Source organism: Anser anser (assembly GCF_964211835.1).
Source record: "Anser anser genome assembly, chromosome: Z".
NCBI classification, from domain to species: Eukaryota; Metazoa; Chordata; class Aves; order Anseriformes; family Anatidae; genus Anser; species Anser anser.
In genome coordinates this window covers 67,980,743-68,052,831 of record NC_139723.1, presented here as the reverse complement: position 1 = coordinate 68,052,831, position 72,089 = coordinate 67,980,743, and the positions used below count along the sequence as shown (strand labels likewise).

The 72,089-nt window shown below is 40.3% G+C and overlaps 1 protein-coding gene across 1 annotated transcript; it reads right to left on the bottom strand.

Annotated features, from left to right (window-relative positions):
- Nucleotides 1–40,745: 40,745 nt before the first annotated feature.
- Nucleotides 40,746–46,884, bottom strand: PLK2 (polo like kinase 2). The gene is made up of 14 exons (XM_083819071.1): nucleotides 46,579–46,884; nucleotides 46,125–46,232; nucleotides 45,843–45,959; nucleotides 45,516–45,645; nucleotides 45,150–45,237; nucleotides 44,626–44,721; nucleotides 44,157–44,355; nucleotides 43,915–44,062; nucleotides 43,378–43,475; nucleotides 42,619–42,742; nucleotides 42,087–42,327; nucleotides 41,861–41,990; nucleotides 41,655–41,765; nucleotides 40,746–41,536 (listed from the first exon to the last, which is right to left on the bottom strand). Exons 1-14 carry the CDS (start codon nucleotides 46,798–46,800, stop codon nucleotides 41,345–41,347), a joined length of 2,004 nt encoding a protein of 667 aa, XP_083675197.1. The 5' UTR covers nucleotides 46,801–46,884; the 3' UTR covers nucleotides 40,746–41,344.
- Nucleotides 46,885–72,089: the final 25,205 nt, after the last annotated feature.

Sequence of the window (72,089 nt, the reverse complement as noted above, 5' to 3'; positions counted from 1 at the left end):
AATAACTCAGATGACAATGTGAAGCACAGAAATAACTCTGACTTGCTGTTTACAACCTGATACTATGAGATTGCATCCCCTTCTTCAGAAGAGATGCGTTTCTTTTCAGATCATTTGTCTTTTGTGCACTATTGAACATAAGATGTGTGTCAGTGATTGATTGACTGACTGAAACAAGGACAGAATGAAACAATCATTAAACATTTAAGCCCTTTTCTGGGTCATCTTTGAGAAAGTAATCTTGAGCAGAACAGGCTGCCATTGAAGGTAACAAATCTACTATCACGCATCAGTTGTGACAAACACTTATTTTGATTGTTCAAATAAAGTAACTGAAAAACTTTCTTTTTTCTTTTTTTTCTCAGAAAGACCAAACAGAACTAAAGTCAATTAAATAGGTATGGGTCTTCAGGTTTGATTGCACAGTTAAACAAATATTCTTTGCAGAATAAGAAAAGAAAGCTCATTCAGCATTTACAGTGGAAGAAGTCTTCCTCATAACTGTTGTTTAGGTTGTAACCCTTGCCAAAAAAAAAAAAAATTTTTTTTGCTTGCACAAGCGCTCTTACATAACAAATGAGTAAGTCAGAATTTTATACCAAAATGAAGAACTACAACATTTCACCCCAATATTAGCAGAAAATCATAACACTGATTACTGTCAGGCCAACCTGCAGTAATTTTCGAAATTGCAGCTGACTGGAAACAAGTGACACAGTTCCAGTTATGTGGATTTGAAGGCCAGTATTTCCCAACCTTAAGGCATCCAAATATAGAAGACAGGTCTAGGGTAAAGGTTTGGCTCTATAACTGTTAAATGAAAACCTGGATCTGCTCAGTGCTAATCATTCTGCTAAATGACCTGCGCACACCTGTGTAACTTCAGATGCTGTACTACCAGCCTGTTCTTTGTCAAAGTTCTCAGTTAAGTCTCTACTGAACGGTGACACTGCATGACAGCAATTAACCTGCTGGCAAAATATCAGTGCAATACGTCAGTAATCCATCATTCTGCTTTGTTCATTGATGAAACAGCAGAGAACTGAACCCCAGCCAGCAAAACCATCCTGGCTGTGCTCCCTGCCTCCTGTGTGATGGAGACAGATGAACTACCATGATGAATGGACAGACAGAAGAGGGACAGGCTAACAGTTTGAGGATGTGCTTTCCTGAAGCACTACTGGGAGAGACAGCAAGCTCATATAGTCACCTGGGAGAGAAATCTCCATCAAAGGAAAAGCCTCTCTCACTCCTCTGACTGAATTCAGAGAGAAAATGTGAAAAGGCACTCTTCTTTCACATGGACTGTCAAATAACACCAAAAAGTCCCTAAGTACCTGTACCCACGTTATTTCTTTAGCAGCAAGATGCCCTTGGCAGAAGTTAATTTAAGCAGGGTCCTCTAGGTGGTGTGGAGCCTCATGTGGTGCACTGCTGCATATTATCTTTCTGAACAGCTATGACTACATTCTTTCCCTCCATAAATTTCTCCCTTCTTCTTTGTCAGCATCCTTGATAGAGTTGTATTCCAGGACAGGTCTCTCAGTATTTGGAGCCAAGCCTCTGGCACAGCCAGCATTTTGCCAAGTCCATAAGCCCCACTCAGCATGGGTAACTTCAGAGCACATCACCTCAATCCAGCTGGGTTAGGGCAGAGTCTAATAAAGATATAGTACACTGCTCTGCACAGCAAAATTCCCAAATGCTGATATTTTCCAGGATGGATCCAGACTAATAGCCTTCTTTGTTGGGGGTGTACCATTTTTTTAACAACCATGTTCTTATTAAAAATGTTCCTAATCATCTGAGAGTCTGCTATTCCAAGCTTGACCGGCAGGATTACTTGTGCATGCTGTGGCCACAGGATAGGGGTGACTTTTCACCACGTTTTTGTTCTCCATGATACTTGAGAAATTGTGTGCCACCAGCAGCAGGGCTTCCAGTTATCTCATCGAGGTAATGTGCTCTGACAAGACAGGACCTGTGAGACATACCTGCGTCAGAGCATGACTCCGTGCCAGATTCGTGCACCTAGAGTTTCACTTATACTTCCTGCAAGGTACATTAAGCACTGTAAGTTTAAATGTAGATATTGAAAAGTTTATGACAGAAAAAAAATAAAAAATCAGGAAACACTTTACTGTTTCAAACATGGCTGCAAGACGGTTTAACTGCCAGTTTTGATATCTCCTATATATTGAATTTTTTTGTCATGGAGGATTTGGAGGCTTGTGGTTTTTTTTTTTTTTCTTTTTTTTTTTCTTTCTTGATAGAATTACCTCAGTGTGGTTGGAAACTCTCTCATTAAGATTCCTATGTAAGTATCAGCAGCACACATAGCATGAAAAACTCACAAACCAAAGGCCAAAAATTGCACAAAGGGTCGGTGGAAGAAGCCTCTGCAAAACAGTATTAAAGCTGGTGGACTCATAGATTAATTTTAAAGGAAATAATGGAGAAATACAAAAGAGAAATCTAGTCAGATTCAGGCAGCAATCATCTATTCTTTGTAAAATTCACGTTTTGAAAGTTAAGGGCCTAATAATTTCCCCAGGTGTGTGCTCAAGGTTTGCATTGGATCACAGTGTTGCTACAGCTCACCAATCACTCCGGCATACAGAACCTCCCAGACACCCTGGGGTTTCAAGGGCCCTTGGGACTGAGAAGTCTGTCCAAATCTGGGGCATATCAGCACTCTTCAAACAGCTCTTCAACGGCAGCTTGCTCCTGAGTAATTACTCACTTTAACCACAAGGATACATAGACTCCTATTCATAATACTTAGAGGTATCTTAAAAATCTGAATGCTCAGCTGATACTCACACAAAACCTGTTCTTTTCCTCCAAAGCATCCCAATTTTTATTTTGTTGGAAAACAAAACTTCAGATGCACGATAAAAATATTTATTATAGTAATCTTTGGTATGATGATCTCATTTTTGCATGTCTGTTTGACATTTTACGATAGGTTAGAATACAACAGGATACGATGAGATCGTTAACTAACCTAATTATTTATCAGTAAAGGGCACCTAATGACTTTAGGCACCAGCAGAGCCAAAGAGCAAGTCAAAGGGAGAACTGGAGCTTCTAATGATGTTAATTAATAGTTCAGTCCCTCAAGAAAGTAAGTAAAGTAAAAAGAATAAACAATTGCAATGATCTGATAACATGGCTTCTCCATACAAGTATGTTTTAAAAGGGTCAGTTTGTATTTTATTCAGAAAGCTTGACGTGTGATGCTCCCCCCACCCTCCCTGTGTCCATGGTCCATCAGTTCCTTCAGAAATCTTGCTGTATGTTCCATAGTAAAGCAGATATTAAAAAAAAAAAGAAAAAAGTTTGCAGACTGGCAATCACATGGCAGTTCTTAAAGAGATATAAAATGTCAAGATTATATTTAAGTAAATCTGGAAATGAGTAACAAAATCAGACCAATGGTTTCTTTTTTAATTCTTTTCACCAATCCTAGAATTTTTAGTAGCATACCGTCTGATGTGGGATAGCCCCTGAGGAAACCATGCATATCATAATTTTACAAATGATGCAGAAAATGTGTAAATATAATTACAGAATTGTCACAAGAAGCCTAGAGTTCTGGTGACTGACTTCATGCTAAGCTCAAACTGTGCTTTTGACAATAGGGAGGACAGAAGTTTTAGATGGGGGGACAAACTCATTGCCTATGCATTAACAGAATAAGCAGTTAAGCTGTCCCCTGCTAAGAAGTATATCCAATTAATTTCAAAAACAATTCTCACTACAACAAACTGCAAGCTGTTCTGGGAGAAAGGTGTACTTCAGCAAGGTCCCTGCTCTTGCTGAAGCTCTTATGCTGGATAGAAGAGGACACAATAGCTTTCCCCTGGCAGAGGTGAACTGTGCCAAAACATATTTCTGCATTTTACCCAATAACAGTTCAACATGAAATAAGGACTGTTGTTAGAAGAGCCCTGAGACCCAAGACTTTCTCCCCCTGCCCTATGCACACTGGAACATGACATTGCATTGTGAAACAACAGGCTTAGAGGAGCGGGCTAAGTACCTTGCTCCAGGTTATCAGGCTCCGAATCCTTTGTGTGTGGAGGGATGCCAGATAGCACTGACTAAGGTGAAAAAGCCTTGGCGATGCATGGGATTTAAGGCATACTTTTGTCTTCACTGTTTCACATGAGAGTACGCTGAGAGCCTTTATAGCTCTCCCTTAAGCAGAATTTCTTCCCATCCATGTGAACTGTATCGAGACTGCAGGTAACACTTTGGATTTCCCTGTAGCATTAGGCATGAAAAGCTTAATATTGTGATATTGAAAAGCATGGCAGCCTCAGTCTCTTTTTTAATGAATGCCTCTATCTTCAACACAAAGCAGTGACTTCATACAAAGATCATAGTGCCTGGATGGACAAAAAATACCTCATTGTAATCTCTCTGTGTATATCTTTGCTTCCAACAACTACAGAGGATTTGTGAAGACTTGAACTCTGCTATCTGAATCTGCAAAAGGGTAAGTTCTCAAAATGGCACAGCTTCAGGCTTGCAGAATATAATAGTTTCAGTTAAAACCAGGACAAATCTAAAGCTGTAGCCAACAGGAAGAAATGAGACAGCAAAACTTTGAAGCTGCAACGCTTCAGTGAACATCTGACAACGTATTAGCCGCTACAGCTTTCTAACTTAGGGAATATTTTGGAATGTGAGTACATTTTCTAAGAGAGAAGGACAGTCTCAGGGCAACAGGACCTCCTCTGAAACATGCTAGGTTCTTTATTTAAGCATTATCCATTTGGAAGATACATGGCTTTATATAGGTCAGTCAACACATGCTAAGCATTGGAAAAACTGCTCTGAAAATGAACATTCATATCAGAAAGGGAAACTGCCTTATTTAAATATGGTTGGAAATAATTAAGTAAAGTCAGTGATAAAGAAAAGTTCACAGAAGGAATTCATGACAACGATAGGTCATGCTTGCACAGTGAAAGCTTTGACACAAAGCTTGTGTCACACTGAGCTCAATGGAAGGTTAGTCACTGTGTAATAGTAAGCATTTGACTGTATGATTTCCTAATAGAAGGTACAGGACATGTCTGAACACTTTTTAAAATAGTGAGAATTCCTTTTTGACATTGCAGAGCCTTGGCTCTTCCTGGAGGCGGGAGGGAACATGCAGTGCAAAGCTGTTCTGTTACTTTACAGAAATACATATCGATAGGGATGTATTTCTAATCTGTAACTATTTGCCAGCTTGGCTTTCATTAGCAGTCTGTCAGGCTTCTCCTATAAATCTCTATTTTCATGCTTTACAGCTCAGCCATAAAAATTCGCTGCAGTCTAACATTTGGCAAAAGGTCTCAGCCTCAGCACATGTCTCACCTTCATGCTTAAACCAAAAATTAAAACAGTGCTTTGAAAAAGAGAAAGAAAAGAAAGACCACAAATATACACTGAAGTGCTGCACTGAATTCAGAAGGGAAACCCAGGGTAAGGATTCATACAAAAAGCTAGTTGTTAGGTGTTGAATGCCACATCTAGCACTCAGGTATTGAAATAATTTCCTACAGAGGACCATCTTCCTGTGCAAACAGTGTCTCATTGCGTACACACGCTAAGGCCAAAACAGGGACAGGGTTGGGCTCTGCTTCTCCATGTGTGCCTGTGAGAATCTGCTTGAACATTGCAGCTCAGTTTAGTTACCATTTGTTAAATGCAGGTAGATGCTGAACCACTCTTTTTACTAGAACTAATAGTAAAGTATACCTAGTAGCAGATCTTAGAAGCAGACAGAGCTACTGTCAATTTGACTGGTACACTAAAGTCTTTTCACAAGTTTGGGAAAGTACAGTAGAGAAAATGACTATAACTTGCATTAACCCATAATAATAGTCTAGAATAACATGCAGTGCAGTGCCATGCAGTGTCATTTCTGTGTGCTTCTCTCGTCCATGCAGGGAAAGGAAGAGTTGATGGCTGTGCCAGCACTATATCTACCAAGAATCCCACCACAAAAGCCTTGCCAGCTGTCTAGGTTCTTTTACAGTGCCTCGCTGCTATGATAAGATGCAGTTGAACAGAACTCCTTTATCTTCTTACCTATTCTAACTTCTGCTGCAAACACAGACACTCCGTGGATCCTGCATGCCACACAACACAGACAGGAAGAGCACCCTGGTGATCCTGGGGGAAGGTGTGTCTAAGCGGAGCTCTCATCTTTGGTTTCCTTTCATCTCCAAAGCAATCCTCCACCTCAGTATCCTTAGGCACTTCCTAATGACACATCACTATTTAAACAGAGTTATCATGGCCAAAACCCATGAACAAAAGACAACATAACAACCAGGCAGGTCATGCTGCCATTGCAAGGAAAAATAAAGGGCTAAGAGCAGAAAATTTGGGGATCAGTGTTTTAATGGACATAGGCTGAGCAAAATTTCTTCAGCCATAACCTATGCAACTCTTCAGGCCTCACACCTCAGTTTTCATGCAGGATATATTTGCAATTTGTTTCACTTCATCACAGCCATGTCTGTTCAAATAAGGCTTCCATACTTGTGCAATGTGACCTGCGGGGTGGAACTGACCTGACAGAGGCTGAGACTCCAGTTTGAGAATGAGTGTTTGGAGGAAGGCAGGGAGGATTTGTCACTTAATTTACATGATGGCTTTTATACTAGCTTTTTAAATAAAATCTTTTTTTAAAAAAATCTTTCATATAGACCTCACTAATTGTAATTAAAATGTGCCTAGTGCAGCAAGTTTTTAAATAAATGTACCTAGAGCTATCCAAGGAATCTTTCACATTACAATTACTAAAGATTTGTACCTCTACCTTAAGTAAAGTGAGATGCTACAGTTACTTAAGAATTTATTGGAGGAGCAGCTAATTTTACTGCAAATACAGAGTTATTATATTGGAAAATTTCACGCATATATATAATTCATGTGACTACCCCATAGTATCAGGGGTGATATCAGTTAGCCTCTATTATCATTTTTTGTTAGCAGTGTTGTCCTCAGTATCAGCCCATAAAACATGATTAGGAGCGTCAGAGGTCTTCCTTCATCTCAAGCATACTCTAAAGAATGAAAGCATAACTGTATTTTCACTGGCTGGAATTATTATTAGGTCATCCAAATGAGAAAATGATAGACGCTTTCAGAGAATATATCACCGCTTAATCACACAAAAGAGCTACCTGGAAAAATAAATCCTGATGACCATTAAGAGCAGGCTTTCCTTCTGGCATACAAATGCAAAACACACTTCCGTTTATAAAAATCATTGTTGTAATATAAAACAAACAAACAAGCACACAAACAAAAAGCCTAGGAGACTACCCCACTATATTATTTAATCGGGTTTATGTGGCAAGGCTTTGGTAGTGGGAATGCTGCAGGGGAGACCTCTCAGCAGAACCCAGCAGCTACCCCATGTCAGAGCAGAGCCAGCTCCAGCCTGCTCCAAAAGGGATCGTCACTGGTCAGACGCTGGCTGGGCCTCTGGGAGGGAAAAAAAAACAAAAACAAAAACAAAAACAAAAACAAACAAACAAAAAAAACTGCCGCACAACAACAGCTGGGACAGAGGAGTGATAACCAGCCCTGGAGAGACCAAGGTCAGTGCAGAGGAGGGCAGGAGGTGCTCCAGGCAGGCAGCAGCAGTTCCCCTGCAGCCTGTGGAGAGGCCCCTGGTGCAGCAGGCTGTCCCCCTGCAGCCCACGGGTCCCACACGGAGCAGATCTCCACGCTGCAGCCCGTGGAGGAGCCCCCGGTGGAGCAGGTGGATGTGGCCTGGAGGAGGCTGCGGCCCATGGAGAGCCCCCGCAGGAGCAGGCCCCGGGCCGGAGCTGCAGCCCGTGGAGAGGAGCCCACGCAGGAGCAGGGGGTCTGGGGGGAGCTGCCGCCCGTGGGGGACCCGTGCTGGAGCAGTTTGCTCCTGGGGGATGGACCCCGTGGTACGGAGCCGTGTGGGAGCAGGTCTTGAAGAGCTGCTGCCTGTGGGCAGCCCCCGCAGGCTCAGTTCGGGAAGGACGGCATCCCGTGGGAGGGACCCCGCGTGGAGCAGGGGCAGAGAGTGACAGTGACCAGAGAGACGAAGCCTCAGGGACTGACTGCAGCCCCTGTTCCCTGTTCCCCTGTGCTGCTTGGAGGGAGGAGGGACAGAAGGGTGGATGGAGAAGTGTTTTTAATTCGCTTTTAGTTTCTTACTGCTCTACTTTGGTAGCAATAGGCAATAAAATACATTAATCTCCCTACTATGACCCTGTTTTGCCCATGACGGTAATTGGTGAGCAATCTCCCTGTTCTTATCTCAACCCTTGAGTCCTTTCTAAGGTATTTTCTCGCCCTTGTCCTTTGAGGAGAGGGAGTGACAGAGCGACTTGTTTAGCCAGCCATGTGTTTAGCCAGTTTAGCTAGCCATCAGGGTGAAACCACCACAATTATTGTATAATAATAAATAAAACTATCACAACATTTAAAGGGAGATGATTGCCATAATGAAAGCACTGGATTTGGTTTACTTTCACACTTTACATGAAGAATAGTTTCTCTGTCTTTTTTCAGACCTCACTGACCCAGAAAATACATATGACTGCTTATGTCTAATTTTCTGCTTTTAGTGCAATTTCTGCCACATTCAGATACTTCTATCAATATGTCCCTGTGGCTGAATGATAAATGTATATATACTTTTTACCATGTAACTTAGAAGACACAGGATAGAAAGCTTAGCCCAAGGGGGGCTTGAGTAAATAAATAAATAAATAAATAAAAATCCAATGTTAAGCAGCTGTATCCATCTGCTCAGCATTAAGGCATGATAACTCCTCCTTGCATCTCATTGGTGACTCCCTGGAGACCTTAGTAGAAGCTGCCTTTCAATCAAAAATGACCCCAGCCTACAATTTTTCAGCCACATCCCTCTAATTGTGGGTGCTATGAGGAAGGACAACATAAAAAGATTATGTCAAGTCTAGACTGCAATTTACACAAGGAGGAATCCCTGAGGCTTCATTACGGAGTCTTTGCGTGCCACCATGGAGGTACTGTGAGCCACAGTGGATGGAAAAGGAATTTTTCTCAAAAGCTCTTTTCTTTTAAAGGCAAGTTACAACAGATATCCCAGGTCCTACATCCAAATTACAAGCAGTGTTTCCCATGCAAGCTAACCACAGTGGAATTTCTACAGTGGCAATGCATTCACAGCATTTAACAAAGATGTGAACTTTGTATTGAAAAAAAAAAAAAAAAAAAAAAAAGCTGAAGCTTTCGACTGTTGGTTGTCCTTGTTTGGTAAGCATATTTTATATTTTTGTTCTCTTTTCTCCATCTGCAACTAGAAGATGAAATGCCAGACGGAGGCAACATGTTGTTCTTTCTATATTTCTGATTCAGATGTAACTCATACAAAAATATCTTCAGATTCTGTTTGAAAGAACTAAATCCAGTTACAAGTTACAGTGTTTTAAAGAAGTTTCAAACAGTGTGAACATTTGAAAGCTTAGTCATTATGTGAAGCCTATCCAGTATTAGTCTTCTCAACCCTTTGTGTGAAGGTCAGGCAAGTAGTGGAAACCTTATGCAAAATTCACTTACGTGCCAAATGGGAACTTAAAATGGGGGTAACCAAAGGACTTATCAAAGAATTTGTCTTTGCCCGTGAACACAGAAGAATGCTTCTGAGCTAAAACACAACTAGTAGCACTCCTATGGATCTGCAGACCCCAAACATTTGCACAGCCTTAACAAAGTGTTTGTTATTGTTTTTAATGCACATAGTCTTAGACAAAGATTCGAATTTTACCTCCCCACAGCCCCTTATCAGATAAAAAATGTCTCTGGATTGTGCTTTTGTTGTGGAGAAAGAAGAGAGAGTGGAGGAAGGAGAATTTATATTGGCCATAATTATTAATTGCTCGTAAGTGTTAAACTTCCATTTCCACACCAGTGTAAAGTGATGTGATTTAAAGATGTCTGATCAAATTACTCAGAAAGTGATCTTGAAAACGAAGCTTTATTCCAAAAGACATGAAATAAGGGGAAAAAAAGAAGAAAAAAAAAAGTTTGGCAATCGCTTGAAAAAATTTCCAGATTTCTTTCCCGCCACATTATGTTCTGTCTGGCAACATAATGTAACATATTTAGTAACATGTAGGCAATGCAACGGCAGGCCACAAAGTGCTATACTATTCTTTCAGTCGTTCATATTTACTTAAATATATATACGTGTGTACATATAAAGAGAGAAAATATTTTAAAAGAGACATTTGTTTAGCATTTCCTCTTCAAAGAAAGCAGGATAAACAACATTTATTTAAAAACCCAGTACAGCTGATTTGCAAACTAACTGTTGCAACAAAGGGTCCAGTTCCAGCCTTCTTGTTAAAACCTATTAGAGAGACAGGTGCTAACTGGGCTGTTGAAGCTGCTAAGTGCATAACAATCAGCAGCTAACAGTATCTCCGTTTGTTTTTCTACCTTTGTTTTATTTTTCATTATGCTACCAACACGTAATCACAATTTGTAATCTTCACAGCTGACGATGTTGCTGAAGAATTTATCAATGAACCAGTCTACAACACTCCTGTGCCAGGAAGCTGTTCCTGTGTATGGGTTTTAGTGTCACGGCCACATCAACAGATTTAAAGTGCTGGCAGAGTGTCAGTGTCACATTTCAGCCTTTGCTGTTATGTCTTTAGATATGTGTGGTGTAGTAGAGAAACGTGTTTTGGGAAAAAAAAAAAAAAGGTAAGAGAGAACATTTTTGTCGATGTTAAATCCGAGCAAGCTGTAGAGAACTGTTGAGAGCCTTTCTCCTCCTATTCAAAATGGGTCATTTTATGTGGTTGCTTTTCTAGATTTTAATCTCTCATACTGCGATACTGCAAACACTCATGCATGTGATTAACTCTGACTACCCACATGCGTAAAGTCCTTGCAGGATGGGGGCTTTAATTTGTTGTGACAATGTCATGGGGAAGGAAGCTAAGTGGTGATATGTGAGGAAAGCTGTATAACTGAGGCTGTCAAGAGCAAACTATGTTAACCCTGTATTGGGCAAGACTTTGCTAATGATTGTTGCATCTCCTCTGACCAGTAGTTCACATTATACTGTGTTTTGTCCCTGGAGATGCCAGAACCGCTACCAAGAAGCTCAAAGAAAAGTACAAGGAAGTCCATTATTATATATATATTTATTTTGAAGAACTTTTTCTTTTTTTTTTTTTTTCTTTCCCCCCAGTACCTTTCTACTACCAATTGATTTGGGGTTTACTTTTAGCAAAGACATGGCTTTACTCACCAATCCAGGATGGCAGGATAGAGACATATCAAGTGTTTTGCATCCCTGAGAACTAACATGCACATAGTGAAGAGTGTACCTCTTGTATTTATGTACCACAGTGCTATAGCGTCTTTCTCCTGTTACAGATGGAGATGGTCTACAGATTATGGTGATTGCCTAATTGCTTCCACCTAGGACACAGAGCAGGAGAGAAGACACAGTGCTGAGTTGTGTCCAATACTCAGAGGAACTCCGCTTTGAGACATTTTTCCTCACTGCAGTTCAGTGACAGAACAAATTGCAACTTGCACAGGACTAGCCCTGTGATGACAAGAAGTACCACACGTAAAATTGAGCAGGCAAACACAGATCACAACCAGGGAAATGTGTCCATGTTGTCTCATGTGCTAGAAAAGACAAGACCTGTTACTTGTTTTATATTCAGTTTACCAACCCTTTTTCTGAAGTTCTACAGCATTTTTTTCCTATGAGATGATGTTGCTATTTTTTGGCAAAGTTTGCGCTTACTGAATATGATGATCACCTCCCTGGTCCTGCTGGCTACACTATTCCTGATACAAGCCAGGATGCCATTGGCCTTCTTGGCCACCTGGGCACACTGCCGGCTCATGTTCTGGCGAGCATCAATCAGCACCCCCCAGATCCTTTTCCTGTGCACAGCTTTCGAGCCACTCTGGCCCAAGCCTGTAGCGTTGCATGGGGTTGTTGTGGCCAAAGTGCAGGACCTGGCACTTAGCCATGTTGAACCTCATCCCATTGACCTGGCACTTAGCCATGTTGAACCTCATCCCATTGGCCTCTGCCCGTCGACCCATCCTGTCCAGATCCATCTGCAGGGCCTTCTTACCCTCTGGCATATCAACACTTCCCCCCAACTTGGTGTCATCTGTAAACTTACTGAGAGTGCACTCAATTCCCTCACCCAAATCATCAGTAAAGATATTAAAGAGGATGGGCCCCAACACCAGCCCCTGAGGAACACCACTGGTGACCAGTCGCCAGCTGGATTTCACTCCATTCACCACCACCCTCTGGGCCTGGCCGTTCAGCCAGTTTTTAACCCAGCAAAGAGTTTACCTGTCCAAGCCATGGGCTGCCAGCTTCTCCAGGAGAAGTCTGTGGGAGACCGTGTCAAAGGCCTTGCTGAAGTCTAGGTAGACTATGTCAACAGCCTTTCCCTCATCTACCAGGCAGGTCACCTGGTCATAGAAGGAGATGAGGTTGGTCAGGCAGGATTTGCCTTTCACGAACCCATGCTGACTGGTCCTGATCCCCCCGTTGTCCCACAGGTTATGTGTGATAGCATTTAAGATGCTCTGTTCCATCACCTTTCCTGGCACCGAGGTCAGGCTGACAGGTCTGTAGTTCACCAGTTCCTCCTTACGACCCTTCTTATAGGTGGGTGTCACATTAACAAGTCTCCAGTCATCTGAGACCACTCCGGATGACCATGACCACTGATAGATGATGAAAAGCGGCCCAGCAATCACATCCACCAACTCACTCAGCACCCTCAGGTGAATACCATCTCGCCCCATGGACTTGTGACAGTCCAGATGCTGCAACTGTTTGCAGCAGTCCAGTGGAGCAACTCTAACTGTTTTCACCTGAACTGTGGAGGTGTTCTTCTACTCCTCGTCCCAGACTTCCAGGTCAGGAGGCTGAGTACCACAGAGATAAGTTGTCTGGCTAGTAAAGACAGATGCAAAGAAGGCATTAAGAACCTCAGACTTTTCCTTATCCTCAGTAGTCATGTTCCCCCCCATGTCCAGTAAAGGATGGAGATTCTCCTTGGTCCTCCTCTTGCAAAACTTTTTTTGTTATCCTTGGCCATAGTGGCCAGGGTGAGCTCGTACTGGGCTTTGGCCTTGTCTAATAGAAATTGGACCACATAGTGCAAATATTTATAATTTTAGCAAGTGGCTGAGACACTTGTATAACTCTCTGCTCCACTGGACTATGGGTGCCTGAGGAGATTCTGTCACCATAATGTATTTTCAAGTGGCTTACCTTCAGTTTTCAGTTCTGTGAACAATTCATCAGCAGCTAGAAATCAAAACTTCTTATGAAATGATTGGATCACTCCAGAGGTGTCTATCACAAAGACATAAGCAAAGACATAAGGGGTTAACAGGTGTCAAACTGTAAATGCTTGAGAATTAGATAACTTTATTGTGGTCATAATTCTGTACCAAATATACAGAGTTTTATAAATCAAATTCTGTATGCAATAGAATGTTTGAAAAGAGGTTTCTCATGGTTTCCTGTAACATGCTTACGTTCTTCAAAAGAAAATACAAGCTCTGACTGATGCTTTTCATGCTTTCAAAATGTCTGTCTGTCATGTAGGTTCTCAGACATCAAAAATGAGATATGATAATACTGCAGCACTTCTGCTGGTAGGAGCGTAGGATCATCTCTCACCACACACCTTAGCCACTATTTCATCAGGCATGCAGACCTTGATTTTTCTAAGCCCTCAATACTGCTATTAAACACAGAAGATATTGGCCAAGATATTCAAATTGTTGGTAGAAGAATATAGGCTCTTATTACATAAGCTCCACTTCTTTTGGAATTCAGGCTAGGAAACTTAACAACATGAATAGCTTTATTGTGTTTCCATCTGGCTAGATATTCTGTACCCACATCTGTTGATGAGAAACAGAAACTGAGGAAGGAGAACAAGTTTCCAAGAAATATTTAAACTGCAGCTTAAGAGATTCAAAATAGTTCAGGACATCACCTCGCAAACTACCATGTTGCAATAAGCACCAAAGACATAAACCCCCTGTGATCTAATGTATAGTATATCTACTTATAGTAGGACTCCCAAGTGTGCCAGTGCATATTTTCATTAAAAATCAAGGTTACAATTTGACTTAGAGTGTGTCTCAACATATCTCATTGTGAAGAATGGAAAATTTGAGCCTTTTTTTTGGATGTTTTTATGCCTTACAGGATTTAAAAATATTTAAAATGATCATGGCCCTTTCAAAGTGTCTTTTTTTTTTCTTTTCCTTCTTTTTTTTTTTTTTTTCATTTTCTTTTTTTCCTGACTAGACATTCAGAAGGTGCCATCATCCAGTAACAGGTTACTGAGGACTTCCTTAATATCTTACTTGGTCTATGGCAGAAGGTTCTCTTTAGTCACAATAGATGAAAGAATTTTTCTGCTGGACCCTTTCAGTGTAGTTTGACCAGATTAAGAACTGTTGTTCTGTTGCACATTTTGAGTGAACAGAATGGGGCAATGTTTATACTGGAAACCCTCTTTAGTACATTCACACACAAAAACAGAGTCTGTGATGCAAACACATTTTCTGAGTTTGATTTATGAAAATCAAAATATTTTTCAGTTTCCATTCTAAAAGATTTCTACTTCCAAAGTTTTTTTTACATTATTATTTTTTTTAAGTTGGATTGTAAATGTAGGCTGTTTGTCCCAAGACAAGGAGATTCAAAGTCAGGCACCCAACAGACAGACATGGCACATCACACAGTTGAGGACCAGGTTACAGATTCTGAACAAGCTGGAATATTCACTTGATCCAGCACAGCTCAGATACAATGAAGATGAGAAGCAGAGCTGCAAAAGTACAGTTCTACCTGAGCTAATTTACCTAACTCCTCCATGCCAATTAATGAGGGTGTAGCACTGTGCTGACACAGCAATTCCATATCCAGTTCCAGAGCTAACTCAGATACCTTTGCCTGTCACTGAATTGAAGGGTGTACACCCTGCAAAATCATTTCTTGACAACATGGTCATGTTCAGCACTATCGTGTGCTTAAGTTCTAATTCACCAAAGCTCTTAGCATGTGCTTGAATTCTGATCACAGAATTACAGAATCACAGAATCATCTAGGTTGGAAGAGACCTCCAAGATCACCCAGTCCAACCTCTGACCTAACACTAACAAGTCCTCCACTAAACCATATCACTAAGCTCAACATCTAAACATCTCTTAAAGACCTCCAGGGATGGTGACTCAACCACTTCCCTGGGCAGCCCATTCCAATGCCTAACAAACCTTTCAGTAAAGAAGTTCTTCCTAATATCCAACCCAAACCTCCCCTGGCAGAACTTTAGCCCATTCCCCCTTGTCCTGTCACCAGGGACGTGGGAGAATAGACCAACTCCCACCTTGCTACAGCCTCCTTTAAGGTATCTGTAGAGCGCGATAAGGTCTCCCCTGAGCCTCCTCTTCTCCAGGCTAAACAATCCCAGCTCCCTCAGCCGCTCCTCATAAAACTTGTTCTCCAGACCCCTCACCAGCTTCATCACCCTTCTCTGGACTCTCTCAAGCACCTCGACATCCTTCTTGTAGTGAGGGGCCCAAAACTGAACACAGTACTCGAGGTGTGGCCTCACCAGAGCCGAGTACAGGGGGACAATCACTCCCCTAGCCCTGCTGGCCACGCTGCTTCTTATACAGGCCAGGTATGAGATGATCTTTTTTTCCCCCTGTATCAGAGCTTTCTGTCCCTCAAATATAGAAATGTGGAGAAGACATAGGTAGATGAAATAGACTTTCACAAACCAGATGCAGACTCTCCTCCAAGGCTTGGATAACCAGCAATAAGTTTCTAATAGCAAATAAAATAAATGAAGATGGAGAAAGATGTAATTTCACCTCTTCTTGGAGTTTACAGGGTATTTCATGTGGCATTTTTACATACTGTCCTTCCAAAAGGAAACCCAATGAATCTTTGCACCACCTCTAATCAATCCACTACCATTATTCCAGGGGGCATAAGTGGTACTAAGTGAAGAAAAAAAAAAAAAAAAGACAAAACCTGCCAACCTGCCGTGGAATAGCTCTTGACTCCTAATATGAGCTCTGAGTTTTCTTCAGTATATTGTTACCGGTTTCTTACTCTTGTCACACAGATGTTAATACACAATGCAGTGGCTTAGAGAGTAAAATCCTCTACTGGAGGTTGAAGCATGTAGTCTGAGAAAAACATGTCAAAGTGTGCTGGGAGTACTTTTAAAAGAGAAGGCAAAATGGCATTCTTTCTTAGAGTGAAGTAATGATACTGTTAAGGCTGGAACATTTCTTTCTGACTCCCAGAACTAAAGCTGTTTTATGCAGATGTCCACCATGAAGGCAGACAAAGGTATTGCACGTAACTCCAGGAGCAGTGACAAAATCGTTTGCAGACTTACAATTTGTATCAAAAGTCTTCTTGGATAAGTCTGTTGAGTGAGCTTTTTGAAACATGGAAATTTGCATCCTGAGTGCCACATATGAAAGACTTTCTCCTAAAGACGATCAGAATCTGAAGTTAACTTCTCCCCCATGGAATACCTCTCCACTGTCATACCTCGAAGGAAATGATTTACTTTCCTTCTAGCCTTTCCAAACACAATAATTTTAATTGGATTTTTAACTAAGATGATAGGTTTGCCTCCTCTGCACAGGTGTCTAGTCTAAAGCCAGTATTAAACACGCTAACCCAGAAGCCAATAACGCTGCCTCTACACAGTTAACTTCAATATACCTGGGGTCATTCCCACCTCTGAGATACTGGCTGAAATTAGACCATTTCTAGACTTTTAAACTCTCCCACTGCTCCAAATACAGTGACCACAGCCTGTTTGCCTCTTGGGAATGCTCCTTAAATCAAGTTAAATCTCTTGCCATAATTCAGGAATTGTTTGGCCCAGAGGTAGCTGGCTCAGGTTAAAGGTGTGTCCAAGTCTAATGATCTAACAGTATAAACAATTGAGTTTCAGTGCCCAGGAATGCTGTCTAGCACTTTTTAATTTAGCTGTATAGATGAGTCCAACAATCTACCAGTGAGAATGCAGACCTCTGGACAGGTGTATTTGCCCTGACTGTCTAGCAGTGCTGAGAAGTCTGAACTGAGCTCTGTAGTGTAGCCACAGAGCTGCTAATTAAAATGCTCTTTAAAAGCATTGTAAGTTTCTGTTGTGTAGATAAGATACACCCCTGTCTGGTTCCAAGCACTGTACAGTATTTGAAAGGGAATTGTGAAGGCACTGTGGCATGAGTGGGCCCATGATATCCTGTATATCTCTATGCACAGCCTTCTTTAAATGTATAGTACCAACAGCTATGCCTTGTTTTACCTGACAGGAAAAACATAAAAAGTCTTTCTGTAGTAGTTTATGTTAAGTGTACTTGATTCTACATGAGATCAGGCTCTCTGCAGAGGCATAGCCATTTATGTATTCTGTGATCATACCAGAGTGGCACAGTGACAGAGCAGTCCTGTGGAGATTGTTAAACACTTCAGATAGCTGTACTTTATTACACAGCAGTACAGAGTTAGAAGTATGGGCATCTAGCTGAACTGCTTAAGAGGCATTTTTGCAAGAATGCCATCCAGCAATGTTTATTTAAATACTTCACTGATCATCCCAGAGCTCTTTTGGCCTAAATGTTTGTAGCAAAGATGAATTAAAGTATGCAGCCTGTGCCCTGTCACTGACAATGGCCAGCACTAGACACTGCAACAGGTCTGAGAAACCCCATCACAGACAGTGGAGGACTAACATACTATAGGAAGTTTCATTCTGCTCTCAGGCAGTTATTGATTGACTTGCATTCTAAAGCAACAATCTTTATATCTCCCTGGAAAAACTTAGAATCTTTAATGGTTTTGTGGGTGATTATGCTTGTACAAGTGCTGAGTAGCTTTTGAAATCTTTCCAAGTCTTAGCCTCACTGCATCTTCTGGCAAATAGTTTCCCAGGATGAGTATCTTTTCCTTTTCTAATGTATGCTGCAATTTCAGTATCATTGGATTCTCTCCCCATGGCATGTTCTTTGATTAGGAAATAGGACCACACAGTTTACTTTCACTCAACTATTGCTATCTCTAACATCTCCTTATTATTTTCTTGCCTAAGTATTGCTGACTTTTTCCAAACTCTAGAAGGAAACTATTACAATAATACATACTTGATAGTATATGTCACATACTCCCTGCAGCTCTGAATCAAGAAGATTTGAAACTAGTCACCATCTGGGTAGGTATCTCTACATTTGTGATAATTTAGAAAGTGTTTGGGGTTTTGATCCAGACTATTGGGTTGGTTTTCTTTTTTAAATATACCAGAAAATCTTACATTGGAGGTAAAATAAATCTCTCTTACTCATGTTGTCTCTCCAACAATAACTGGAAGAAATAATATTAATGAACAGTCAACAGTAATTAAAATAGAATACACCAAAGATCAGTAATGAGACAACAGAATGTGTACCTTAGTCCACAAGCATAGTTAAAGCTATGTCTATCTTCATGGTCTCAATGTCATTCTGAAGTGGAAAGGAAAAGGAATTCTTTCCAATCAAATTACAATTGTATGTACTCTGCCTCAAAACAAACAAACAAACAAAAAAAAACCCTGCATTTTTCCTTTTCTTCTCTGCAAGCTTGGTGACAGTGAGAGAGAAGGCTGAAAAACTTGCTCGGTTATAATCCTTGAAGGATTTACTAACACGGAGAAATAATCTCTAACAGCTTCTCCAAAAGAGCTATTTTGCAATGTTCTGTTCTTACAAGTGCCTGTTTGAACAGCTATTTTGGATTATTTCTCCAGGTAGAAAAGCTCCTAAATGGCAATTTATTTCCTTTCTTCCATCTATTTGAAGCATATAACAGTGTAAGAACCTGCAGAATGCAATCACAAATACCTGCTGTCCAGTGAGTATTTTATCAGAGAATTTAGCATATGCTAAGATTTATCATATGGGTCTAAACGTGGTCCCTGAGGAGACAGCTTTAAATCCCTTTCATAACATAGTATACCTCCCCTGTCAACCGAAAATCATCAACAGACCAGTTCTCAGAATAAGGCATTTATGAGGATGAGCAAGAGGATCAGAATCTAGTCTTTGGTGAATAACGTTTACAAAGAGATGGAAAAATGTACATGTCTCCTGGGCAGGGAGTAATACCACAGGAGAGAAGGCCTGAGGCACATATAGCCTCTCATGAACATCTTATAGTAACAGCCCTATTTACATGCCATGGCTATAGATATTAACCTATTCTTCCATAAATGTCCAAAGAGGCAAACTTCTTACTCATATAAAGTATGCCTCAAAAAATGAAGAATGATATCCACTAGGAGAAAATCATATACATTCAGAACAAAACAGAAAAGATGATTACATGGTAAAGGTGAAGGAATTGCCCTAATTTTTCTTATGAGGCTGAACAAACATCCCTTTAAATTGTCTCAAAATGAAACTCATGCAAAAACTCATAGAACATAAGTGAATGCAGCCATATAGAGAACTCAAAGGTTTAGTACATATAGCAGATTATATTCTACCATAAGGAGTAAAAACACATTTAAAATATCTAGAGTTCTCCTCACCAGTGGTCTCTTTACCCTTCTTTTTTTTTTTTTTTTTTTTTCAGAGATGTATCTACAGATTTCAAACTTTCCACGTATAAGAAACTTTTCTGTTATATTTTGTTTATGTTTTTGCAGGTAGAAGATACAGAAAACTCCAAACCACCAATGAAAGCTTAATAGTGACAAGTACATTAAAATGGAAGGGACAAGATGATTTCACAGGAGAAAATTGTAATTTTCTATATTTAAAAGGGTTTGGGTGGTTTTTATTGTTTAAGCAGCATTGAGGTGTTGATTTGAAATCCAAAGTAGTGGGAGGTTTAATGATACAGAGATAGAGAACGTTTGGGGATTATATGATTCATCACACCAGCTTGGTTGTTTTAAAATAGATACTTACGTATCTAGATGGCTGGCAACAGATTTTCCACTGTTTCACCTATTTCACTGTACAATGTTTTGACATGAAAGACATGTATGGCTCTGAGGTCAAACAGAATCAACATGCTATATATGTCTAAGGATCAGTGTGCTGTCATACGAGCTTATTACATATTTCATATAATTTCTCCTGACTTCATAGCAATAAAAAATCACAACTTTTGTCCTCCTCCATGTCGTGCATTAGATCATTTGATCATTATAAGTACAAAGTCAGTGTCATTTTCCTTAAGCTCTTCACACACACTCTTCTGAAAAGAAATAAAGATCATTAAATTAAGTCCTTAACTCCAGGACTCAAAAAGGGTCTTCATAAAGGTCTTTTTTCTTCCTTCATAGATAAGTACTTTAAACAGATCTCATTAGACAGGCATTTGAGGCAGAAACAGAGATGTTCTGGAGTGTGCTTAGACTTCAAGCACTGCTATGACTGCAACTCTAATAGGCATACTGAACCATATCAGGCACTACCAGCAATACTGAGCTCAAACAGAATAATCACTGCAGAACTCACCCACCACTCAGTTGGGTTTTGCAGCCCGTGCTGGGCTTTGTGCTACTAATATCCAAGTCAGGCAACTTATACTAGGCTGAACATCTACAAGAGAGGCCTCAACAACAGTAACAGCCTTACAGACTAGTTCCCAAATTGTTGGTACTACCAACTACCAACATTTTCTGTAGACTACCATTCTGTAGTTATCATCAAAATTAATGTGGAAAACCGTGTGGCACTACAGACTGCTTAGCATAGCCTACAAAGCTTCTGTGAGACACAGGAATCGCTAATGGATACAGTCTTTGAATTTATGGATATTGGATATTATGGGTGGAGAAGAGGGGAAGAGGAATTGCAGAGGCATGGAAACCTGCATGCTGCAGCAAGTACTGCTGAAGGAGCATTGACCTTGTCAGCCAAAGGGTGTATCTGTATCTGGAGCACTGAAAACAAATTGACCATGTTAGTAACCTGTAGCATTTCTATACAGATGACTATGTTTGTGTTTGCTTTCAATTACATTTCCCTGTCTTAGTCAATAATTCATTTTAGACAGCAAGGTAGGGAAGTCTTTATCAAAGAGGCTGCAAACTTTAAAAGCTGTAATATAGAATTAGAAGCATCTCTAACTGAGAGAAATCACTACAAATTAGTGATAGTTCCAGGTTTCTTGATGTATCAGCCTTTAATCCTGGAAGAGGAAAAAATGGGTCATCCTTTTCACATCATTCTGCAGAGAGTGAAATCTGGTGAAATAACATGAGCTTCAGTTTCAGTTGATAATTTCTGCCCTTTTCACGAACTGTCAAATCAGACGACTGAGAAATGCAGTGGTAAGGGTATAAAAGAATAATGCAATCAAGGGAAAAATACAGAAGGATATTTTTAGACAGTTCAATACACTGTGAGAAAAAAGAAAAGAATAAAAAAGAATAAAAAAAGAAAAAAAAAAGAATAAAAAAAGAAAAAAAAAGAAAAAAAAGAAAAAAAGAAAAAAAAGAAAAAAAGAAAAGAAAAGAAGAGAAGAGAAGAGAAGAGAAGAGAAGAGAAGAGAAGAGAAGAGAAGAGAAGAGAAGAGAAGAGAAGAGAAGAGAAGAGAAGAGAAGAGAAGAGAAGAGAAGAGAAGAGAAGAGAAGAGAAGAGAAGAGAAGAGAAGAGAAGAAAAGAAAAGAAAAGAAAAGAAAAGAAAAGAAAAGAAAAGAAAAGAAAAGAAAAGAAAAGAAAAGAAAAGAAAAGAAAAGAAAAGAAAAGAAAAGAAAGGAAAAGGAAAAAGGAAAAAGGAAAAAGGAAAAAGGAAAACGGAAAACGGAAAAAGGAAAAAGGAAAAAGAAAAAAGAAAAAAGAAAAAAGAAAAAAGAAAAAAGAAAAAAGAAAAAAGAAAAAAGAAAAAAGAAAAAAGAAAAAAGAAAAAAGAAAAAAGAAAAAAAGAAAAAAGAAAAAAGAAAAAAGAAAAGAAGAGATCACGGAATACTGTTGAACAGAAGTTAAAGAAAGTGTGTCCATTCTCACAGGGTGCTTCAGACATGTAGATGAGAAACCATATGTGTATTATAAGTAAACCACATATCAGACTGAAGTGTTTTTTTACCTAAGGAATTTTTCAAAGTTACTTGTCAAATGTCAATTTAAAAATACAACACACAATATTAAATAAGCAATTAAATTACCCAGCTTTTCATGTAGGGCTGTTAATTTGTACCTCAAACATATAGGGACAAATTTATTATCAGACCTCAGATTTGTTATAATGCTTTAAAAACAGAAAGAGGAAGCCTGAAGAATAGACTAGGGACTGCTAATTCTGAGAAAAAGGAAAAGCAATCAGGTGAAACAATTTTGGTCACAGACATGGCACTTAGATTTCCCTTCCCCTGTGATAGTACTCCAAAATTATCTGACACTAAAGGCCCATGCTATTCAAGAATTTAAAGACAAAGATAATTTAGAATCAATTAAAAAAAAAAAAAAAAAGAAGAATTCAGAAACAACTTAAAACCCAATTTGCTTTGGTGCTTCCTGCATTCTGGGAAACGATTAGAAGTCAGCTCCATCAGCAGTGCCATACAGAGCAGCTCCAAGGCTGCTCTTTGTGGTCTGTTCCCACAGCACCCAACAGATTGCACATGGCAGTGCAGAACTGGAGCAGAGCAGCCCCCAGATTAGACAGCAGTATCTTGTGGCTACCTGCAAGATGCTTCCATTGGTAGCAGATGGTAGATGGTTTGGCTTAGAGTTGTCCCAGCTGTTCTGGGACAGTACAGTACAGTACAGTACAGACTATACAGTAACCTTTTGGGGTTGTTCCACAGAGGCTTTGCCTACCATTTTATGTTCAAAAGGGACTTGCATCCCAGTGCAGCCAGCTAGGAACTGTGCCCGATGTAGCCCTGGGAAGATTAAGGATCTGATGGGTCCCAGGCCTGGTTTTATTCCAAATAAGTGTTGACCAGCCTGTGTTGCTTAAATAAAAGAGTACATGAACTCCTGCATTAGATATTCACACTGTGTTAGCCCAGAGCACGGCAATAAGATGTTCAATTACTTTTAGGGAGAACAAAAAGTGTATTAGCATATTTATCATTATACTTTAAAATAAGATTGAATACTCATTAAAGATGCATAAAAGAATGTAAATGAAATGAAAACCTCGCAGGCAATTTTCAAACACTGGACCTCAACACTTCAACAAAAACCTTTTGCCGTGGTGATCTGTTGAGATTAAATGTAAACATAAATTGGTGTTTTCTCACTGCCTCTGAAAAAAAAAAAAAAAGGCAATTACATTTTCAGAGTAGTTACTATTTACTTTGCCTTTCACTCCTGTTACCACCTTTTTATCCCTATAGATCAGAAAATATAAGTATGCTACATTCTTTTTCTAGTCCAGTATGGCCTTTGCTAACAGCTTCCTTCCAATACCAATTCCTGAAAACAACACGTTATTACTAAAATGAGTATTCTTTTTCCCTCAGTCATTTATAGTCAACTCAGATTAGTATCAGTTAAAGAACCATGCTGCTTTGTGTGTACTCATTTATGAGCACCTTTGCTATTGGGAACCAAGTAATTGTGCTATTTAAAATTCTTGTTTTCAGAAGCAAAACCTGTCCTGAGACTAACACCAAGTATCCACAAAATAAAATATTCTTATTTGCCTTAGCTGTCAAATCTACACTGTTGATATTTATTATGTATATAACATCACTGATAGATAGGATGGTTAAAGAACAAATATATTTTCATTCATTTTTTTCTTGATTTCAGCCATCATAGCAATCTAAGAGTCTTGCATAACAAGTCCACAAGGCACTGGTTAAAGCCCCCAACCTTCCCCAAAATAGCAATCTTTCTTACTAAAAGTCTCAAGCTATGCCAAATTCACACTGAAACTCTGACCTAGTAAGAATATTCTTTATATCTGCTGTGTGGCCTTCACTAGCAGTTTTGCTGGAGATAGAACAGCTAAAACCTGAGAAAGATTTTGCAATTTGACCTTAAATCAATAAAGAGTATTGAAGAATAAATCCTAAACTTTGCATTGCCTTTTCTTTAAATATTTTCCCCATTTCTATGGCCCGAGCCTTGAAATAATCTCAGTATAAAATGTGACAGAAAATGATGTTTCTATCACTCAGTTTGCAACACATATATCAGGACAGGGATTGGTTTACCTCCTGTTATAAAATTAGAAATCAGAAATAGCCTCCTATTTGATAACATACAATGTTCACTTAGATTTCAACAATGTCTACAGAAAGGTGCAGAAGATGACAATGAGAAGTAGGTCAGGGTGGAAAAATACCTTGGTGTTGCTGCTGTAAAGGATTATCTTAGTGTAACACCCTTCATTATTCATGCTGAATGTGGTTTGGTATAGGGGAACCATCAAATGTGTAAATCTGCTTTAAAAACCTGAAGTACAACATGAGATAGCTAACATCTTCCTAAGGAATAACTGTACTTCAGTAGGAAAAAAAAGAAATGCCTTAGGAACAAAATAATCAAAGTATTTGCATCAATGCTTTTGTAGAACGTTAATTTATACAGAATGATAATTCTGATCCATGTTGTTAAATAACAGATGCATATATTAGACAGAACATCAAAATAAACTGTATTTTCAAAGGCAGTATGATGTAACAGTAAATTTGACCTTGGCAATATCGAACTTAATATCCCTGGTTTGCAAGTACAGTGCTTTTTATAAAACTCACAGCAATGTTTACTGAAAGGCATTGAATTTCCTGATTTTATGATTTCTAAGTATGAAGTAAAATAAAAATGAAGACTTGCTCCATACCAAGAGGCTAAAATTCAGTAGCTAGCAGACAAATGACATTAATATTCTGATCTTTCTGTGAATGTGACTGGTTATCTCAAGCTTGGACCTCTAAAATGGAAAGATCAGATGCAATTTTTAAGTTCTTTCAGAAAGTCCAATCAGCAGCAAAAAGGTACAAAAAGTCTGAAGTTGACAACTCTGAAATAGATTAAAGTCTTTAATTACTGATCACTGAAGCATTTAACCCATAGTTGTTTACCACAAGTGAAATTCCAATCATAGGGTGAGCACAAGAAAAAGACACCTCCAAAAACCTCTGTCATCTCCAGCACAGAAGCTCACCAAAATCAACAAAAAAAAAATACCAAGGAGAAAGACAAATGCTAAATTATATACTTCCGGAAGACTTGGACAATTTTACCCAATCTGCCAAGATGTGTCTCTGTGTTGTTTTAAAGGTTAAAAGCTCTGTCAACTCCAGCACAGTAGCTCACCAAAATCAACAAAAAGAAATATCAAGGAGAAACACAAATTATATACTTCTGAAGGACTTGGACAATTTTGCCCAATCTGTCAAGATGTGGCTCTGTTTTTTTTAGAGGTTAAGAGGTCCTAAGTTTCACTGCAAGGTAGTTGCCTAAAGCAGCCTTTCTCCCAAATCTCTGCCAGCAACTTCCCTCCCCATGCCAGTAACTCAATGAGCCAAAAAAGACCAGACTCTGTTAAACATCAGGTATGCACGGAAGCTATTTATCCCACGTTTTTCTTCCAAATTCATCAGCTGTTTTTGTACCCACCGAGGCAGGAGTTTCCTCCTCCATCTAAGAACAAATATATCCTTCTAAGAGCAATTTCTACATTACCTGACTGGCAGGAAGGGGAGGAAGCTCTGTAGGCCAGGGTCCAGGAACCCTTATGCAGGTCTCTTGTAGATGATTTTATAATTCAGCATGGGATAATGTCCCATTCAGCATACTGGGAGTGGCCAGAATGGTTTTACCAAGGGCAAATCATGCCTGACCAGACTGATTATCATCTCTGTAGAGATGACTGGCTCTTTAAATGAGGGGAAAACAGCGGATGTTTTTTGTCAAGATGTTTGATCTGCCACAGCACATTCATAGAGAAATTGAGGACAAGTTCTGGATAGGTAGGCTGCAAGGTGGCTGAAGAACTGGCTGGTGAGCAGAGTTTCATCACTGCACTGGTTTACCACTGAAAGTATAACTAATATTTACAAGCAGCATTCTTCAGTGTTGATAGGGGGGCCAATATTGTTTAACATTTTCATCAAGGGCAGGGACAATGGTATGAGCTGCACCCTCAGCAAGATCACAGATGACAATAGATTGGGGGAGAATTTAACCCACAAAGGGAAGTGGAATTCAGTTGCAGTTTTCCAGTATATATATAGATTGTAATAGAGAAGACAGAGCAAGACCCATTTGAATATATACAGCAAAATGGCAAGAGTGTGACAAGTGAAACTGCAGTTGCACACAAGGGAAAAAATTATCCACAATGAATGTGGTTAGCAATGGAAGAGGAATTGCCCAGGCAGGCTGTGGGATCTCCATCATTGGAGAGTTTCAAAACTAGAGTGGGCAAGGTCTTATCTGCCTGGTAATTCATTTTTGCTTGAAGCAGGAGGCTGGACTATATGGCCTACAGAACCTTCTGCCACACTAAATTTTTCTATGACTCTGTTAATACCTTTTTCAGACCTGCACACATGACATGTGCAGGCACAGCTGAATCTTTTTCCTGAACTGGGGTGATATTTCCCAGAATAAAATTTGCTTTTTTACCAGTTTGCATTTAAATGAATGAATGAATGAATGAATGAATGAATAAAGGAATTTTCATTTTGAAAAGTACAGATAGCTTTCAAAGAATCTGAGACCCCTCTACAACAATAAAGCTTGTTCTCTCATAGAATAGGAATCCACAGACTTGGTAAAATATTTATTTCTGGGCAACAGGAGAAAGTTATCTCAAGACTTGCCCTATAAAAGTAAATTTGCTGTATAAAAATAAACACATAAAAAACAATACATTATTCTGACACTTCAGACTTCACCAAAGTATTTATACAGACTAGAAAAACACCTGCTGGTTCATGGAATTGTATTGCTAATGGTGTCTGGCACAGTGCAATAAAGTTTTACTTTCCCACCCATTAATATAAGACAGATTTGCACTTGAACAGCAGATAGATAACATTTATTTTTGCTCTTACTTTGAAAGTACTTCAGTAAGCCTTGCAAAACTCACGTTAAGAAGTTTATTCACAGGTATCACTTAAAGAAAAGTTACTTGATACTGTCATGTGGACCAACTTCTTATACTAGGCCAGTACCCTACGAGGATATTGCAGAGCATTTAGTAGTTTTAACAGGCTTGATGTGTTTGTGTGTCAACTCAGAGGAAATTTCTGAAGAGCCTGAATAAGAGAAAATATCAAATATAGAGTATGTTGTGGTGATTTAAAGGTAAAGCCCCGTAAAACTGTTGAGATGTGAACTAGTGATGTTTGTTGAATTCCTTCTGAAATCCACTTGGTACTTGTGAGCCTGCATGAAAATAATCTTGCTTTACAACTTCCTTTTCCAAATAAACTGGCTTTATCAGACGTCAGTTCTAACAGTGCTCCTTTACAGCGGTAATATCATGTTTGCCTAAACTGGGAAAGAATTTGGAGTGTTCCTATGAGTACTTTCCTACATAGAAAAAAAAATAAAAAAATTACTCTGTGATTGCCTTTTTGCCCAACAAGAATATTTAAGAATCTATTGCCAGTAGGAGAAACCCTCTCCAGTTAGCCAACTCTGTGTCAATAATATGTATATACAAGTATTCAGAAGGAAATTCTTACCATATCCTCAGAGTACCTGTGCGAAGATCTCAGAGATTTGCCACGAGGAGGCTGGGAAGAAAAGCCATAAAGCTTGGCACACATGGCATGACCCCCTAGCCTAACAGAAGGATTCAGATGTAATGTGTTCCTTTTCAGTCTATACCTGAAACCTCACTATATACCACAATCTTATTAATTAGTTTTTAAATGCCTCAATGCTCATTTTCACTAATATACTACTACAGCTTGGTTCTTCATGCAAATTGGCTCCATTGCTGAGGAACAGACTCTAAACTTCAGCTTCATCTGTGAATTAACCACTTCACCATCCATTTACAGAAAGCCTGTGCTGACCTGCAAAATACTCTCATTTATTTGGATGACCGTATATAAAACAACAAAAAAAACACAACAAAAAACAAACAACACAGCGTGAAGAAAAAGTGAGGGTACTGTGCTACCACAGGAGAGAGCATTCTCTTCAAGACACTTCAATTGTTCCTGTAAGAGTTCTAGACTATTCCACCATATCAGCTTCTCATAATTATTGATAAAGGACACAAAAAAGACACAGAACTTCCATCATGGAAGAACCAGCCATGCAATCCCAATCAAAATTCACAAACCTCAAGCAGACAAAGGTGGTGGAATTTAACCCTTCAGCTGTACCTGTTTGCAGGCTGTCAGAGAATTAGTGTTTTTTTTTTTTTTCCCAGATATAACCTAGTTTTGTAGATTCACACAAGTAGAAGACGAATAGTACATTTTATTTTTCAGCATAGCATTAAATCTCTTTCATGGGGTAAACAAAAAATTAATTGCATTATATTTTGTGAGAAAAAAAAAAAGAGAAAGTGTCTAAGTGGATTTTATTGCCATAAATTTCAATACAAAATTAATTTAGAAAATAGAGTAGACGTGTAAACCACAAAAAGCAAAGGGGAAATATTTAACATGTAAAAGCCAATGAGTCTTCTAGCTGAGTAGCTGCAGATAAGCAAAACAATGTGTTATGAGAAATGTTAAATTATCTGGTAGCATAATAACAACATTCTTAAATTTTCAAAAGAGAAAAATGAATGAAGGTGTCCCAATTTTGTTTGTTTAATGAGGTTTCTTACAGGAACCAGCAATGTGCACCCACTCCATGAAAAACATGTCCCATTTGGTCTGGATAAAATAAGCTGCTTACTTTGAAGAGTTCCACAATTTAGCTTTGATTTTAGTGGCATCAATTTTTCTGTAATTAATGAGATATCATTCATCTTCTTAAAATTTTTTAGTTTGCTGCAGATACTATTTAGAAGCCACAGATAGCAGGGAAGGATTGTTTAACTTGTAATCAGCATTGATGCATTTCTACTTCCAACACCAGCACACTAGAGCAAAGAATAAGATTGTGTGGTAGGCAAACAAATCCACTGTTTTCTGAGGAACTCCAGCAAGGTCAGACGAAGAGGAAGGCAAAGGCATGCACATTCACATAAGAGTGTGTGATCTCTTTGTAGGCAAACTACAAAGACTAAGAAACCACCACAACAAGAATCAATTGACATAGCAAGAAAAGCATCTGATAAAGAAGCACAGAAATGATGGGATGCTGGCCATACTTCTCAGGTTGTCCTACACTGTAACAAGATGACCTGCATTAAATGACCAGGTCTCACTTAGCATATTAAAAACAGATGAACAAAAAACAACCAAGAGAGGGCATTCTTCATATTTTTATAATAACTGGCTACTTTTTCTGGTGATTGGTATCCCACATTTCCTTGACGAAGAAGGCTGATGGAGAGTAACTATATTTCCCATGAAATAAAGAGTCAGATTTTCTGTGTGTGTACAGTAGCATATGTTTATTCCTATTGACTTTCACTTGAAGACTGTAAATTTGTAGCCGAGAAATTGTATTTTTATATCAGAACTTTCTCTTTAAACCAGGTTTGAATTGTCTTAATAATATAACATTCCTTCAGATGAAAATGGAAATGGAGCCACATACAGATAGACTAACTTCAATCTAATTTGTGCTTTGGTGTTGGAACAAGTAAAATCTCCCAGGAGGCTTTGAAGAAAGAGAAAGAACACCCAGCACCTGAACCAACACAGAGAGAAAAATAGGGCTTATCTGGAGTTTCGACTCAAACCTGAATCTGAACTTGTATTATCAGACAAAACTTTTTACCAGGAATTTTGTACAACTATTGTCTGTGTGTCTGGAAGCTCTCTACATCAGCTTTTCATCCAGAAAGAAAAGAGTCCAAAATAAGGAAGCTATGAGCATTTACAAAGCTAATCAAGTACAAACAAACATCTACCACCAGTTTCCACAGCCCAGAACAGGCAAGTCATGCTCCACTGGAGATAACAAGTTTTCCAGTTTTCCTGAGTGACATACCTCCAAGCAAAAACATCATGCTCAGAAATGAGCTTTTCAAAAACCAGTCTGGAATCCTTGCTCCAGAGCTCACTCACTGCATATTTAAGACATGCAAATAGAGGGGCATGGGGCTTTCTTTGCTATGTGCTCCCAGGTGGAGTGCATGACTGGAAATTCACACTTCAAAGAACATGTTTAGAGTTACTCATTTGCTGCAATTTTTAACACCACCAGAAAACACTCTAGATATGGAACTGAAGATTTCAGAATTAGTAGTACAGTCAGTAGGTTTACACAGATGGGCACAGTAGATGTGATCACTGCTGCTGATTTCCAGCAGCCTGAGTTTAAGCCAGCTCCATCCATAAGCAATGTGGCAATGCCTTACCCAAGATGTCCTTTATCAGGGCATGTTTGGGACGACAGCTATGAGGACCTGAGGTTCTTGCTTCTAACTAGCTGAGTACCAGAGAGAGAGCTTAGGTCAGTCTACTTCTGCCTGTTGAGACATTTTCTGGACTTGATTGTGCTTCTTACATAGGTTAACAGCCCACTGATCTAAGCAGTGTCAGATCAAGCCATATCACCATTTTGCTACGTCCTGTCACCCAAGTGTGTGACCTAACAGCCTCTGTATGTCCCCTATTTTGCCAGTGCTAGCAGTCTCGGTTATCCTGATCCAATAACTTTTCTCGACATGCCCTCTGCACTGAGTGCCTTTCGTTCTGCAAATTCACCTTACTGACTTCTCTTAAGTCCATCCCCCAGACACACGCCTTTCACAATACCTTAATAACATTAGCCAAATAGGACATATATACTAATTAGAATTTTAAAACAACAAAAACAAACAAACAAACAACCCCCCTTAACTACATTATACCAAGCACCATCTCTTGCCAAGTGACCACATAATCTAATTGTTGTTCCTCCTGTCATTCCTCACTGCCTTATTACTCAACAATTATTCTATGTCTATAATTAGTACACAGAGCTGCAACAGGAGATACTAACTCAGCTCCTTGGGCCTGTCTGAACATTTCCTGAAATCAGAAGGATTTTGCAGAGGACAGCAGCCACTGGAGGCAACAGCTTGGCAAGTCCATCAGCAGAACGAATCTTCAGTCCTTTCTCTTCAGAAAGACACTTAACCACCTCTACAAATCATTAACCCTAATCACAATCCAAAAGATCATTTATCTCTGGTCTTTATGGAATGAAAAAAAATAGCAACAAATACAGCTTCCCTTTCTCATTGCAGAAGTTCTCATCATCAGTGGAATTGCTAGCATGACACAGCTGAGCATTATTTACCCATAATAAGCATCTAAGGCAATAAAGAGTGTCTTTCCCATCCAAATTATGTAATGACTTCCACATTCCTTCATTTTTGGGGGAAGCATTCATTATGGACAAAGTAAGAGATTACTTCTTAAAATAAGGCCAGTGAATCAAATTCAGCCACAATTCATTAAAACAAACAAACAAACAAAAAGACTTCTTTGCATTTCTTTATAGCTCCATTCAGAAAAGAATAAGAAGCCAAATCTGTGCTGCAATTTGCTCTCCAGTACCTGAAATGCTACAAGGTTTCTTTGAAATTTGACTTAAAACACAACCTGGATTTAGTCAACCCTAGATAATATTAGGTAGATTCATCCTATTTTTTCTCTGTACCCAATATAATCTGAATTTGTAAGCATTCTTAAAAGCATGAGATTTAAAGGACTTAGAGCTTTATGGTTGTTTTATGTCTGTTCATTAGGAAAAAACGTTGAATAACTGATCTCTTCTCTCTAGTGAACTCAGAAAGGCTTTTATAAGCAATCTTAAAATTACAAGTATGAAAATACTCTTTTTTTTTATTTTTTTATGCCATCAAAGAGAGAATTAATGAAAATGTAAAAGTCTGAAATGGAAGGCAATACCCTGACTACATTTTCCTCTGTTTTCTAGTTTAATTGTCCAGCATGGTGAAAAAACAGTATTTATAAGCCTCTGTTATTGAACATAATTACAATTGTAATGTCATTTTCAACCATATGAAATGCCAGAACAGAGCTTATTTGTACAACACAAATTGGTCAATACAATTATAGAATCACCCTTCGTTTTTCCAATACCCTGTTTTCTGTAAGTCTACAGCATAAACCCACTGTTTGAGGAGTGAGGTTGTGTTGAGGAGTTGAGAATTCTATTAATGTTTTTGTTTGCTTGTTTTGTTTTTGTTTTCCATTTGTTTGTTTCTTCCACAAATTAAGTTCACCACTAGTTGCAAGTTCCTCACTGTCCAAGTTCTTACATGAAGATCTCAGGACCTGAGCATGAGGAGGAGCAATTGACGAGAGCAAGAGCTCTGACCATTTAAGAAACACTGTTGAAAGAGATCTCACACTAATAACCAAATCCCATCTGAGCTCTGTTTTACTTTTGTAAAGCTGATGTATTAGTGCTCCTCATCTGACAGAGTGGTTCTACATAAAAATACATTAGTATCCAGAAAGGATTTGTAAAGCCTGAAGCCCTGCAGAAGAGCCCCCCCACATACTAAACAGATTCCCAAGGGGACAATCAGTACTCAAGATACAAGTCAGGTGTATATAACATGCACAAAAGGGAGCTGGACCATAAGTCAGAGACAATGCAAAAAAATCTTGTTTTAGGTAAGACCTCTGTTTCATGCTGCTGAATTGTTACACTTCTCAGGTAACTGTTTCCAGTTTTCACCCACCTCCCTGAAATCTATTTGTCCCATATACTACCCTTCTGTATGTCCATTCCAAAAGTTTCATACTAGCTGATCTCTGTATGCCAAACCTGTGATATCAGGATACAGTAGAAATTTTAAGGCGCCTGCTGCATGCTCTATTTCCTGTTGCTATTACTTAGGTTAGCTAATATCTGTTTCTCCCTCCCATGCCCCAGCTTTCTCCAGTTATACAGATGTTGCATGATGCAAAGTTAACCAGTGACTAGTAAAACAAGGAAACGAGGTTTACTGTTTTCTTTCTCTTCATCTTACTTTTCTCATAGAAGGGTAGATTGTTACAATTATTTTCTACTCTGCTTCTACACCTGAATCTGCCTGAATGGGGAAACCTGGGGTAGAAAAAACAATTAAGAGCACTCTCATTTCATTTGTCATGTATTCATTAGAAAATAGAAGATATTTACTTTGTCATTTGTGCAAATGATGCACCATCAAATGAAAGCATCAATAACAAAAAAGCAAGAAAACAAACTGTTGTAAAATTTGGAGATGGGAAACTTTGCATTGTAAGTAGCAGTACAGAAAGGCACAGAATACACAAGTCACAAATCCCCATCATTGCTGAAAAACTGAGGCTCAGAAAAGCAAAGGTTGGTTCTAAAAAGGCCACAGAAATCTGAAACATCTCAAGCAACGACTGCTGTACATGTCCCTGGCCAACCACCCCACCACATACTCCCTGACCAGCCAACAGCCCAGCTTGATGGCAACAGGGTGTTTTAGTTGCCATGCCTGTTGTTTAGTCACTAGTCTTCCCTCTGAAGACTTCCAGCAAAGATGCCAATTAGTGCAAATGGCTTGTAATTAGCAGTGATGCTTTTTTGTAATGTGGATACCTGCTCAGTATGAGCAGGAATAAGCCACCAACTCATTTCACATGGTCCAGAGGCAGCCATCGGAAGGTAAAGATTTGCAGTTAATAAAGGCCTATGCAAGAACGAAACCAGTGACTCAGAGGAGCAACACATTGTCCTGCAATACTGGTCCCCAAAGCTAGCACCTCTAATCTAACAGGATCATTGTTAATCTCTCATTCTAATAAGAATGTGAACATTTTCTAAGCACCCACTTCATATTTAATGTTCTCAGAGATGCCTTTTGTGTATATTAAACGTGCTGCCCCAGGCCTCCTGACACGGCACCTTCTCCTTCAGGCGGAGGGGAATTCAGTCTCCCTGAGGGACTCCTGCTTTCCTCATCCCACTTCACACCCATCTCCTCCTGCCTTCCCCTGCCGGCACCTTGCCTGCATCTCCTGCTTCATTTTCTCCCTGCTAATCCTCCGCTTGACCCAATTTAGCACTGCTCTCTCAGCTCTCCTGGCAACAGATATTCAATGGCTACTAATAAGTAAGTTCAAGTATCTTCCTTCTGTTCTCAGCTCCACTTAATAAGGAAAGGCTCTAATTTTTTCTGGGATTTTGAACTTCTGCACTTGACTCATTCCCTTCTTGTTTCTTAAATTCTTGTAGCATCTTTTCCCTAGTCGCATCACTTCCTTTCCTCGGCATTTCACCCCTGCTTCATGCCTGCTTTTATCACCAGCACAGCCTGCCAGCTGCCTTTTCTCTCATCTCCAGTCCCTTCAGAGTGCCATCTCTAACAGCTTTCTTTGACACGAATTAATGAGATGACATTCAAGTTCCTCCCCTGCTCCAAACACACAAGGTCCCACTTACTCCTTCATCTCTCCTTTTACTGATTGATGATGGATCAATTTGATTCCTTCTATGACTTTTCTTTGCTATTCTTTGCTACTTTATCTTCCAAAACATGAAGACCACTTTTCTCTCATCCCTCCCCAGCATTGCTTTGACCCTCATGTGTCTCTGAGATGGCTGAAAGTGGGACTCCCACCCCAGTCCCTGCTGTGAGGTATCCTCAGGTCCTCCCCCAGGCCTGCCCCAGCTTTGCTATTAGGCTGCCCCAGGCCTGACCCAGCTTTCTCTGAGCCTGCTGTGAGGCCTGCCTCAGGCCTGCCCTCCACTTCCTCACAAAGTACCTCAACTGGCTGTCTCCTACTTACCTGCCTCTTCAGCCCCCGACTTCCCTCACAATGTTTGCATTGAGAGAGTGTTCAAAACATGTGCTTCTGCATCCCTGGCTGCCCTCCCCCATGTTTCCTTCACAGGACTCCCTCCCATGACTCACAACTCTCCAGCACCTTCCCTTCCTCACAGTGCTATGAGCTCCCGTGCCTTTTCCAGAACCCCTCTGAAAACCTTGTTCCCTTCTGTGCTGTGAGTCACCCTCCCAAGCCAACCTTCTAATTATTTGTAATTAACGATAACAAGAAGGAACTGACATGCTGGGGAAATGTAAGATGTGAGGATGAGAAGCTCAGTGTAAATGCTTAGAGAGACAGAAACAGCATCATATACTACTGAATAATCCTATAATTGCTCTGTGTGCTTTCCGCTCCCCATAACCCCTGTCTGACACCCCCTTGTTCTGTGTCCTGTTATGAGATATCTAGCCTTGACTGTAAGCAGAGACCATCCACTGCATTTCCATTGGTACACAACAGAGGTTGGTGTGTCTGGAAATCAGGCCAGCTTTTTTCCTTTGCCATGTGAAACATCATACACAACTGTTGCAGTCTGTGCTAATAGGTAATAAAAAGAATTTAAATTAGCATGAGTTTCTCTCAGCTGCCTTGTACTAAAACGTCCAACCTTTCCTATTCTGTCCACTTATTTTACCTTTCATGTATTTTGACTGCAGTTATCCATGACTTAATGTGAAGACAGTCATGAGAACCTGGCCTTGAAGATGATAAGCAAAATGCTTTATTTATTTATTTTTTCTCTTCGAAGATGAAACTTGTTTTGATGGCACAACCTTGTTTCCTTTTGTCTGTTCTGACTGACTATCCTCCTTTGCCACAGCCTACTTTATTGAGCCCTGTACTTCCCCCCCACTCCTCCCATCTGAACCAGTAGTCTTCATCTATTAGAGACAGAATTGTTCATATCCAAGTCTACATATATTTTTTGCTTCTTTTACAATTCCAGCCATATATTAAACACTGCAATAAAAGGTGGGGAATTTCTCTCAAGATTCACTTCTTTTTGACATATCAGTATATAAGCCCCTGAGAGAACTGGGAGTTTGAAAGGTTTATTTACTTTTTCATATTTTATCTTTGAAATGATAGTAACACCAAGTCTTAGCATCTCTAATTCTGCAGGTACTGCCCTGAGAAACAAGGACTTCTAGCTTTCTTAGTGCTCAGTTAAAAATATCTGTGTTTGCATTTGTATTTGTGTCTGTGTTTTTGTCTGTGTCGTGGAGGTTCTCCAGATATTGCTTTACTTCCCCAAAATCTATTGAAACCTAGCACTGCAAAGCTGTTGAGAGAAGTAAAAGAAAGAAAATGAACCATTTTAAGCAGCCTTTCTTAAACCCATTCCTCTCTGAAGTGCTCAGCTCCCAGTAATGCTATAATCACACTAATTTTCTGGTCTTTAGGAGAGAGGAAAAAGAACCAATTTGCCAATCCCACCACATAAACCCTGACACTTTCTCCCCTCCAGTGAATCCCAACAAACAAACCTCCTTAAAATTTTTCAATGTCTTTATTTATATTAAAAAAAAAAAAAAGGACTATGGCCATAAGTCACAAATTGCAGATGCTACTTTAAAGATGAGAAAATTCTATATGTGTTAAATTTTCCTGAACTGTCAGTTTACCTGTTAATTTGATTATAATGCTTGTGTCTCTGAAGTCAGTGTTTGAAATATGAGTAGGTGAGGTCTTCCTGAGTCTGCAATAGGATTGAAATTGTGACCTCATAGCTCTTTTTATTCATCTTGCTAGCAGTGTTGATGTGATGGTCATTTGATGTGAAATACTGTGAATTGAGTCCTTCAGAAGAATGTTGCATGAGAAAGATGTCCAAAATGACCAGGTTGTGACTGGGTTATTTGAATTACTTTGGAGTAGTCTTTGTTTGGGAAGTGTAGAGTTGTGTGATACAACAGCCCTAAAGATCTTAAATCCAGGTATATAAATAATGATGTGATGTTTATTCCAGAGTGGAATTATGGGGAAAAGAGGAGAAAAACAGAATGATGGTAAAAAAAGAGGTCTTTAGGAAGGGAAAAGGTATTATCTGGTATCTCAAGTAATAAGAGTAGTAAAGCATTAAATATGCTGTGGACCAAAGCTCAACTTTATTTTTAAAATGAATGTGGTTGAATTAAAAGGAATTTTAATCAGAACTATCTATCCATTAAGTATCCACAGTCAGATTATGAGTATTCCTCTGCATGAAGTCTAATATGCCGAGAGAGGGGGGGGTCTTCTCTGACAGAAAGACTACAGTAGTTGTGTTGAAGTCATTGGGGTTAGCGACGAGAAAGGGAGCACTGTGTGTGCTGTGACTCTGGATTGGAAGGGCTTGGACTGACTATCAGCTGCCTCCACTTTATATTGTCCACCTCTGCCTACAATTCTTGGTGGATGGAAAGACACCCACCCATTCATCCACAGAGCACTGTTGTTCCACCCTCTCCTTTAAATGGCTTTTGAAATTATTGATGGAAAATATGCAGTGATTTCCATGAATCATTCAAGATAAGTAGGGGAGGAGAGCATGGGGTAATCTTAATTTCTGGCTTGCCTCAAGAGAAGGCAAAGTGCCAGGGAGTTCTTTCAATTACTCCAGTCAAAATCCTTTGTGGAGGCAACAGTAAGGTACCTCACTGCCTTTTAACCTCGGAATAAAAAGTTTTTACCTTACCTTGTCCAGTTTTGTACCAATAATGAGTATTCTCAAGGCATTGTTGATTTCATTAAATCTTTATGTCACCATTATGACAGTTTAAAGTGTTTCTTTTAATAATAAGTAGGAAGAGCAGTAAATAGTCAAGTGGGATAATACCTTACTCCTGTTCACAAAACACCTACGTAATAGAGACAATGTAAAATGTTTTCTTCCCCGTGATTTCATGGTACCTAAAAAACCTGCAAGAGTTTCAAATTTAGTCTAATTCTGCGTCATATGACAAAATCTTTCAAATCATTTTGCTTCCATGCTGAAGCTAATTTACACAGATAAATCCCAGAGGCTAAATCTTTGTGTTCTCTTATACTAATTACCAAACACTCATGAACCATGATATTCATTTCTGATACTGTATATTTAAGTGGATTTTAACTTCTTACTTTGAATATATTGGTCTAACATTGTAGCAATTCAGTCAAAGGCTATTGATTTTAATATGTCATAAGGAGTTTTAAAATGGACACCAGCCCCCCAAGAAAAAATACACAAAGCAAATAGTTAACTTACCTACAAGAATCTATAAAATGTTTTGAAAAATCATATTTGCATTTAGAATCCCTCTAATCATTCAGGAAATTCACAGTTATAAAAGGTTAGTAAAAGGATCATTTTCCAATCTGATTATTCTCAGAAGTAATGAAATTGGTTTAAAGTGACTGAATCTTTTTTTTTAATTATTATTATTTTTTTAATATAGTTTCCTAAGTAACCTGGACAATGTCAGGAAGTTTGTTAAATATTGCAGAGTAGCATGCAACACAAGCTGTCTTTTTTTTTTTTTTTCTCATATACTGTATATGAAGTGATTTCATGAAATTGAATCATTTCAGAACACCTTACATGAACTACAGAGTGACCCAGAACACTCAAGTGACTAGTGGCATCACTGGGTAATGCATTGCGTTGATATTTTTGAATTGCTTCCTTGACTTGCTTCCTACTGGCAGGTTACCACACTGGACTGTGCAAGTACACATGTATACTTGCAAAAATATACTTTAAGATTTGATAAATACATTTTCATATAAGTACAACAAAGGGGGGTTATTTGTTTTTTATTGTTTCTGTTTGTTTGTGACAGTGTTATTTCCTGGGTCCATCACTCATACTTGAGAAACCTATGTGCCAACTTTCACCTAATCCTTTAATCCCCATATATTCCTTCAAGTACATGTGCTCCCAAAGTACATGTTTATGCTGTGTTTACTCTGTTTTTCAATAAAAAAATTAGAACCACTGCTTGACAAACATAAAAAAAAATCCACAACGTATGACTTTCTTTCAAGAGGAGGTAAGACACTTGTTATATTGAGGAGTGGACAAATACACTTCTAATATTAATCTTCTCATACACAGAATTACAACAGGGATGCTATGTGATTGGGTAAAGGAGGTCAATTAGTGCACTACAGTGTCTTATTTAAGACAGGATCCACCCTGGGAAAGAATTTCAGAACCTTTGTTCTAAATGTCCTTATGTTACAAGTTCCAAAGCAGCTTTCCCTCCTTGGACTGAGGGAGTAGGGTGAAGGTAGTGTACTTTGAAATTAGCATTTTTTCTTAACCCTATATAAAAGCCTTTCTTATTTTTTCAATATGAAACTTGAAAAGTAAAGTAAGGGTACAAAGCACTGACCAGAAAGATACAGAAAGATGTAGAAAGCACCAAGCATCCCGGTACCATACATATACATTGCATACAGATAATTGATTCACTTAGCTGTATTTGAAGGAGCTGCATTACAACCATCCACAACCAGTTAGCATCCTACGACAGGATTTAGGGTGTTTGCTTACAGCAACCCAAATTTCAGCCACAGAAAGATGATTTTGATACTCGAAGAAATTATAGCAACTGAAGTAAAGCTTCACAGTTTCTCTAGCACATAGACATTCAAAGAACTGTTCTGATTGGTTTTCCGTTTGAAGAAATTAAGTACTATGGACCAAGTAATTTTTGTTTCAAATACAAACTGTGCGCTTACTAGTAAAATAAACAAAAAGTGATATCTTACTTTGTAAGTAAAGAGAGCTCAACAATGACTGTATGTGCACAGCAGAATGAGGTAACCATGTCCTCCCAGGAATAAAATCAATCATTATCCCCTGAAGAAAGCAGACAGCTGGGAAGCTGAATTCTGCTCACTATAGCAAGTATATATTTAACTTCACTGAAGTGCCTAGAGTTACATTAATGAATCCATCTGAAGAACTCAATTAAGTCTTCCTGTCTAGACTTGAGAAGCAAATAAATATTACCTAATGCATGGTATTCAATACAAGGAAAACAATCACATTTATACAGCTTGCTGCAAGATGAAGCAAGTCAGTGATACCTCCTCTGCTCACTATTTTGGGTTGACATCTGTACTTTCTTTAGTCTGCACTTTATTACACTGACTGCCTGCTCCTTGCATTCAGCTGCTTTGAATGAAACACTGATGACAATTGAGGTCTGTCTTTAGAACAAACCTGGTTCAGTTATACAATGATTAATCCAAATAAACAGTTGAACTACTGCTTGATGCTGCATCAGAACATTTGAAAACCAGTCTTCATTTACGTAGGCCTAGGTACTATACAATATATAGAAGGAAGTAAGTCTAGGCTACAAGTAGACATAACCCTCCTACACTGAGTCATCAGTCCTCAGTAATCCCCTTTATTTGCATAAATTAACAGACAAATTACATTGCCTTCAATGCTTAAATGCTCTTATCTACATACTCCTAGGAGCAGTGGGATTGCAATACAGGCCAGGCCATCTTTATGCTGTCCTTAGCGTAAGGCTTTTGTCCTAGGAAAATAAGTGAGCGTCAAGGTCCATATCATTACTCCACAGCTTCATCAATTGTTGATTCAGGGCTACTGCTATAATTAGCAGTGAGTTAGTGATGCTTGTGACTACAAGTGTGCATAGACATGGACAGACTGCTCATTTTTAAAGCTTCAGTCATTTGTAGCCTGAGCTGTAGCAGACTTTCTTTTTTTTAAGTGGCATAAGGAGAGCAGACTTGCAAGATGTTTATCAATAGCAAGGAGGGAAGGTTAAGTTGTACTGTAAAAAGAGTGGAGAGTGATGCTTCAGATTTTCCATTATCTTTATTGCCAACAGAATTATATTTAAAATGCCAAGGTCCAAAAAAAATGTTGTATAATAAATACTTCACTTTAGGCTGTAATAAATAAAAAAATTATTAACAAGGAATGCACTTTGCCAGCCGCAAGTGTGGGTAGTTTTTGAAAAATAAGGGGGTGAAAAAAAAGTATGGCCATAGTTCACAGTCAAGCAGCTAGAAGCTGCTTGTTGCTTGTAACAGCTATTCCACAGCAATGGAGCTCACCCTTCCCTCCCTTTCCAGATGCGTATTCACAGTTTAACTCCATCAGAAATGCTCTCTTACACAGGAGCAAGTAGTCACACTATGCTCAGAATTCATGTCAAAAGTATCTTTAACACACACAAAGCAAGGAAAACTATGGTCCGAAGAACTCCTTGTCACACCATTTTAGTCCAACAGTAGATTTAGGCTTCTGTCTAACAGAAGTGTGCCCAGCACACTATGACAGTCAAGTTTTCGTACCACCACACATCCATCATCAACATACTAGTTGCTCCACTATCCCCACTGTAAGTTTCACAGTGAACAAGAATGTCCATTTGGTTTAAGAGTCAGTCCCTTCAGTTACATCGCTGCAGCAGCATGTTCAGAGCATATTCCATTCTGTGTTTTAGTTCCAGCGAGCATCCAGAAACCAGAAGAGTTGTCAGGCGAAACGTTGTGGATATCCTGTCTTCATTGATGTAGGTAAGGAGATATTCCTCACTTTGATTGCAAATGATGATTTTCGTGTGATCATGATAGAAGTTCACCTGCAAAAGAGAAGAGAGCTCCTGTTTGTATAAATTCTCATCTCAGTGACTGCCACTTATCCAATTTTGCAGTCAAGGATTGTAGAAGCATTGTGTCAGGTGATGCAACAAGACTTACTTGAAATGTGCCATCATTGAAGAGCATCATCAATGCTTTGTCAGATTTAAGCCACTGTAAGAGGTAAAGCCTGGGCCTGCGTACATCTGTTAGGCTGGGCAGATCACCTCCCTAGGGAAAGGAACAGACATCATGTTAAGAACTCACAGTTCATTTAGCTGAAGGTTCACTTCTGCAACTCAACATCCAGAAAGTGCTGAACTTACATCCATGAGGTTCTCTTCCATGTAGTGTGAGAAATACTTCAGTACAGTTACTTGGCTAATGAACTGTTCGGGAGCCTCTGCAGCTGAGAAGACAGAGCATTGGCCTAGCTCAGCGTAGTAATGGACTGTCCTGTATGAGGAAAAAAAAATCGGGATGTCAGATGTAAGATAAAAGCATCAAGTTTAAATTGCCTAAGTGAGTGGTCTGTTTTGTAATTATTCTTACTTTTTATCTGGCAGAAGGCTCATATGTGCCCCATTGTTGAAAAGGACACCGACAGTGTGATCTGACAGCTGGTAGCCAAAGCCATATTTGTTAGAATAGTCCACCCATTTTGTAACCCACTGGAAGGATGCTGTCAGCTGTTCTTTGGGAATGCTATCTGCTTCTGGCATGTTCTCCAGACATCCACGCAAAACCCTTGCAACTGTATCCGCAACACTTCCCATAGTACTGTCTTCCAGGCCTAAAAGAGAAGGATTATTAGACTGATATAACCACACAGAGAAAGCTTTAATTCTAAACCTTTAAGTTATCTGGACTGTAATTTTAACAAGTTCAGTCTTTATGGCTTTCCAGTTTTAATTCTTTCAAAATATTAAAAGTATTAAAATATTAAAAATATTATATATAAAATATGTAAAGCACTGAAAATATGGGGTAGGAAGCAGCTGTTTGTTCCAGACTTCTAAGTCTGGAGACACGAAGAAAGTAAGAATGGGATTTAGAATCAGAGATTACATTTCACTGCACTTACATTCACTGCTACTGCTGCAGCTTCCCAAAGTTCCTCTGACTATCATCCGAATAGAGTCTCCAACCTGCTTAGTTTCTGGTAATGCTCCTGGCTTGGCTACTGTTGTGATAAGAGGCTGGATCTCCTAGAAGAGATGTCAGACATGTAAACGTAAAACATAACATGAGCCAAGGCTTACACACAAGTTTTCACATAGCTTTCCAGTCTATCAACAAATGAAAAATTCTAGGAAGACTGGTATTAATGTTTCAAGAAAGTACAAAAAACTACTATTAGACTGAGCTTAAAGAAGCATGCCAAGTCCTTCCATTCTTCAGATCTTCAATTTTAATCTTAAACACTATTAATCTTTTACTAGTGCAGGAGAGCAGAAGACAGCTAGATGCAGGCCTTAACACCAAAATTTTAAGAGTTAGACTTCAGTGTTCTACCTTTTAAGAAGAAATAGTATTCAACCATAAACTGAAGCCCTGAATTTGGAATATTGGGAAAGAGCACCTGGCAGACTAGTTTCCACATAGACAATGGGTGCTAGGCAGATACTGTAATTACTCAAAAGACAAAAATGATAGTCTCCCTACAAAGGCTACCATAGTTTGGTGAAGCTCGGTTAAGCCTTCTTAAAGCAATTCTCCTAATCATTTAAGCTTGACTATGCTGTGTACAGTCTCAGCTGTGATATGCAAGTCAAATATAACTTAATTATAGCTACTCCACCCAACTGTTATTGGATCTGAATTGAACCACACTTGCATTTACCTCATCTGTTCTGTGTTTGTGGGGCTGCTGGGTTATCGATGTCTTCTTCAAATCATGCCTGAGCTTGTAAATTTCTTCATCTTCTTTAACTAGTCTATCTGTAACACAGGAAAACAGAACGAAAAAAACCTTAATGTTGCATCTAGAAGTGTTCGATATCCTGCATTACAGAAAACCTAACAAGTTAGCTGCAGAGTGCATTGTCTCCTTCCAGCAAGTACTTTTAAACCCGCCATAGTCTCCCAGAACAGCAGTGCCATTATACACAGATCACTAAGAGAGCAAACTTAAATAGACTGGCTAACAGATGGCCCATATAGATTGTCAGTATGCCAGAAGAAGCATTTACTTATGTAAGTTGGTGTAGGTTGCAGGCTGCCATCAATACCTATTGATAAAGAGGTCAAACCTAATCCAAGGAAGCTCAGAGACAAGTACAGGGGCTCCCTTGTTATGTCACAGCTGTATATTACAAGCACGACACTGAAGCACTGATGACAGAGAGGTAAGTTCCAAGCATAATTTTAATTCACTTACTGTGTGTGTCGAAGTATCTAGCTTTATCCTTTTTACCACCAAAGAGAGCAGCAGCTGCTTTTTTGAAGAAATTTTTAGCAGGACTTGACAAATGGAAGTCAGGAACGGTGTGACAACAGCTAGCAGAAAGTCTGTCGGGTGTAAAGCCCTGTGGAAATGAGATTCAAAAAAGCAATTTTAAGACCACAGGGTGCCTATTTAAGGGTGGATAGTTTTCAGCCAGAACAGTAGACAATACCAACCTGTACAAAAAAATCATGTCGAATTATTTCATCTAAACTGGGCCGGTCTTCAGGATTCTTTGACAACATACTAGCTATTAGGTGTTTTGCAGGTGCCAAGAGAGATGAAGGCAGACTGTATCTTGCTTCCCTTATACATCTGTATGTCTCTTTAAGATTTGTAGTCTCAAATGGGGGTCTTCCCAACAGCATTGTATACCTGTTGAAAAGCAAAATGAAAGCATTTTATACCTGTTTAAAAGTAAAAGGAAACTAACTTTACATGTTTTATACACCCACAATTTATATCTGCAACTACTGAAAATGTTTGTCTCCTTTTCACAAGAAGGAAAAATTGAATTTCTGCACTTTGGTTTGGCATATATAAAGGGCTGGAAACCAGTGCAGTCCCACATCCATTCCCTTTGAACTCTTAAAAGCCTAAGCCAGAAACAGAAATATTTTGTTTCAAAGGCAACAAAGTACTTACATTACACAGCCTAAGGCCCAGATGTCAGATTCACAGCCATGACCTTGTTTGTTGAGGACTTCTGGAGAGAGGTAATTTGGTGTGCCACATATTGTTCTGCAAATCAAAGAGGCCACAGAACCTGTTAGTATTCCAGATAGAAAAGGGAGAGAAGCTATTTTTCATAGGGCAGGTTTTACTCTCATGTTTGGGCAAGAGCTTGGAGGCCCTTGAAGAGGACTTCTATGAATGCTAATAGTGTAGACATGTTTCATGGTGTCTTCATGACACAGGAAAAGCAGACTCATATCTGCACTATTAGTCAGATACCCTGCCTCTGGCATTTGCTATTATTCAAATGCTCAGAGGAAAGCAAACGTCAAAGCACAGCAGCCTGTTTTCTAAGAGGGGAAATCTCAATGCCAAAAGAAACTAGCTTTTGCTATGGAACAGGATCTCTTTCCTGAGTGAATTTGGATTCATTTGCTACTAGGCTTTCCTTTTTTTTTTCTCATTAAAAAGTAAAAAATAAAAAATGCTCCTACCTCCTCCTGTGCTCCAGTGGTTCCAGACGAGCTGCCAAGCCAAAGTCACCCAGTTTCAGTTCCATGTTCTCATTAATGAAGAAGTTACCTAGCAGAAAGAGAAATTCCAGTCAGTCCTTTTCTTGCTAGGTAGGAATGCATTTGCCACAGGTGCTGAGTCATACTTTATTCAAAGCCAGAAGCTAGCCAAGATTTTTTTTTTTTTAATATGAATACTGAATGTCATCCCTTAAGCACTCCAAGTTTCCACTATAAAGACAGACTAAGCTGATTCTATTAATTAAGCTATCAGCACACAGGTGTAAAGTGGTATAGGGCTGACAGGACTGAAGTGGTGTTTGGAAGTAAGCAAGGAGCACAACTTACCTAGTTTAAGATCCCTGTGCAAGATTTCCTGTTCATGAAGATACTTTAGCCCTGACACAATTTGCCTGAGGTAGTATCGCACTTCTGGTTCTGTCAATACCTTCCTCGCTTTTAAGATGTGAGCCATGGACTGCAGAGGAAATACAAAGGAAAAACAAAGTGTCACTGAACATTCGCACACAGGATTATTCTTAAGCAGAGGTAAATTAATACACAGGTAAATGGCAACTAAAGAAGCCATGAAAAATACCTTTTACACATTACATATTTAAATTAGTTGCAGATTCCAGGCAAGTAAATACTGGATTTCTCCCAGTTGATGCTCACCCTTCTACTGCAGTACTCCAGAAGAATGTAAATATTCTCTCTGTCTTCAAAGTAGTGGTAAAACTGCACAACATGTCTATGATTAAGCATTCTATGCAGCTCAATCTCTTTATCAATCTGGAGAGACAAGAGGGGGAAGAAGCATTGTTAACCTTGTGACCACTAGCTTGAGCTGAGCAGACAGCTCTACCACAACCATTTCAGAAAAAGATGGTTGGGCAATCCAGCATGTACAGAGTTTCAGAGGAAAAAAAATATATATAATAATTCATGCACACACACCTTTTCCCTTTGATGAGGTTTTGCTACTCTGCTGTGAGGAATGATTTTTGCAGCATAAACTTTATTTGTTGTCAAATCTGTCATCTCATAACACTTTGCGAATCCACCCTGAAGAGACACACAAGAAAAAAAGGCAATTACAGCAGGTACGAAAGAAGCCCCACACTTAGTCATTCACCAGCTCACGTATTAGTCAAGGAGCGCGACTTCCTTCGCACGGGACAATTTGGTAAAAAGACAGGCTGCGCGTTCATCGGCTGCCCGAGGGTTTGTGTCGCTCCCCCCAAAGCCAAATCACTTCCGCGGACTCGCCGGGGCCGGTATGAGCCGGGGAACAGGATGGGTGCTGGAACCGAGGGGGAGGCCGGGGCGAACCCGGGGCGCTGTGGGGTCCGAGGGGTGCACCCCGCAGGCAGAGCAGCCCCTTTTGGCCGGGGCGGGCACGGTCCATTACCTTTCCGAGCACCTTCCCGCGGCAGTAGCGCTTCCCCGTCGTGGGGTCGGTAATAATCCGGGAAACCTCCGCGGCTGGGTGCGGGTGCTGGTGGGGCTGCTCCTCAGCCTTTTTCCTCCGTGACTCGCCGCCGCCGCCCCTGCCCATCGCCGCCTCGCAGCCCTTGGAGGCTCCGCCGCCGCCGCCTCCCGGCGGGTAGGCGATGGTCCGCAGCAGCTCCATCACCGCACCGCGCAGCCCCTCGCCTCGCCGGCTCCGCGCTGCCCACCCCGAACCCTTCCCCACCCCGCTCCCGACCCGCTCCCGACTCCGGGCAGCCGCCCGGTTCGCCCCTTATATCCCGGGCGGTCGCCCCGCCTCGCCGCTCCGCCCCGGACCCCGCTCCGCCCTCGACGAGACCGCCCGGATAGGCCCCCGGCGGCGGGGACAGGCGGGGATCGGCGACGGAGCCGCCCTCTCCCCTCCTCTGCCTTCCTCTCTCCTCCTCTCCCCTCCTGTCCTGCCCGGCCCGGCCCGCGGGAGGCGGCCGTCCGTCCGTCCGTCCGTCCGTTCTCGCGGCTGCAGAGGAGGAAGGCAGGGAGGTGTATACACGTATATCTATTTTTCTTCCCCACCCGTGCCTAAGCAGCGCCGCCGCAGCACGGTGCCCTGCGCGATGCTGAGACCCAAGCTCGCATTCCGCTTGCCCGCTCCCCGGTCCCCCTGTTGCACGGGCAGCCCTCTCCACGACGCCCCCGGGCGATCGGAGCTGTCTGACAGCTCGGGGCAGCGACAGCCGGCTCTAACGTTTTGTTTTGGAGGACAAATAAGTCTTCAAACATCTACATCACACAATGCACCTCTAAAGGCAGTGGTGGCTTTGCCATTCGGGGCAGCCCGTGACTGTTATGATGCACCAGTAAATATCTACCCCGTTCCTTTTGCATTGAGCAGACAGTCTCCCACAGAGCTCATCACATTTACTCTTCTCCCCTCCCCAAGATACTCTGAGCATCACATCTCTCTTCTCCCTCCAAACACTTCCCTCCTTGAGGTTATTTTCCCCTGAGGCGGGAAGGCAGTGGCCAGCAGCAGGTCCCAGCGCTGCTGGTGCTGCCTCCCAGCGTGGGGGCAAGGAAGAACTGCAGTGGGGCAGCAGGAAGACTGCAGCCAGGCAAGCACCTCCTGCTACAGCGTGCTCTCCCCACCTCCAGGATGCTGTTTTGCAAGCTGAAATTGAAGTTTCTGCCCGCTGAGTTATCGTATCGGACACAGAGACGTCTGGGGACCACACGCCCTGACCTCTGATCTAGATCTCTGAATATAGATGATTCTTGAAGAGTGTAGTATGTGTATGACAGATAAGTTTTAAAATATGAAAGTTTGGACCGACAAAGTTTTGCATTTCTTCCATTCTGAGGATGCAAATATTCCAAAGATCATTACTTTCTTGGTATGTTGTACATTTATGAAGTATTGTGTGCTTGTTGATACACACTAGAAATTCTTTTGCCTACATACACTCTGGTAAAAATAGAATTTAATACAAATGAATATCTGAGCATGTAACTGTATGCAAAATTGTACTGTTAGTCCCTGAATATCCCTCATTTCAGATCTTCAAACAACAGTAAAATACACTCATTTTGCATTGTCAACAACACTGTGTAAGTTTTATCAGAAATCCCCAGTAAGAGAAAAAGTGAAAACAATAATTTTTAAGTTTCCCTAAATAAATATTGCATTTTGAAGGAGTGTCAAATACATTTGATTAAGTACACTCTGCATGTGCCCATCTGTAGTTAGGTACTGAACATGCTTTTCCATATGGAGGTCTTTTTTTCTACCTCTTCTGCAAAGCCTAGTCAATTAATAATAGTATTATTAGTGTTTAGTCAAAGGGATGGGGAACAAAAACAGCAATAGGGAAAAAATTAGGATACCCAGACTTTACTCAGTCCTGTGCCAACTCTCCCTTCAGCTTATAAGCACTGGCTTCCCAGGCCAATATTATTTCCATTACACAATTTAACTTTCTCCAAATTAGTATGAGTTATTGCAAAATAAGTTACTTCATGTAAAAATGATTTTATGACACTTTGTTTTCTGTCAGTAAGTTGCTTTGGCTGCTGTGTTAAGATGCATATATGGAAAGGGAAGATAGCCAGGATAGATGTACACGTTTTCCCTCCACTGGAAAGAAGTGGTACTACACATGGTGAAAAGCAAATTTAAGGCAAATGGATTTGTCGGGAAAAGGGGAGATAGTTAAAACAGTCTTTATTTACCATAATATTCATTGCAAGTTTTTACGAAGAAAAAAATGTTGCAAGAATAAAAAAAGAAAAAGAGAGCATTCTTAATCTCACTGATGATTTGTGTTTGCCTTTTCTGCCTCTCAGTCTCCTATTTCATTTTTCCTTTTGTCCAGTCTTTCCACTATCTTTCAAGTTTTGCCCTATTTTCATAGTGCAATGACACACAGCTCATCAGGAAACATTAGCTGTAGGCTTTGTGTTAAATACTTAAGTTCTACAGAGGGTTCTAAAAGCCTATGTGCTGGCACTTACATACTTTTATATCCTAGCTTCTGTGGAGACCTAATGGATATTTTGATATTAATATATTTGACTGTTTTCTTCTAAAGTTTTTCTCCTGGATAAAATAGACAACTAACACAATGACTTGAAACTGACTCTTTCATATCTTAAAAGCAATCCTTGCTAGACTGAGTATGGTAATCTATTTTTTTCTCTGAGTTGTGCCAACATAGTCCTCAAGTATACCTGTACCCTGCATGAGAAGTTCATCTGCAGACTAGTAAAGACAGCAGCTTTCTAGCCAAATCACTATGCGGCTCTGCAGTTACCCTGCCAAGAAACAGGGCAAGCGTAGCCCATGCTCAGGCTTCAGCAATGCCTTCTGTCTTTGGCTCCAGAAGAAAGTAATCCTCTATACCAGCAGCTTAATTTTCACAGACATGTACAGCTTTTTCATAAAAGCCTGATTATCAAGGGGCTGGGAAGCTTGGGTATACATAAATCCCTGGGTCAGGTGAGGAATGGGAATTTGACAGTGTTGCTACTGCCCTAATTACAGGCTTGTGGTTAGTTGCTACGGGTGCTCTGGGAAGGTCTTGGCAGGAACCGCTTTTTCTTACCCACGTATTGGGAAAAGAGGTGTTTTAGGGCTTGAGTACCCAGAAAGAAGTGTGGCATACCCTGGGCATTCAACTCTACATTGCAACAAAGCCATGGCACTGTGTTCAGGACCATAAATTTGATGGGACACTGAAGCCCTTATGTGAGATCAGTGCTAAGATCATCTAGATGGCCTCCAGATTGTCTAAAACCCGAAGTTCCTTCCTACAGTGCCACAGACATGATTTTTCCTTCCTCTGACATGGCGCTCAAGCACATATCTCTCCCTGGCAGTGCTGGGTTCAAATGCTGAGATGGAGTTAAAGAAAGTAAAAAAAAAGAAAAAAGGAGAAAAAAAAAATAAAAATCCATCTGAGCTTTCAGAAAGTATTCTTGTTTATTTCTTGTCTGGGGTTTGAGATTGGACTATTTGTATTTCCTCTGAATCAGCAGCCCTACAGTCGCACCCACCCGTGGGGAGCGCCGGTCCATCGTGTCTTCACACGACAGCCCACGCGGGTGCCCTTGTCAGACCAGGCTCCCTTTTACCCACCTGCCCGCAGCAATCGCTTGCTGCTGGCACAAAGCTTTGGTCAGGGCTGTGCTGTCTGCTTGGGCGATCACAGAGTGCCCTCCTCCGGGGAAACAGGATTATGGCAGTCTGCTCAAAACGATCCGATCCATGATGAATGTTGACTCCTTTCCTGTTCTCCAGGGCACTGGCTGCTGTGCTTCCAGTAAAGTACTCATCTCATAGCCTGTAGGGTGAAGAGAATATAAAAAACATGAGAACTGAACAAGACACAGAACAAATCATTTGATCCGATGCCGCCATACAGTTTATCAGTTTGCCATTGCCTTGCAGACTTTTAGTGTTACAGATCATCCTTCCACACAGATATGAGACCATTCGCCCACCCTAGCTCACTGCAGAGCTAGTGCAAAAGACGTTCTTCTTCTATAGTTAACATATTTCATTTCCTTTGTTTAAAGATTGGCAAAATTTCTAAAGACCTGAATTCTTTCACAGTTCCTTTTGAAGTTAATTAAAAAGCAGGCAGACTACCAAGAGCTTAAGACAATCATATGTTTTCCCAGAAAAAAACTCCAAAAATGAGGGTACTTAGCCCAGTAGGTCACAAAGGCTGTGCTAGATTTTGGTTCTTTCTGGGGATGTGACCAGCAAAGTTCCCAATCTGCCCATTCTGTTTCCAGGGGCCAGCAGGAAGGCAGGTCTGCAGTTGAGGTGGTTATAGGCTCCTGTATTAGATCCCCAAAGACAGGCATTTAAGGACTACATGTGCTCAGGATGCATGGCTGACTTATAGAGGTGTTTCTCCAGTGCAGAGATAAATGATAAATGGCAGATAAATGGAAAGAATAAACATCCGATCAAGTGTCAGTATCAAGTTAATACGCAGCTTCTTCTTATCCCTCACTACTCTCGCAGTCCTCTCCTATGCTACTTGGGGTGAGTAATGTCTCACAGCTTGTTTCCAGACACTAGCCCAGGCTCTCAGGAAAGAACAGTAATGTCTTCATGCACCCTACTTCTACAAGTGAAATCAGACCACATGTTTGCACATTGTGGTATTTTTCTCATTTTGTTTTTCTGACAGCTTGACTTGTTTGTTTTGTATGTTCCAGACCAAAAAAAAAAAAAAATTATATGAACCTCAAAGCTATCAGTACAGCAAAGGTGAAGGCTGTAACGCCTTTGCCTTTACCCCTAAATGTTGATCAATTTTGTTATTTTTTGAACTTTGCAAGGTTAACGTCTGAGGATGTGGTTGCACAGATAATACTGTCTGTCGGATACAGAGTTTCATTCAGTAAAGGTCCCTACAACCTCCATTTCTCCCCGGTAAGTCAGGCAATCAAGAGTGTCAACTGTACAATCAGTCCTTAAGAAACAGTTTAACTTTATGACTATATGACATAACCTTATACTTCAGGCAGTGTTTTGTAGGAACCACGTTCCCTCTGCCTACAATGTGAAGGTTCCCAAGTACCCACTTAGACAAAAAAACACCTGCCCACAAGATATTTAGTGAGGTATCCTGACACCATGACCACCTCTTCTGCCTACTTTTTCCAGCTGCTTTTTTCCAGCTGCTACTTCTGCTTTTGCTAAGGCACTGTTGATTTTCAGTATGCTGCTGGAGGTGCTTGGGACTTCGTTTGACCAGGATTTAAGATACCGCATGACAGTGATATAATGGTTATGCCCAGAATTAGCCTGTCTCCCATATAAAAGACTGCTAGGCCCATTATGCAACCGCATCAGTCATGCAGAAGGAACAAAGATCTGTGTGATGGTAAAGCATCATGCCCAGTATTAGAGACACTTGGCCTCAAACCTGAAGAACAATTGGAGTAGTGTTTTGTGCCCTAAAAGAACTGTCTAGATTCTTTTACTTTTTTTTTTTTTATAGCCCTTCTCAAGGCCCAAATATCTTAAACATAAAACCTCCTTGTTAAAGGAAATAATGCCAAAGGGTAGTCAAAATCCTCTAAAAAGAACAAAGAGTTCACTACTTCAGTCGGTTTATTTCCCTTCCTGTTCTCCCTTCTCCCTTCCAATATCAGTCTTCAATGTCTGTGGGATGCAGGACAGGACTCAGTTTCTTAGCAATTAATCTTGGCATTTATTTTCTTTCTACTAGTAGGAAAGCAGTTTCCTGAATCAGCAGCAGAGCAGAAGCCAGAGTTACTGGTGCTCAGATAAGACAGACTACACCAAAACAGTTCTGAGATACATGGGGCAAAGAGCCCATGGTGCAGGTTATCTGTCTCCAGAACAACCTTATCTGTTTTTCTATGTACATGTATGTTGTCAATAACCAGTCATGTATAGGCTACTTGCTATATATTATAATCATGATGCACAAAAGAGGAGAACAAGTACTTGGGAGACTGAAGGCATTTGTTGCCCTATTTTCTATAATTAAGTATGCTTGTGAAATAGGCATAGTTGCGAATAACTAAATATAGTTGTGAATAAGCACAGTAGCGAGTAAGTACAGTTGTGAATAACTAAATTCTCTAGCAGACAAAAGTCTCAATTTCTAATCCTCAACCACTGCATATAATGATCAAAGTCAGCAAGGCAGTGATGCCTGTGCTATTAGAACTTCAGGAATTTAGAGTGGAAGGTAGAAGAGGTTGATGGCCTACAGAAAACTGGGTTACCTGGTAGTTAGATGCAAGCCAGCACTTTCTTCCAGTGCTGCAGGTGCTACAGAAGCTCTTTACTACGCAGCTGAGACATGCTGAATTCAATCCTGAACAGAAACAGGAAAAAAATCTGCTCAGGATGGAAAAGTGGGCTGAAGGTTGCTGCCGTTAGAGCCAAGTGAAGCAACCACATCGTCTGTGAAAGATGATATCCTGCACTCTTTTTCCCATTGAGATTAGACTAAACTCAGTTAATGTTTCACTACAGCTTTTCCAGGCTATGTGTATTTTCTGTATTTATGTAAATATTAAAAATGATTGGCACTACATTTAGTTTATTGCAGTTAAGCTTATTGTGACTGCTAATCTGAAGCATTAAAGCATGTTGTTAGTAAACTGTGTGCAAGAAAAAATCACAAAAAAAAAAGGCCTCTAATGAAAGCTAAGGTATCTAGGATGAAGAGACAAAAAAGCAGGTCTGCTGGCCTCTTTAAGTAAAGAAATGATAGCAGTTAGTGGTTAAGACGGACAGAAGATGAACAAAAAGCATGCCCTAAAAAGCTAGGTGTGAAATTGTAAATCCCCAGTAGATTTTTCTAGCAACTCACTTTGATCTTTTCCTACTAGCTACATTTTCTGATGTAAGCTATTATTAGCATCAGGCACCCATGAAAGATAGGTAGGCTACTGTGGTATTTCGCTCCTCTTGAGCTTAGCTGTATGCTCCATCATTGGCCAGAGACCTCAGGCAGTAACTGGACATATGCATTTTTTAACTAGGGAATATGGTACCTTGCACAAAGCTCCTCATTGGCACAAAGAAAATGCCAGGGCAAGGTATTTGACAAGTGAAAACAAAACAAAACAGAACTATGACCAAAAACTTGCTGTCAAAATGACTAAATCCACTAACCAGAAGAGTAAATATTTGCCTTCAAACATAGAGAATCTGTCTGGGTGTAGTTAGCCTGTGACCCCACAGGCTGACCATAGACTGGGGAGTAAGAAGTGTGCATGCTTCCTGGCATCAAAACAGATGTTTTTCTGCATACATGCATTAAGAAGAGAAAGTCAGGAGTACAAAAGGGAAAATTAAAACTCAGTTCCACAGCTGCACAGAGACTTAAGTATTTTGTCTGGCACAGAGAATACTTTGACAAACTTTAGTTATACATAACTTTCATTTCTATACCCAATTTACATTTTCAGCAGGTTTGGGCTGTGGTTTCTCAGTTTGCCTTTAATGTCCTGTATTGCTTAAAGTGGAGCAGTTGGTTTTAAGTTTTGAGAGCAGTTATTGTTGGCTCAAACCACAGCAAATATATTGTGTAACAAGTACATCACACTTTCATGTCTAAGTGCGTAGTATTAGCCGACAAGTTCAAGATAACACAGAAAGAGGTATAAGCTCAACTGAATTTCCAACAAGGTAAAAACATGAAAAAAATAGTTGCCATGGCTCTGGGATGCCAAGAGAAGCTGTGGTAGCTGGCAAAGACCAAGCCCTCTGAAAGGAAGCAAAATATTGCAAATAGAACTTTATCAACAGGATGTGATAACATAGTGCACAACATGGAATACTGGACTTTTGAGATGGGGCTGAGCTAATTTTAGCTCCCATTTCAAGCAGAGCAGAGCACTTCCTTTAGTGAAAGAGTAGCAGTGACCTTCACAGTCAACTATGAGGTTTCTCCTATCGAAGTCTGCATTTAGCTTTAAAAGTTCCTGCTTCTATTTTAGTCTTCTAGGTGGGCTGGTGTGTTGAAATATCTGTTTCTTTTTTTAGATACATCACTATGAGTAAATCAAAAATATTCTCTCTCCCTGTAAGCCTTGCATGGTTTATAACTTTAGCTTTTCATGGCAAAGATACTGCCACTAGAGATGATTTTTTTCTTAAGTAGCTCCTCACTGTGAGCTTTAAATGACACATTTGAGAATCACAGAGTCAGTAAACTGACTATACAGGCATGGAGAGCTTTCAGTCATCTGTCAAATGGTGACAGAATTCCAAGTTATACCCATTTCATAAATGAAACTTATGAAGAAAAATGCCCAATTCTCACTTGCTCAACACACATATTTTTGTTGTTGTTGTTTTTGTTTTTGTTTTAAAAAAACCTGCTTTGCTTTCCTGCCTTTTGGTTCCTGCCTTTGGTGATGGTGTTTCTGAATAGATGTATAGTGTTTAAGAAAACATCTCTGCTTCTAGGAGGGCAATAATGACTGAGAAAGACAGAAAGAACGGGCAGCTTTCTGAATGCCAGTGATGAGAGACTCTGGCTTCCTGCCTTTTCAGTAGTCAGAGAGGCTGTTCACACTTGTTTGTGTTTGCTAAAAGCAGGAAAAGGTCAGCTGGGTGGAAAACAGTGCGGTGAGTTATTTTGCAGCTACATTAGGGTGCTTTAAAAAGATGTACCAAGATATTATATATACATGGCCAATGAAATTGAAACAAACATTTTCAAACACACTTAAGTCCCGCACAGAGAACTGCACCAAAAACCCACTTAGAGCTGTTCTGGGTTCAGTTAGGCTGGTCCGTAGGTGTTCCTTTGCAGAAAGAAACAAAGCAGATAAACTGCATAGCAAGGTCCCTGCCTAAGAAGTGCAGATGCTCAGGTCTATATACATTAAGGATGACAGACTTCATTAGACTTCACTAGACTCAGGCATGCATGGTTATTTTCCCTGTCAACTCTGTGCAAGGAAACGTTTGCCAAGTCTGCCAGCAGAACTCCGTGTCCTGCACAGACCTCACCATGCCCAGCAGTACTTACTAAGTACACAGTCAGAGGGCTTACTTTGTATTTACAAGCACAGGTCTGTTTTCTTGTCTCTCTGTTCCCAGAAAATTAACCCTAGACTTTTCAGTGATGAACCATATGCACAGTCTCATCATAGATGAGAGCAAAGAACTGACCAAAGGGAAAAATACAACAGACATTTTTAATATCCCTCTCAAGAAACCAGGGAGAGAACATCTGGGTGTGCATTATACTGTGTTATATATGTTTCTAGTCAAGAAATGACTTGGATATTTGGACTCCTTCACTAGAATAGATGTGAGAAAGCTTTGGGAATAATGATTATATACCCTAATCTTTTCCTGCTCCATCCATTTGTGACTTTTTTTTTCTTCTTCTTCTTCTTCTTCTTCTTCTTCTTCTTCTTCTTCTTCTTCTTCTTCTTCTTTTAATCTGTCTTATGTTCTTTTATTCACTGTGTCCTTTTTGTGATCTCTACTCTGGTAATATCCTCTGCTTTGTTGGTTTCTAAGCTAACTTGACTTTCCCTAAAGCAGAAGAGCAACATTTTGCAGCAGTCTGTCAGGCAGCTCTCAAACCCTTCTAGGCAGCCCAGGCACTTCCTAGTAGCTACCTGGGCTTCTCTCCCACTTTTATTAATTCAACCTATTCACTTTAATCTCGGACAAAATTGATGAGAAGGATCTTCAAATGGAAGGAAAGTCTCAGCAAAAGTCTTGGGAAAAAAAAATAATAAAATTACTTTGGAAACATCTGGAAACAATGTGTAGAAGCATACAGAAAAATTAAACTTATGGTGAGGGGAAAGGAAAACAAAGATACATAATCAGTGGAAAGAACAAAAAAAAATGTGGCAAGGCCGGAGGAAAGACAGTTTTAGGAGCTGATGTTTCAAAAGAAGTTGATGCCCAAAAACTAAGGTAGATGAGTTTTAAGGTTATCAATGTTTGGGGTCAAATATTTCATAGATGTGAGTAGTCTTGCCTGAAGTTAATTGCTACATGCTTTGTCATTCACTACTGTCTGAGAAGGAAGGAATAGTGTATTCAACAGTCTTCCCGAGATGCTGCATCAAGCAGCATTTACTGAATTACCAGAGGTTTAGAAAGCAAGAATGTTACAGAGACAGAGAGATTACACCTCCATAAATGGAAACAGCATGAGGAACTGGCAAAAACCTTGTTCCATGAACATTAATTACATAGTTGGTGATTATGTGGACATCATCCTGTGCCTTATGAAACAGCACTGTCATCAAGGGAACAAAGCAGTGTCTGTGAGGGGAGGTGAGATACTCTGCAAATAATAATTATGAAGATACATATCTGTTATCATCTTCTCTCAACAGGTTTGATTCATTAATGTTCAGACTAGTTGCAGGGGAGAGGGGATAATAAAATATAACATTTTTTTCATGATCGTATAAGAAATTATGAGGAACTCTTTCTTGGGGAATGCAAACAAGAGATATGCTTGGGAATGCACCAGGGCCAAAATGCATGTGCACGTGTGTGCAACTGGGGTACGGCTCCCTGACAGGGAGAGTTAAAAAGCAATGAGACTCGTCTGGCTGTGTGGAGTTAATGCTGACTGAGTTCATTCCCTGGGCAGTGGAAGGAGAAAAGGGAACTTCTTGTGGAGTGCAGAATGCCTCTTTTTAACATTACACAAGACCTGATTTTTTCCCAGTACAAGAGAGGAATAACTAGTGATATATGCTTTTTTTTTTTTTTTTTTTTTAACCCCATTACTGTGTTGAGCTCCAGACAGCTAAACTTACGATATGTTCTTCAGGCATTTTTTCCTCCAGGTCTGTGTCTGAGAGCCCCTGACCCTTGTCACCTCCCTCCACTGGTGTCATTTGGCCAGTTCCTGACTGCACCATCCCTTGTGCACCCATGGCCATGGTTCAGTAGGCTGCAGTCAGCAACTCTTGAGAGGCTTCTTAAAGCACAATGAAAATGCTTTAACAGAAGAAACAGCATAATGCAAAACGGAAAGAAATGATTAAACAAACGGAGACAAACAGGTGTAATTTACACACACACGCACACACACCCCTTTTGGGATAAGACAATCAAACTGATTTCCACTGATACTTCTGCAGATTCTCTCATAACTAAGATCTCTTTGGCAGACAGAATGACTTCGAAATGAGCTAACTACTAGTATTTAAGTATTTCCCTACAGTAACATGTGATAGCTCATCTCCAGCTTTAGGTGTATCAAGCTTGGCAATGCTACTTCTAAACAAGACCAATAAATACATCCGGCTACTATTTTAAGACTAATCATTAACATTGCCCTTATCGCCTCTTAACAGGCAACTAAAAATCCATTACAGATTTTACAGTGACACCCCCTCCCCCCACACACTTGTATAAGCACACCCAGGCACAATAAATTCAGCTTTACTCAGTTCTAAAGAACAGACATCTTTCATGAATGTCATCATTGCAAGCATGTTAAATACTGCTCTTCCCAAGGTCACCTGTGGCAAGAGTATTTCTGGTGATCAGTGGGTAGGACAGAATGATTAATATTTTTTTCTATGAACTTTCTTGCCACGTATTATTCTAAACAGAATAGAGAGCACACCTGCATCAATCCATCTTCCCTTCTCTAGTTTATCAGGAAGTGTAGGCATTTCCAGGGTGAGAATTCCAGAGGTTTCTCTTTTTCAAAACTTCCCTTTAAGCAAGAAAGCCAGAGTCCATTCCCCCTCTCTGGTGCCTGGAAATAGCAACGGAGGGATGGCAGCTTTATGAAAGACCAAGATTTTCATCTGTCTGTTTTCAAAACAGGATGCAGTACTTCTTCTCGTGAAACACCAATGAACTCAAACCAGCCACGGAGCAAAGCCTTCTGGCTTCCTAGGAGTGCAGGAACATCTTATGCCACCAGTAAAGTCATCTGTCTTTGGCCACCTGAATTAAAAGCCGCTTCAAGACCTTAAATGCTTTGATTCCAACTTTTTCTTGACTGTGCCTCATTATGTTCAAGTAGCATTGCAAGTGCTATTCCAGAGAGGCAGAGCATTGCATTTACTGCAACAAGCACATATCCTTCTTCCTACCGTTTGACTGGAGGTCTGCGGGAAGAAGGCATACTTCTATCTTTAACAAGTGGCTCATACTCATGTAATTAATAGGCCCAGTGCCCACAGGTCAGATAGTCCTTTGATGTCAATGTCTCCAAACATCTTAACTGCTGTTATTTTTCTCTTAACGTGAACCATACAAACCACCATTCTAATGGAAACAAAAGCAATGCAATGATTTGCTTTCATTTCTCAGTTAATAACGTGTATGTGGACCCTGAGGAAAGGTTAAAGGAAGTTTTTACAGTCAGCAGAGTAAATCGTAGCTTGCTGTCTCAGGTGCAATTTTAGTTCATAATTGACTGTATTTACTCTTCTTTCCAGTATACAAAGAAGTTGGTTGCATTGCTAAGTCTTTGCTCTGTTTTGAATATCTGTCTGGCTGAACACATTTGCTGCTTAGAGATCTCAAATGGCTTGAGCTATACCAGGGCAGAAAACCATGCAAAATGTAGAGGGCCTGTCACAATATTTGCATTAAGTACTATATTGGCAACAGGAAGATGATGCACAGATGGAGTTAAATGGAGCTCACAAAGAGGAAGAGAAGACACAACAAGAGATAGAAACAAAGTAGTGAAACCTACAGATAATGCTTCCATACTCCACCTTGCACAAACATTAGAGAGTAACTTTAATGAGAGGTTCTAAACTTTTTTCTAAAAGGTTTTGTTCATAAGAGAGTGTTTATAAAAAACAAAACAAAACAAAAAAAACAAAAAAAAAAACAAAACAAAACAACCAAAACAAAACAAACAAACAAAAAAACAGGAAAAATGTCACCATTAAGTCTGAATAGCAAGAAGTGCTCAAACTTTATTACATTCAAAGCAACTACAGCTCAATTTTAAACCATGTATCTGTAGGCTATTACTTCCACCTATTTTGGGAAAAACTCGTTAATATTAAGACCTACTCAGAGCAGACAGAATTTAGCAAGAATCACCCGAGGCAAAGGATTCACCCACAGTAAGAATCACCTGGGTTTTCTCTGCAAATAGCACTCAAAATCCAAAATAAACCCATTACTTGCTGAGAGAGGTCTCAGCAGTAATGCCACATTAAGGATAATGGTTTTGTGTCAGAATGTACAGCCTGGGACTGGTGATCGTTTACAGGCATCCTTATTCAGGCATATAGCTATTGCTGCAGTTTACATGTTCTGTTAAAAGCGACACTTCCAATCACTATAAATAGGCATTATTTTGGAAATACAAGGGGTTTCGAGGGAAATAAGCTTCACTTTAAAAATGGCCTATTACAGAGAATCCTTAAGCAAGAGAGCCTTTGAAGATGAAACAATTACCAAGCAATTCTTAGATTCCAATGTAATAATCTCTTTAATCGATATAATTTCCACAAGTGAAGATGTTTTTGGAGACAGCCTCCAACAGGCAGGAGAGAAAGATTCTAGTCCCCTCCCCTGAAAAGTCAGTCCTCCCTGCTCACCCTTCCCCAGAGTCCAAACTTTGCTCACATTTGGAAGGAAAGAAAAAGAAAATCAAAGTACTACAAAGAATTATAAAAATTTCATTTTTTCTCCACTGTCCTCCTCTTCTTAGAGAAGGCTCTTCCACACCTCCATACTCATCACTCAGACAAGTATTTTATAAGGGTAACTGTAGCTGCTACAGGTAATAACATCTCTGCATGAGTTTTATGTTAACCATTACTACAGATGAATATTGATTTTTTGTTAAAAAATCTTATGTAATCTCCTAAAATGAAAGGGGAGGAAAAAAGAACAGCAATGTAGAAGGCAGCTAACAGAATCAGAGAATCACAGAATCGTCTAGGTTGGAAGAGACCTCCAAGATCATCTAGTCCAACCTCTGTCCTAACACTAACAAGACCTCCACTAAACCATATCACTAACGGCTACATCTAAACGTCTTTTAAAGACCTCCAGGGATGGCAACTCAACCACTTCCCTGGGCAGCCCATTCCAATGCCTAACAACCCTTTCAGTAAAGAAGTTCTTCCTAATATCCAACCTAAACCTCCCCTGGCGCAACTTTAGCCCATTCCCATTTGTCCTGTCACCAGGCATGTGGGAGAATAGACCAACCCCCACCTCGCTGCAGCCTCCTTTAAGGTACCTATAGAGAGCAATGAGGTCTCCCCTGAGCCTCCTCTTCTCCAGGCTAAACAACCCCAGCTCCCTCAGCCGCTCCTCGTAAGACTTGTTCTCCAGACCCCGCACCAGCTTCGTTGCCCTACTCTGGACTCTCTCGAGCACCTCCATGTCCTTCTTGTAGCGAGGGGCCCAAAACTGAACACAGTACTTGAGGTGCGGCCTCACCAGAGCCGAGTACAGGGGGACAATCACCTCCCTAGACCTGCTGGCCACACTGCTTCTTATACAAGCCAGGATGCTGTTGGCCTTCTTGGCCACCTGAGCACACTGCTGGCTCATATTCAGCCGACTATCAACCAATACTCCCAGGTCCTTCTCTGCCAGGCAGCTTTCCAACCACTCATCTCCCAGCCTGTAGCGCTGCTTGGGGTTGTTGCGTCCCAGGTGCAGGACCCGGCACTTGGCCTTGTTGATCTTCATACAGTTGGCCTCAGCCCATCGGTCCAGCCTATCCAGATCCTCCTGCAGAGCCTTCCTACCCTCGAGCAGATCGACACACGCACCTAACTTGGTGTCATCTGCAAACTTACTGAGGGTGCACTCGATCCCCACATCCAGGTCATCGATAAAGATATTAAAGAGGACTGGCCCCAGCACTGAGCCCTGGGGGACTCCACTAGTGACCGGCCTCCAACTGGATTTGACTCCATTCACCACAACTCTTTGGGCCCGGCCATCCATCCAGTTTTTAACTCAACAAGGCGTACACCAGTCCAAGCCATGAGCAGCCAGTTTCTTGAGGAGAGTGTTGTGGGAAAAGGTGTCAAAAGCCTTACTGAAGTCAAGGTAGATCACATCCACTGCCTTTCCCTCATCCACCAAGTGCGTCACTTGGTCATAGAAGGAGATCAGGTTCGTCAAGCAGGACCTACCTTTCATAAACCCATGCTGATCGCCTTTTTGCCCTGCAAGTGCTGCGTGATGACACTCAAGATAATCTGCTCCATGAGCTTCCCTGGCACTGACGTCAAACTAACATGCCTATAGTTCCCCGGGTCTACCCTCCGGCCCTTCTTGTAGATGGGATAACTGATTATTCTTTTCCATTACATCAGTATGTGTATATCTGTGCAAGTTTAATTTTCTTAATAACATCTCGATTAAACTCATATTGCATCTGACTTACAACATTTCTGTTTTTGAACAATAATTTATATGTTTGAGTTTCTCATACTTTTGGAAGAGGAATTTAGTGAAAAATAAATATTTACACTCTAATCATATATTCTGATTCCAGAAGTGAAATGGAAATATTGACAACCTTATTAGCAGACAGCTGGCTTTGTAGTTTTAAATGGATGTATTGGTTTTAAAAATGTGAAGCTGTTCCATGCGCATATTAAGTGTTAGTTCCAAAATGTATACTTTAGACCAGTTTCATTTCAATTTTCAAGTTGAAGTCTTTCACGTTACAGAGGTAATTTTGTCCCGCAGTAAAAATATACACTTTCTTTAGATATAAAAACATTTACTTTCCTCTTTTCTATTTTCTGTATTTCCACAGCATAAGTGTCCTATCCAAGTCCTTTTAAGGTGCACTAATTTTGATATTTTAGTTATTTTCAATAACTAAGAAATACTCAGTAAAAGCAAAAAGCAACATTTCTACCCTTCACTGACACAGAAAGATAGTCTAACTGCCAGCATCAGGTATCTGCACCCCTCCATCACATACAATCCAAAGCAGAGCATTAAAACCCATCAGTGTTGTCTTCAGTGTCTGTGAATATCCCTGAAAACCATTGGGCTACAGTGGCACAAGGGTTAAAACTTTTGGGGAATACTCAGCATTACTAAACCAGACTGACAGGAGGGTATTACTGTGGAAAACATAACTGTCTTTAAGCAGGAGGAGAAAACAGAGTTAATCCACAGCTGCAAAGCCCCTAATCTCAACATGGGCTTGGTGTGCCAGCTGGGGCTCCCTAGGGTCTGCAAAATGTTGAGCTGGCAAAAACAGCTAAAAAAGTCTTCTGGACATCTCATCTGGACATGGACACTTGATTTAGAGACCCCATTTCCTGACTTTTCAAGTGAAACTGGAATAGGTGGCAATGCCAAGGTGCTCCCTTTCGATGTGGGTTTAATACAATCACAGCAATTACGTCAACCAAACCTACATTTAATCACTTTAAATGCTTTTTCCAGCTTTTTCCCACAGCACTTTGGAAAACCATTAGTGTACACTTGAAATGTTTACGCAATGTCCCTTGCTGATCAAAAAACTGAACTAAAATCCTGCAGACAATTCAGTCTGCAGGGTTTAATACACACTATTAAACAGGAGATACATTAAAAGATGATCACCTAATGCAGTCAGTACAGAGCCCTTCTCACTAGCATACCTGTGACAGAAACACTTTCTGCTGCATTGGTGGTGGAAGAGGAAAAGGAAAAGTAGATAAAACATCCTTTGTGTAGCAAGAAATCTCAGGCAGAGGAGATATATATTTTTTTTTATAGGCAGTCATTTGGACCCTGTCATAAAAACCTATTCTTGCAAGATACTCAGCAGTATGAATAGGACAGTTGGCTCTTGTCAGGCTTCACACTGTTTAATATTCCCATCATCAGTTTCCAGCTTACCTACTCAGCTCTTTTCTTCCTTATTTTCTCTGTTATTAATTGTAATTGAAAGCAACAAAAGCACAGTTGCCCAAAGAATATTTTGCAGCAGCCAGCCACCCTCCTCTTAATGGCACTCGCTCTGGACATTCTTGTGATGTCCAGCAGCTGTCTGCTCTACAGAAATGAGGAATAAAACAGGCTAAAGCAGAATCAATGTCCTAGCACTAAAGGCACAGCTTGCCTTATTAACAAAGAAGGGAAATAATCCATTTTGGATATATCTTGCATCAAGAAAATGTTGTTTAAGTGCGACTACAGAATTACGATACGTACAATACAGCTAATCCTTGTTCACTTTATACAGGGCACAACGCTTTAATTGCCACAACCCAAACCATTTTTTTCATGTAAATAGGAATATTTTATGTAAGCATTAAAGTCAAAAATCCTCCAAATGCAGTCAGTTGCTACAGAACATTTGTTTTATGAGACTACTCTGATAGGTGCTGCCCCTGGATTTGCCAGGCTCTTCTACTCTCCCAAGCTTCTCTGTTGATTACCTTAGATTTCTAATAAAATAAAAATCTTATACATTAAAGGTTAAATGTTCTCTTTTATCTACGTAGCAGATATAACAGCTAGCAATAATGTAAACTTGCCTACCACAGTGCCTCTGAAGCAGCAGCTCTACATGGAGTTTGTCAAACCCTCCCTTGTTAAGGGCTATTTATAAATTTGCCACATTAGTGGCATACGTACATACATACATACAAGAAGAGCTACTGCATGTAAGTTAGAGGATGGTAGGTGTTTTTTGTTTTACTTTTTTCTTCTTCTTTCATCTCTCTCTTCTTTTGTCCATCTTTCTTAGAGCTTACCTTACTATTTTTTTTCTTTTTTTTCTTTTAATTCTGTTATCAGTATTGTGAGAATGGTGATAGTGTTGAAATGGTTTCCCTATTATGTATGAGATCAACAGTGCTAGTGTTACTTTTTTGCATGATGGAACTATTTCTTTTTATTATTATTTATGGAAGATGATGTCTAATGTTAAGGAATATCTTTTTTAATGGTGTGTTGCAGCAGGGTAATAGTGAGCACAGGAACTGCTGTGACTTTGTTTCAGACAGCTTTCACTCAGGTGAGCAGTCTCTTTTTGCTCACTGCTTCAAAAGACACTGCTGCGTTTCAAACCTTGATGCTTCTCTGCCCAAATAAGAATTCAATTTTCCTCTGTGTTAGGAGGCTACTCCTCCTCCTTCGTTTCCAGTGTCCAAATTCCTCCTAACATTATTTGTTCATGCCACAAGGCAGCCAGCAAAAATACAAATATAGTAGGCTGGCATGGTGTTTCCTGCTATTACAGGAGATATCGCTTAAGAACATGCATTCTTCAACCACATTGCAGCAGCCAGAAGGATTTGGCTACAAAAACATTTATAGGATATTAGCTATGGTGTGAATTTGCAGTGCTCTCATCACATGGTAACTGAGAGGGAGCTAATACTTCTCTTGAACGGACAATCAGTTAAAGCATGATTACTAGTACTTCCAGGTTGCTGATACTTCTGTATCAGCATGAACTGATACTTTGTGTTTTGAACTGCATATGAAGTTATGTCCTGAGTAATTCATGCCTTTTAGTGCATTTGAAATTAAACAACAAAAAAAACCAAGTAACACCAAAAATGGTGAAGTTTAATTTACCTTTTCTTTTAACTTGAAAAGGCAACACTGATTGTGACTTACCTAAGAGCAGAAAGGAAGCATGGTAGCAAACCAAGCACATGAATCTTTATCTCCCAAGTGCCAGGCCAGTACTTTGTCTTTATATTGCTCTTGCTCTGCATTGGACAGCTTACACAAGAGAGACATGGATATGTTCAAATCTTTCCCTGACCTTTCTGATATAAAGACTACTTCAGGAATTGTCTCTTACTGTAAGAAAGGTTACTAAAACCAGTCTCTAAATCAAGCTATGCCTTCTGCCAATATGTCCTGTAGCATACAATAGTTCAGGCAAAATTGGAATGTAAAATTGCATAGTTATTCTTGTAATCTAATAGCATAATGCTTGTATTGTTTTTAAAAGAGTTAAGAAAACAAAAACAGCATGTAATCTGTCTTTTTATTTTTTTTCCTGTGAGTCCAAGACAATTTAAGCATTTTGATAAGAAGTTGGGAGAGCATCAATTGCATGATTATTTCAAGTGTTATTAGTTGTAAATCCCTTGCAGAACTGCTACAAACTCTCTCTAAGCAGCCACAGGGGGGATGACTACTACCTCCACTATTCGGGTAGGATATGGTACAAGGTTTGCATACTACATGGTGCAGGATAATGCTGCAGTAAATGCTTTTGGAGACTTGTAGGAGGATGCTGACTTTAGTATACAGGCTGCCAGATGACAGAGGCAGAAGTTATACAGGAGCACATACACTTCAGATCAGTTGTGGAAAGTGGCAAACATCTGGGGCAGCAGTTAGGAGGGCACAAGAAAAGAATTCTGAAACTGCACATAGTTAGCAAGATATTTAACCAAAGAAGATCAGTATCTAACAAAAGACTGTTACTTTAAAGCAGTCATGTGGGGTGTTTTGTTCTCAGATACAATGTGTGACACAAATAGGATTTTAACTCATGAACATTTGAGCTCCCATGGTTGGGAGTCTCCACTTCCCTGTTGTTACAGGGCAGTACTTGTTGTTTCCAGCACTTCACAAAAAAAGACTATTTTATCACTCAGGACTGCATTGATTAGACAAAGGGTAAAGGACAGAAGTTTGTGGGTTTCTAATGTTTATTTCCCCAAGAGGCAAGGTTGGACATATTGCAGAGACCATCCAAGGAAACAGCAAGAGCAGGTTATGAAAGTATCAGCCCTTTTTGTATTGAACCTTAGGGCCCCTTCCTGCTTTGTCATGCGAAGCCCCTGTGCTGTTGCTTGGCCACCTTCTTACATCTGCATTTTACAGATTTTCCTGCACAAAATGTTTGTGAGAAAGGTTTTGGTGCCATTTCACACAGCAACTTTCTCTTCAGTGGTTTGAGTAGCACTGTTTGGCATTCTGGTAATGTTTGTCTGGTATCTTACTTCCAGTTCACCTTTTAAAAAGACAGATATAAACAATCTCTGGCTTCAGACCAGATCCATCAGAATTTGGTGTTTTGGCCCTTTCTGTATAGGTGAAACACACTCAAGTACAAACTGTAAGGTTTATTTGAATATCACTTCAGGCTTTTTATGGTCAGACTAATTCAGGCAAACCAATGTTTACTTTAAAGACAGGGCAGACTAAGTCTGAAGGGAAGAAAAAGGGGCTTTCTTACCTACATTTGTACAAATCATTCTGTCTGCATACAATAAACAAGTTGGGGGAGAGGAGGAGGAACGAACAAGCAAAACAGGAAGTTTGGCTTTCACTATGATGCTGTTATTCTGTTGAATTTCTTTCAGTTTTATGCCGGACTTCTACGTCGTTTTAATTTAGGTCCCAGACAAAGAGATGTCAAAGGGTTGTGTCCCTAATACCCTCTCTGTTTGAAATAGAATTCTCCCAAAACAGAAGGATCTTGGGATGGGTGAAGCACATCTACCTGAATGGTCTTAACTTTCCTTTGGTTAGGTAATGAAGACTTCATTAATTATCTGTTCAAACACAAGATGCAGTGTATTTTAATCACTTACTATGGTTGGTTTGGCAAAATGTATTACAGTATGAGCTCCTTACTTAAACCTGTATTATGTAATTAAAAAAAATAATAATAAATAGAATCACCAGGTAGGTGGTGAAGCCAGATCTGTTTCAATGTATAGGCTGGCTATTAAAGTTAACTGGAAAACTGAAGAATAAAATACACATGCTGTAACACTTCGAAATGCTGTATGCTGTGATTTTCCACCCCCCCTTTGGACTCTTTACACTTGACAGTTCTCCTGAGGCCCTTGCAAGCAATGGGCTTTTCAAGAGGTCTGTAACTTTACCTACTTTCCCAGCTCATATTTAACATTCATCTGAACCCAGGTTTTGCAGAACACCAGCCTTCATGGGCATGTTCACAATGCCAATCAGCTTGCACAGATGCCAGTCAGCTTATAAAGGAAAGCTAAATCTTCTTTTGCAGTGCCTGGTGATTCAATTACCTCCCCAGATCCTAGGTTATCATGGCTGTTGTGTCTCCTGATGCTTTCTTCTCTAATTGTGGGAATTGGCTGTTTACCGGTTCCCGGTCTTCCTTTTAAAGCACTCAGAATGCAAACCCTAGACTACACTACCTTAACAGACTGATCTACAACTCTCATGAAGAAAGTACTTTTTTTTTTTTTTTCCTTAAAGAACACTGCTAACTGTTGTAAATACTGGTGTCCAAGCTTTGCTTGTGAGGACAAGTTATCTACAGGGAAAACCTTCAGCCTGATGGCTTTTCTGGACTCCTGATGCAGAGATCTGTGGCTTGCAGTGGCTCAGTTTTTTACTCAGAATTGGCTTCCAAGTCTCAGATTACTTTGAAGTCATAGGTAAGTACAATGAAACACAATTAGAGAATATGAAATGTTCTTTTATTATTATTTTTTTTTTTTTTACTGAGCCCAGCATTGACCCATATTCCTCATCAGATTTAGGTTTGCTTCTGTTGCCTGGGAGCTGAAATTACAATTACAGCTGTCTGTTGCAAATCATGAGCCTTTTGCACTGATCCCAGATGTCTAAATAAATTCCGACAACTTGCAGTAGCAATTTTGCTAGGGCAAAGGGTTAGATGTAGACAGAGCTTGGATGGCAGATGCAGAAGAGGCCAGGAGAGAAGGCCCCTGTCCTGCAGGAGGTGTGCCATTTTGGGGAACTGTGCTGTCAAGTGGAAGATGTAAGAGAGGAAGTGAGCAGGCTGTGATGTATCAAAGAAGATGAAAGGGATACAGAAACGATATTCTTTGAGATGCAACTTGAAGAGTATCTCTCCAACTGCAGAAGCAGCACCTCCAGTGCTGTCCACCCCCATTACCTCTAGAAAAGGGGAAGGATGGAAGCAGGTGACTTCTGTCACCAAGAGGAAGGCTCCTGCCATACCTAAGGGCTTATAACTACAAAAATAGGTTCACCACCCTCAATGTTGAAGAGAAGCCAGATGTGCCTACTAGCAGTGAATCTGGTCCACCTAATCCTAGAGCATGCATGACTGCCAGGAAGAATTGGTGAGACATTCATTGTAATCAGTGACTTCCTGCTACAGGGAACAAGAGGCACTCATATGTTGGCCTGACTTGTTTACTAAAGAAGTTTGCTGCCTGCTGGAGGCCCATATGCAGGATATTGTGGAGGCATCACTGTAGCTGACCCAACCCTGGCTACTACCACCTACACACATGGGTACAAATGATAGGGTTAGGGGAAACCTGCACAGTACCAAAACTGACTACAGAGGTCTGGGGGCAGTAGTCAAGTTGCCAGGGACCTAGGTTTTGTCCTCCTCAATCCTGCTGGTGAGGGGAAGGATGTGAGGAGGAGGGTACTGATAGTAGAAGTCAATTGACTATAGAACTGGTGTTGATGACATTTTTGGATTCTATGACCATGGGACCCAGTCTGTGGTGTAGGGACAGGACCTACCTCACTAAGCAGGGCAAAGATATTTCTACCAATAGGATGGCTGACCTCATAACAAGGGCTTTAAACTAGGATGGACAGGAAAGGGAGAAGGTAAGACAAGATGAGATGCCCCTCTTAAGTGCCTATATACTAGTGCATGCAGTATGGGGAATAAACAGGATGGGATAGGTGCAGGGAGAGATGAGATAGTTGCAGGGCTGTGATCTTGTTGAGAACATAGAGATGTGGTGGGATGAATCCAACGGCTGGAATGTTGTAGCGGAAAGGCAAAAGTATGGGTGATCTTCTTTCACTTTCACTGTTTGTTTGTTTTTTTCCTGTTGTTCTAACCTTTTTCACCATGTTATCTGACATTTTTTCCCTCCCCTCCCCTTTCCTTCCCTCAGCTTAATTGTCCTTCTCTAATATTCTGGCCTTTTTAGAACCTCTCTGACCCCTTTTGACCTTCTCTCCTTTTCTTAGATCTTGTCTGACATTTTTATCTTTTTTTTTTCTTTTTTTTCTTCTTGAAACCTTTTCTTCTAACTTTCTCCATTCTACTATTCTCTGACATTCGTTTCCCCCAAGAAGTCTGAAGTTCTTTTCCGTGACCACCTCTTCTCTGACCTTCTCTTCTTTTTTTTCTAATCTATTCTCTCTCACAGCACAGCTAACAGAAGCAGCTAAGAGACGCAGCTGTTTGTGTACCAGTCTCTCATTCTGTTTTGGAAACTTCAGCACCTTCTGGGGACAAGGTGCAAGAGCACTGGAGAAGGCAAAAACTGAGTAAGGGAAGCCGTGAGGTTGTGGGCCCAAGGAAACTCTTGCATTCTCTCATCACTGTGATTAACTGGGATGCCTGGAGCCTTTGCTGTAGCTGCTCCCTGACTGGGGAGGGTCAAGCACACCTTCAGCTTGTGCTTGGGAGAGGCCTATGTGAGAGCCTGGTCTGGCACACAGACAACTGAAACAGACAACAGATGCAGCAGGCTGTGCAGAAAGTTGCAAAGAAGGGATCAAAGAAAGAGGCCCACAGCTGAATTTGTCTCAGTCTTAACAGTTTCATATACAGTGGTGATGTTCCTTGATGTTTCTTCATGTTCTTTTAACCAGACTTCAGAAAGGCATTTGACACTGTTCCTCGTAAGATCCTCATAGAAAAGCTGACAAAGTATGGGCTGTGGGGGGTGGACAGTGAGGTAGGTTTAAAACACAGTTTAACAGCCAGGCCCTGAGGGTAGTGGCAGAAAGTCAGGGAGGCCAGTAACTAACATCGTACTCTCAGGGCCAATACCGGGTCCAGTTCTGTTCAACATCTTAATTAATGGTATGGATGATGGGGCATAGGGAATGACTCATCCACCTTTCCTTCCTTCCCTGTCCCTTCTGAATAGTTTATAGCCATTTCTTGCAGAACTTGACTTGTGTGATTCATCCCACCAGCTTTCTGTGATTACAATTATGTCATAGTTTTCCGTCTGGGCAGTGGCTACCAGCTCCTCCTGTTTAACCATACTGTGTGCGTTAGTATAGAGGCATTTGGTTTGGGCCTTCAACTGCCTTTTTGCCAATCTTTTTGGAGCACTGAGGAGCATTCCTCACTACTCTGGTAGGTGTATTATTCCACTCTATTGTTCATAAGCATCTGAGTGTCATGCTTTAAGGCCCAGCACCCCAGGATCATTAGCTTAAAGCATGATGTACTAAGTCAGCCAACTCGCCAGCAAAGGGCTGGCAGGACCTGGAGCACCTCTCCTATGACAAAAGGCTGTGAGAGTTGGGTCTTTTCATTCTGGAGAAGGGGAGGTGTGTGGGGATCTTATCAATGTGTATAAATACCTCAAGGGAGGGTGCATAAAAGGATGGAGTCAGGCTCTTTTCAGTGGTGCCTAGGGACAGGACAAGAGACAATGGGCACAAAATGAAACATAGGATTCTCCCTCTGAACACCAGGCAGCTCTTCTTCACTGTGCAGGTGACAGAGCTCTGGCACAGGCTGCCCAGCGAGGTTGTGGAGTCTCCTCCTTGGCTATCTTCAGAAGCCGCCTGGATGTGGTCCTGGGCAGCCTGCTCTGGGTGTCCCTGCTTGAGCAGGGTTTGAGCCAGATGGACCCAGAGGTCCCTGCCAGCCTAAACCATTCTGTGGGCAGAATAAGTATGCCAGTTACACTCTGGGATTTTATTTATTTATTTATTTATTTATTTCTGACATGAGCCAGTGACATTAAAGTGAATTTCCGAATTATTAACCCAGAACTAAAGTTTGCATACTCCCTAGACTTCTCTACATTTACACCTAAAGATGGTACATGTTTATTGTGCTGGTGAAACAGATAAATAAGATTTTTGTCTCCTCATCTTACGGAGATGTACAAAGAGATATTGGACAAAAGGGTGTTATTTGCTTTTGCTGGACAACGATTTAACTACAGCATATGAAGACCGCCCTGTTTGTGTTTTGTTTTTTCTCAGTTTTTAATAAAGAGACATGGTCTCTGTTATTTGAAATGAAGACAAGGACAAATCTGCTCATATTCTGTATCAAATTGTGAAATATAATTTGAACCTCTGCTCTCTGCTTTATCTTGGAAGATGAAGCTGTGCTGCTCCAATTGTTCCTTTTGTGTGTGTTTTCCTTCAGGATAAGGGAAAACTGGAGTAAGGTACTTCAAGCTTCAAAGACCTTGACAGTGATAAAAACTTTACTTTTATATGCAGAGTTTTCCAAGCTGCTGAACTCTACGATCTTAAGTAAACAGTTCTGAGAAAAACACCTTATTTCAGCTAGAGATTATAATGCTGAACAATAAGGTAGCAGAGGAAAAGGGTGAGCATTTAAAAAAAAAAGTGGCTGAATACTAAAAGCCAATACAAAAATATTCTTTCCTCCTCATACCCTACTATAAGACCAATCAAATAAACATCCATAGTTTCATTTTCCTATTCCCAGCAAACGTATATGTACCCTGAAAATCACAGAAAAGGGCATTTTAGTCTGAAGACCAGAGACTGAAAGAATGGCCAGATACTTTTTATCCAACAGTGTACCCTCC

Excerpts from the sequence above, each read along its gene's own strand:
- PLK2 (XM_083819071.1), bottom strand. The coding sequence starts at position 46,800 with ATGGAGCTGCTGCGGACCATCGCCTACCCGCCGGGAGGCGGCGGCGGC. Across the intron at positions 44,063-44,156 it reads GACATGATTTTTTTGTACAG|GGCTTTACACCCGACAGACT; the intron begins GTTGGTATTGTC and ends TCATTTCCACAG. Across the intron at positions 41,766-41,860 it reads TGGAAGAGAACCTCATGGAT|GGAGGTGATCTGCCCAGCCT; the intron begins GTAAGTTCAGCA and ends TCCTTTCCCTAG.